General features: G+C 34.9%; 4 protein-coding genes and 1 long non-coding RNA gene across 5 annotated transcripts in view; 3 read left to right on the top strand and 2 right to left on the bottom strand.

The window, feature by feature from the left end:
- Positions 1–5,158: 5,158 nt before the first annotated feature.
- LOC119074737 lies at positions 5,159–7,351 on the bottom strand. The gene is made up of 3 exons (XR_005087239.1): positions 7,160–7,351; positions 6,696–6,701; positions 5,159–5,169 (listed from the first exon to the last, which is right to left on the bottom strand). It is a non-coding gene; the product is annotated as an uncharacterized LOC119074737 (long non-coding RNA).
- On the top strand, positions 5,480–9,184 carry LOC119074663 (DNA-directed RNA polymerase II subunit rpb1). The gene is made up of 4 exons (XM_037180944.1): positions 5,480–5,637; positions 5,706–5,769; positions 8,112–8,433; positions 8,500–9,184. The coding sequence occupies exons 2-4, from the start codon at positions 5,758–5,760 to the stop codon at positions 8,955–8,957; spliced, it is 792 nt and encodes a 263-aa protein (XP_037036839.1). The 5' UTR covers positions 5,480–5,637; positions 5,706–5,757; the 3' UTR covers positions 8,958–9,184.
- Positions 9,185–21,770: 12,586 nt separating this feature from the next.
- LOC119074686 lies at positions 21,771–22,567 on the bottom strand. The gene is made up of 2 exons (XM_037180970.1): positions 22,411–22,567; positions 21,771–22,334 (listed from the first exon to the last, which is right to left on the bottom strand). Exons 1-2 carry the CDS (start codon positions 22,524–22,526, stop codon positions 21,824–21,826), a joined length of 627 nt encoding a protein of 208 aa, XP_037036865.1. The 5' UTR covers positions 22,527–22,567; the 3' UTR covers positions 21,771–21,823.
- Positions 22,568–28,216: 5,649 nt separating this feature from the next.
- LOC119074613 (DNA-directed RNA polymerase II subunit RPB1-like) lies at positions 28,217–44,324 on the top strand. Its single transcript, XM_037180872.1, has 5 exons — positions 28,217–28,406; positions 36,620–36,811; positions 36,873–37,020; positions 37,076–37,466; positions 43,151–44,324. Exons 1-5 carry the CDS (start codon positions 28,404–28,406, stop codon positions 43,896–43,898), a joined length of 1,482 nt encoding a protein of 493 aa, XP_037036767.1. The 5' UTR covers positions 28,217–28,403; the 3' UTR covers positions 43,899–44,324.
- Positions 44,325–61,997: 17,673 nt separating this feature from the next.
- LOC119074596 (putative uncharacterized protein DDB_G0282133) overlaps positions 61,998–72,089 on the top strand; it is a 12,798-nt gene continuing 2,706 nt past the window's right edge. The window contains exon 1 of the mRNA XM_037180838.1: positions 61,998–62,377. Coding sequence (XP_037036733.1) covers positions 62,345–62,377 — 33 coding nt within the window. The 5' untranslated portion in view covers positions 61,998–62,344. The remainder of the gene's footprint in view (positions 62,378–72,089) is intronic.

Consider the following 72,089-nt stretch of genomic DNA (forward strand, 5'->3'; position numbering starts at 1 on the left):
CTCATCCGATTTTGCCAAATTTAGTTTTTTATGGAAAGTAATTGAATACCGAAAATAACGTGGCGAAAAAAGTTTCAAATTTGGTCCCTTGGACTAAGGCCGCTACTCGGCCCTAAGTGTTTTTTGCACATAAATCGAGTAAATCTCATCCGATTTTGCTAGTTTTTGTTTCATTTGAGAGATAATTGAATACCGAATAGAATGATGGCAAAAAAAAAGTTTCAAATTTGGGCCCTTGGACTAAGGCCGCTACTCGGCCCTAAGTGTTTTTTGCACATAAATCGAGTAAATATCATATGATTTTGCTAATTTTTGTTTTATTTGAGAGGTAATTGAATACCCAATAGAAAGTTGGCAAAAAATTTTGGGTTTCTAAAATAATGTCGCAAATTGTTGGTTTTATTTGAAAGGTACTTCGTACGGGCTTTCGTAATTGCGCTATGCGCAATTTAAAAAATGAACAGTTTCAGTAAATTTGACCATGCCCAACTTGACTTGCATTTTGGTAACAGACGCATTAGAGGGTTGTAGACGTATTAGGGTTCCGGGCGTATTACGGCTACGGACGACTGTTCTGATGCCTTGTTTTAACATCGAAACGGTAAATTATTTTTAGAATAGAAATAGTTGTACAGAGGGATTATTTTGAAAAATGATCTGCCGAAATTGGACCCAATTTACAGTGGAGTCATTTTTATTTTATTTTTAAGACAACACAACACCGTCTCAGACTTTCGCCCAGCTGACTGAATGACATTTACAAACGTGACTTACAATCATGACATACAGAGAGACGCTATGGGTACTAAATCCGAGACGCAAACCAAATAACACACGGAAAATCCTGATATGCGTGTGAGAGCTATAAGTGGACTTAGCACCCCCATTTTTTGGCATATAGCTGATATTGCAAAGATTGTAGTTAAAATAGCTGTGTAATTTATATTATAGCTGTGAGCCACATTTCAAATCTATCACGAGAAATAAAAATTTTTCCCAAACTTTCATGAATTTTGCGGCCACCCATCTAAGTACTAACCGCGCCGATTGATGCTTAACCTGAGAATCCGACCATCACATATGCTGCTGATGTGCTAATTTTGCTTGTGCTTTAAAATGTTCTTATTTCGAAGCGTTGCTACGGCAATATAAATCCTGCACCTATATTATGCGGCACACAGCCTAATTCAAGTGTGTAGTTTTTATATTTCACTTTTGTGAGTTGTCACTACAAGGATTGTTCTAGGTTCTGAAAGAAAGTGAATTGAAACCGCGCGAAGAATCATGAATTCAATTATTTTCTGTGAAATGACGAGTTTGATTTTTACGATTTGGCTAATTAATTAATTCGTTTCTAATGCAGTGAAATTTCGGATATTCTCATTCGTCTGTGTTTCTACGGAATCTGACAATATTGAAAAGGTTATGGTTACACTATAACCTGATCATCAAGCTTCATTACAATCAGCCAAGATATTTTAGAACAGTTTTTGTTTGTATATTAACATTGAGTCCGACCAGCACGAATCATGACTTGAATGCATAGTCCCATACATTTTCTCATATGCAGCACACAGCTATATTTTTCATACGTCAAATATGCGTTACACAGCTATGATATAGAGTACACAGCCACAATATGCAGATCCTAGCTATAAAATATGTCCACGGTGCATAATGTAGCTCTGTAATCCATAATATAGTTGTGTAACTCATATTACATGTAAATAACATTAACAGAATATGCGTTTAGTAGCTATATTTTTATAAGTCTTGCAGCTATATTATAAAAACTACAGCTATATTATAAGTTACACAGCCTTTATCGAAATTCACGGATTTTCCGTGCAGATTCAATCAAATATTGTTATTGTGGTCAACAATCTGATGAATAGAATCACATGATGTTGCCGTTGAATTTCAAACCCACAGCTGGAAATTCAATAATTCAATGTGAAGTCTCGACTTACACTCTGCGCTTTTGAGTTAATGCGGTGTATGAAAACACATGAAATCACTAGGAGGTGATCGAAGGTCAAAAATCAGGTGTTTTCTCACACAAATTTCTCATGGAAAAAATTGGTAAATTTGACTACATTAGTGAATTTCTAACACTTCATTTACCTACAAAAAACAAAAAAAGACTGTTAATAGCGTCTGTCGTCGTTAATCCTAGCCTTTTTGTACACCTTTTTTACTGTTCTAACCAACGCATTCGAGCATTTGAAGAAATGCCTCGCTCACGACGCCTAAACTAATTTTTATAATTCTAAAAAAATGCTGGTTCGCTTTGCGGAATAGAAACCTATAATAAGTGAATATCGCAATCTCCCTAATATGATATCTACTCGAAGAATCAGTAAAGATTTTATTTTGAAGCGATGCAGCTACTGAAATGCTTACAACACTTCCGACCCCTCATAGCCAATGGGAATATTGTAAAATGTTGAATTCTCGGATTAAATTCCTTTCCAGGCACATAAAATGACTCCACCAAAAAAGAGGTCTGATTAAGGTAGACAGTTTTTCGAAAGAACACCCCACACCCACAAGTATAACACTAGTTATCTTCGACATTGGGATTACGCGCTGAAGTCGTGATATTCTAACACTAGTTAGGAAATAGCTATTTTCATAATAAGGTAATAAATGGGATTGTTTTGCGCACTAGATGTGAGATTGCCGATACGAGCGAAGCGAGTTCGGCAACACATCGTGTGCGCAAAGCCCCCATTTACTACCGTGTTAGGAACAAGGTTTTATCTCCTGTAATGTCATAATCACCATAAAAACCAAATTTAAAAAATCAAACTGAAACATAAACACGCCATGACGCCGTCACTCATTCATATTCCCCACAAATAAAACACACATCTAGTATACTGTCACGAATTTGTCAATTTTCAGTGAATAAATGAGAAATTATCGACGTTTTCCGTGCGCAAATGACGATGTATCGAAATTTTCAGTTAATAAACGTACGTTCTGTGAATGACGTGTTTAAATCTAGCCCATTTTGATTTTAAAAGTGACACTCAAATTGTGAATATTATGACATTACAGGAGATAAATTAGTTTTGTGCCACCGAGAATTGAAATACGACCCTTTTCAGCACTCATTTTAGTGTTGTAAAGTGACTTATTTCAGCACCCGTTTGATGTGATATTACAACACTCAAAGCAGTGTTGAAATGGAATTTGTGTGAGTTGTTACAGCATTCGTTTCAGAGAATGCAAAGCAATGTGATCGATCAAATTTGAAGAGTGATTGTTTACAATGAAAATTATGATTTTTTGTGCTCTTGTCTATTTCAATTCTCGGTTGGCACAAAGCATGATGTGTTACACGTATTGTAATGAGATTTTTTCAGCACACGACCCAATTTTCCTTACTCGCTCCGCTCGTAAGGAAAACTTGGGTCTAGTGCTGAAAAAATGAACATTACAATACTTGTAACACAACATACTAATTCCCAAGGTTGCACTAGCGTCGCTAGTCATTAGCGACGCTACTAGCGCCGCTAATAGCGACGCTTATTTTCAAAATTTGTCGCTACTAGCGTTAGCGCTCGCTAGAATATCATTAGCGAATATTTTTTCGCTGATCGCTAATCACTTCGCTAATGAAAAATAGAACATTCTAGGTATTGAACAATTTAATATTGAATTATTAGAATTGTTATTTGCATAACTAGAAGTGAAGCGTTGAAAAATCGAGTTATGAAATGTACTTCACATTCAAAGTCCGTTAAAAGTTTATGAAATTTCATGTATTACACCAACTCCAACTCGCAATCGTGTAAATTACTTTTCATGCTTTTGATTAACAAAATTCACATGAAAGCTTGACTTTCTAATTGTTCATCACTAGTATGCAAATAGCTACTATACTCAATCTTTTGCAACTTCCGTAAAAAGGTAAGCTTCAACATAAATCTTCAACATAATCATAAAATCTAATAAGTTTTCCTCAAAAAACGATTGAACAAAATGCAATTAAAGTTCATCAAAAGCAAAATTTAAAAAATTATTGAGATTTCATCATGTTCAGCATGATTAAAAATGTTTAAAAAAAATTTAAATTAAGAAATCGTCTTATTCATGAGATCTTTTAGCGAAACATTAACGATCGCTATTAGCGGCCGCTACTAGCGCGCTAACTTTTTTTCGGTTAGCGAATAAGTTTAGCGTCGCTAACATTTTTCGAAATTAGCGTTAGCGTTAGCGTCGCTAATAAAAATCGTTAGCGATCGCAACCTTGCTAATTCCTAACTTATGTTAAAGGGATTCTATTCTGCAATTCGTTAAAAAAAAGCATTTTAGCATGCATGAGAACTCACTTTGAGCATCAAGCAATATCAATGTCTGGTTACGGAATTGAAATTTTTCATGATACAAAAAAAAGTGACGGTATGGTAAAGCTCCTGTACTTCAAGCAATATTTTCAAAGGGTAACATGAGATAATGTTAAACTGTTAAAGTATAAATGGTAATTTAATACAAAAGTGAATCAATATTTTTCGGTGGAAAAGATACACTCGAAGGATTGGTCATTTTTAATCTGAAAGAGAAAGCATTTTATTGATGACATTTATGTCTGTTGTGTAATCGAAATCGATACGAGAGCCAAAAGACGACATACAACACTTAAAATGTTATTTTTATTTCTTTGCGCGATTCCATTTTCGCATTTCTTTTTGCGATTCAATTTTTTTTATTTTGATATCAAATTACCTGTAATTGCGGTGTGGAATTGTTCAGTCGAATAAGTGCAAATTATTTCTTGTTGTTCTCAGTGATTTACTTCGCAGACGTTCTGGTTGATATAACTCTTTTCAAATATTTTTTCCCAGATTTTCTTCTTATAACTAAAATCAAAGCAAAGAAGCCACAGACTACATTTTAACTAAACTATATGATCTTAAGTAGGTAGCATCACAGAGTTGTTTCAACCATTGATGCAGAATCTTCAGACACTTTTTTCTAGAAAGCAAAAGAGGATGGACCGGACCATGTTCCTGTATTTAACAGTCGATTAGCATAGTAGATATATACAGTAATACCTGTTCAATGACATCAGGCCCGAACTAGCCAGTCGTCGTGCACATTTCACATTTTTTTTTCTACATTAGCGATTCTCTGTAGTGCGTGGTTTCCATCAGTTCGGTCCTGAAGGCAGCCAACGTTTCATCCAACGTTTGATTCAATTGCATGAAAACATTACACGTTTATTGCACCCAAGCAAATCATCAGATCAAACAAATAATAGTGGTGGTAGATAATCACACACTTGATTTGATGCACTTACACTTTGAATATCGTTTCCAACAGTTTTCTCGCTCTTTTCGCACAATTTTCCTTGATTAAAACTCTTTTTTTTCGCTGCGCACGTACGCTAGTCTTTTGTATTTCTTTGGCAATTTCTAAACACACCAATGTTACAAGTAGAAAAAAAAACTGCATTTCTTTTATGGATGTTAATATCACTACAAACTAGTTCAAGTTCAGTGCTTTATATAAAAGACAGTGGTCGGATTTGCAATTTTTCATTTGTTTTGTGAAAATCAAATCATTGTGGTCGATTGATTGAGTGGTCGAGTTTGTGTTTAAGTTTCAATATTGGTTTTTGGGATTGAAGTAATTTTAGTTTTTTAATTCAATTTTTTATCTTAATGAACTAAATTTATCCTTTATTTCGTATGTAGACTGTGCGAGAGAATATTTACGTAATTTGTCCAACGAAACTTGGGATATAAGATGAAAGTTCTGGTAAGTTAAGAGCTAAAATATTGATTCAGAAAAAATGAATGTGAGGAACTAAAACTCTTCGTATTGGAGCAACGCACTTCAAACATGAGCGGCACTCTAAATAGAGTACTGAAACTGGACAGTGTATCAAACAACAATGACACACTGTAAAAAATTTCATACAAAATAGTACTCTATTTGACAGCCGTCGACTGTGATCACTTTTGCTTGAAGTGCTTCAATTGGAGATTGTGTTGCTTTTTTAGTTAAATAATGAACAGGGGACCTCAGTGAAATTTAGATAGGAATTTACCGCAGATGATAAGTCCACTCATACAAACAATAGTGCTTTTGCGTGTTTATAAAGTTTTACTATTACCATGAACGTGCGTGAACTATTTCAAATATTTGGGCTGATAAACGTGGAAAATCATTTTTCAACCAATAAAAAACTGTAGAAAATCCTTTGAAAATTTTTGAAAATCGTTTGATCAGAAAACTAAAGAAAATCGATGGAAATCCTCAAAAGGCGAAAAGAAAATCCTTCAAAATAATTTATTTTAAGATAAGCGAAAAAAAAGACTGCTCGAATTGCACAGCTAGTAAAAAAACGATCTTTTCAAAAACAGAAATAAAAATAAATAAAAATCGTCCACTCTATTCCTTCCCAACGTTCCAAGAATACATGCTGCGTTTCCTCTTTGAATAGCAATTGAAATTCTTTGCAATAAATAATCTGTTGAACGCCTTTCCCCTGATGCTTTTTTCATCAAAGATCCTAATATCGTGACAAATTTCTTTGTTTCTGGGCCCATGCAACCTAAAGATGATTTCTCTTTACTTCGATCACTAGATTAGATTCGAATTACCGGTGACTATGATTCTATCAAATTGATAAATCAACACACCCCCTTAATTTGATAAATCTTAGCACTCCCTTGAGTCACTCCGATCTATAAATTTAGAATTGTTCACTAGTAACCGAATCGTGATCTACACGATTCCATCAACATGTGAATTCAACATTTCTGCCGTTTTTGAATGCTTGACCGCATTTTCATTCGTCTCAATTCATTGCGATGCTGGCGGTAGCAATTTCTTTCTATTGACAACTGATTATGATTCACCCAAATGCCGTCGCCGTCAATTCAACAATTCGATTTAGTTGTTAACAAACATATGCTTCTGATTGTTATTTTGCTTGATACGATAGCCCACTACTATCGTTAATGACCCACTGTCATCGACTTTGATTACGATAGCCCACTGCTACCGGTTTGGATTTGTTTGATGACGATAGCCCACTGCTATTGGCGATGACCTACTGCCACCGACTTCTCGTTCGTACGAATTAACTCACTCATTGACTTGCGACAACCCACTGTTGCCGACTTCGGTTTCGGATTGCGACGACCCACTGTCATCGACGATAGCCCTCCACTATCGATTTTGGTTCGGTTGGCGATGACCCACTGCCATCGACGATAGTCCTCCATTATCGATTTTCGGTTCAGATGTAATAGCCCAACTGCTATTAGCGACAGCTTAATTGCTGCCGACTTTTGGTGCGGATACAACAGCCCAACTGCTGTTGGCGATAGCCCTCTACTATCGACTTTTGATTCGGTTGACGACGACCCACTGTCGTCGGCTATAGCCCTCTATTATCGACTCTCAATTCTGATACGACAACCTAACTATTGTCGGCAATAACCCAACTGTTATTGACTACTCGTTCATGTACGACAGCCCAACTGCTGCCGGCAATAACCCAACTGTTATTGACTTTTTTTTTGTGAACTCTAACATCACTGGAACAGCCCAACTACTGTTTTCGATTCACTTTCATTTCGATTCCAAAACTTTATTTACAATTTTCCTCCTTCCTCTCCATGTCCTGGGCCCATAACCTGTGAAATCGGTGAAAACGCAACAAAAATGGTTAAGAAAATCCTCTTAAAATCGTAGAGCATCCTCAGAGGACTTTCTTTTGGAAAATCATTTGTCGACGAACTTTGTCCACTGGCCACATCTGACGCTCTGACGGAGCTCGTTGTGCCTTTGACTTTTTACGTGCTGCTAAGGAAGGTACATTTTTTTTTTTGCTGAAGCTTCACAGAAAATCCGATTGGCCGTCAAGTAGCCAGTACGACCATGTCTGTATGAGTGGACCAGCAGAAAAACAGCTGAAGCAAATTCATGTCTTAATTTCACTGACGTGCCCTGTATCAGAAACACCGCCATAAATTAGATTACGCTAACACGAACACTTGGATTTTCCATCCTAAAAAATCATTTGTTCTTTTTACGAGCATATTGACAACCTCCATTCACTTTACTCTCCATCCCATTTACTTTCATAGACAACTTTAACGCTGCTAGGTGCTATCACATTCGCTAATGCAACGACTTCCGATTTGATGGTATCAGAGTCCCGGAAGAATGTTCGTCAATCGAGTTCACCTTCACCACTAAATTCAATAGCATCCAGTCAAGATGGACAAGCGAAACAACAATCTCAGTTGCAAAATCAGCAACCGTCACAACAGTTGTACAACATAAAACAAGATTATAGCAATACCGGCCAACCGCACAGTACAGTTTACAATCACATCCAGTCGGCTGCGGCGCCTTCATCGACACCACAGAACGGCTATATCATTTCGGTGAATGGACAGCAAGCAGGTTAGGGACTCAAAATGCATAAACTTTGAAACGAAATGTTTAAGTGTGTTCTCTTCCAACAAATAGCTGGACCAACTCCAGTTCTTATGCAGTATCTGCCTCAAAATCAACAATCCGGTGGCATACAATACTTACAACTGATTCCCACAAGACCATTAATTGTTCCAATCAGCCCATACATAACTCAGTTACCACAGTATAATGGACAGCCGACTACACAACCAACATCCGCCCAATATGCATCCGCGTCATCAACATATGGACCCGCACAGCCGGCATATGGAGCCGTCCAATCGACATATGCGCCCACACAATCAACATATGGAACACAATCGTCACCATCATCTTCCCACAATTACCAGTCGTATCAAAATCCAATTGGTGGTTATTCATCGCCGGTCGTTTCTTACTTTCGACCGCATGCGGGTATTCAGTTAGTCGATTCGCCAGTCGATATGAGCTTGAACACAAATGAGTACATTCCGATTCAGTCGGAAAACGCTTACAAAATGAGACGGGCGTAATTGCATAACAATACTCTCACAAAGTGAAACTATAGTCTGATAATCAAGCCTTACAGTCGTATATTAGATAGTCCCCTAAAGAGATTATGAAGTGAGCATTTCCACTCCACTCTGTAATTTATTCGGTTTGCCCTCGAAATGTTAATTAAATCTTGTTTGTGTTATTACTGGCGATTAATTTTATTTCCTTGTTTGTTGTTAAATAAACCGAATTGTTTTGTTGTTAATTTACTTTTGCCCTGATCTAGGAATTCGTCTTTTTCCGGTTTCTGGTCTGTTATATACTACAAAAATTTTGGAGCAGTGGACCCTTTGCAAATTTGTAGTCATCAAAAAACGAATATTTTCCGCCTTAATTTAGACTATTAGAGGGTCAACTGCTCTTAATAAAGTCAATAATAAATCAGTAATTCTGTTACTTCTGCTGTTCAAAGTATCGTCTAGTGCAAAATATTTTACTTCATTGTAAGCATGCATTTTAACTATAAAAGACTGCACGTTACGATGACATCGCTCAGTTTCGACGTTGCTGTCGTTAACAGATGATTTGCCGTTTCTGGAATGTCACCATGCTGACTTCAACGAAATTTTTCTCAGGTAAAACATATCGATGGAATTAACATACATTTACAAAAACGAATAAGTTCGATGTTTTTGTTGAAGTAAAAAATTGATTCAATTGAAATTGGTTTCACGCATCAGCGGTTAACTTTACACAAAAATTAGAGAATCAATCAACATTCCATTTCCAATTAATCCAATTGGATAAAAAATGAGAAAATTAGGTGACCTTTTCTTGTATTAATTTAGACGTATTGTGGTTTAGAAATTGAGTTCTTCACAGATATTCTTGGTATATTAAATATTGATTGAAGATAGTACAATGACATAGTAAGTATAGACTGGCCGTGCTGGTATGTTTTTGATAGCAAAAGTGGAGAAAACGTTCACGTACCATAAATGTAAATGTATTCATGAAATTTTATGCATATTATGTATCGCCCAAAACCACTTACAGTGGAGGTGTGACGCAAGTCCTGTTATCCACTTACAAAAGAACTGATATCGGTGTAGGCGACGCTTACAGATTCGACACTCAAAAATATATGCGTCACAAATGGCAGCTGATGAGTAAAGTACGTGAAAGTTTTATCAACAAAAATCTGACCAGTAAAATTTTAGGAAGAAAATTATAACAAAAAAAATTGCGTCACAAGTGGCAGTCCATTTTTTCATACAAATCTCTACAAATCGTGGGCGCGCGTTAGCATAGCGCCCGTGACGCAAGTCCTATTACTAGAAAAAAATAAAAAAAAAAAATTTGTCGTAGACTGCAGAACCATATATACAGCAAATATTAAAGTTCTACAATTCAAATACAAATGACTTTAAATTACCATTAAAAAAAACTAGGCGTCCGTACGAGTTCAACGAGCTATCACACGTTCTTGCAGCTTAAAATTTGGCCACGCAAAAAATCTTCCAAGAAGCACCATTTCCATACATTTTGGTCAATTTCAGTACTTTAAACGAAATGAAAAAATCCTACGTTACTTTGTTAGTCCGTCCGTCCGTCCATGTTTCCTATCTTCTAAAGTCTTCTTTAGATTTTGTTGAAATTTTGGGAGTAGATTCTAGTAGTCATTCTAAGACATTCCAGAAAAAAAAATTAGGGGGAACCGGCCTCGTTTCGGAGCTAGGGCTCCTCGAAGTTCCCATATAGGCCCCATATAAGAACATCTTTAGGTGTGTGTGTGTGGGTATGGTAGAACAAATTTTTATCGCTTTTGGTGAGCTCTGCTCAATTTTTTTCCTAAATTTAGTAATTTTTAAATTTTTAAATTTTTTAAATTTTTTAAATTTTTTAAATTTTTCAAAAATTTTTAAATTTTTTAAAATTTTTTAAATTTTTTAAATTTTTCAAAAATTTTTAAATTTTTTAAATTTTTCAAAATTTTTTAAATTTTTCAAAAGAATCATAAAACTTAATGACATATTTCCGGCCAAGACATTCTTTAAATCGATTTTACACCATGAAGCCATGATGGCTCATTTTTGGTCAAATGGAGAAAAATGTAGATCTGGTTGTGGGCTACATTTTTCTCCATTTGACAAAAAAAGAGCCATCATGGCTTCATGTACGAAATCAATTTAAAGAATGTCTTGGCCGGAAATATGTCAGTAAGTTTTATGATTCTTTTTAAAAATTTTTAAATTTTTAAAGTTTTTTACATTTTTCAAATTTTTCAAATTTTTAATTTTTTTTTTAATTTTTTAAATTTTTTAAAATTTCAAACTTTTTAAATTTTCAAATTTTCCAAATTTTCAAATTTTTCAAATTTTAAAATTTTTCAAATTTTAAAATTTTTTAAATTTTAAAATTTTTTAAATTTTTTAAAATTTTTAAAATTTTTCAATTTTAAAAAACTTTTAAAATTTTTCAACATTTTTCAGACTTGATCATTTTATTTTGCTTCCACCTTACTAATTCTTCCAAAAGAACTGATATCAGTCAAAAACACTCAAAAGAGTAAAAGTGACGCAAGTCCTTGTGCATACTTCCAAAACAACTGATATCGCTGGAGGTGACGCATTCTGCGCTTGTACGCAAAAACTGTAACAGCAAAAATTTGACCAAAGAAATTCTAAAAACAAAATTTTACCAATAAAATTTTGCGTCACAAAGTGGCAGATGATTCGGACGTATTAGGGCGTATTGCCTATTTTAAAAAATTTCTTAAAAGTACTTTCCTCAACATCTGCCACTTGTGACGCAAAATTTTATTGGTAAAATTTTGTTTCTAGAATTTCTTTGGTCAAATTTTTGCTGTTACAGTTTTTGCGTACAAGCGCAGAATGCGTCACCTCCAGCGATATCAGTTGTTTTGGAAGTATGCACAGGGACTTGCGTCACTTTTACTCTTTTGAGTGTTTTTGACTGATTTTCAAGTTTTGAAATTTAATATCTCGGCCACATCTTAACCGTATGAGGCGTGTGATAGCTCGTTGAACTCGTATGGACGCCCAGACTACGAATAAAATACTTTGGGGTAGTAGGAGCAAAGGGGGAAAAGTCAAAAAGTCTCTCAGTCCTGCGGAAAAAATTTGTGTCAAATTTTTCAGTGTGAACGGACTTGCGTCACGGCCCTTCACTAACTTAGGGCCATGATGTTTTGTTCAGCGAACTTTTGCTTCAGTTAAATTTCTATGGAGAGCCAATCTATACTATGTCACTGAGATAGTATCTGTTGCAGTTAATGCTGAGTTTCGTCCGAGGAGCAAACCAAAGAGATTTGGGATGTTCCTAGAGCCATGTGCGAGTGAACAAGAGTTTTGTGAGAGTTACCAAGAGTTAATAAATGGTATAGCGCAGAAAACAAGGATGAGTTTTATGATTGGAGAACCAAAAAAAAATCTGTTAGTGTACTCACAGTGGGCGCATGAGTTTTGTTTCTATATTTTATTGGATAAAATTTCAAAAACAAAAAGGAAATCATGAAGGGGATTTGTTAGCATTTGTAAAAAAGAATAACAATTTTTGGAATCACTTTTCCGTTAGCTCAGTGACGAGCGCGCATTTGTAGCATAAAGTGCCCACTCCACTCAACAAAAAGTGCTCCGTAAGAGAGCCGTGAGAGAGCGAGCTGTCAAATAAACAAAGCAAAATTTGAAAAAATTCAATTTTGTCTCTCACACGGAGTACTTTTTGGAAAGAGGAAACTAAGGCTGCGAGCGCACTTACGCCGTTTAGCACTCCGTTTACGAGTGAACAATGGAAGCTCCTCCCACTTTCCATTGTTAAAACGTAAACGGAGAGCTAAACGGTGTAAGTGCGCTCGCAGCTTAAGCATAAGTTGAATATTAGTGGACAAAAGAACCTGTGTTGGTATCACTAATACTAAGAGCTTATTGCATGTCAATTGTCAATTGTATTAGACGATGGTGTAGCGTTGCGCGGTAGTACTCTCCGTCATAAATGCCTTTTCAGTCACCCTTATGGACAAGATTCAGCAGTTTTGTCTGTTTGAGTGGACCAGCTGAAGCAAATTCATGACTAAATTTCACTGACATCTCCTGTACTGAAACCATTTCGATTACATTTCTAATACGTAAGTGTCTAAGAAAACATATGATGCATCCACTAAGATTAGATCTCTGAATTAAACTCGGTGACGACATTTATAAAACTAAGCTTGAGCTCATTCCTATCACAAATCTTAACGTCTAAAACTGAAGACATGTTGAATTTGGTATGCTTCGTTTGAAAGTTGAGATGCGTAAAAATCATCAATGAAAATACAATTCGTGACTGGTGAGTTTTATTAAACATTTTATTTCAATCAATTGAATCGATTTTCAGTGTGAATAAACTCTGACGTTATGTAAGTCAACCATCTGAAACTGAGGTACACCTGATTTGAGGATGTGTGTGGAGAAATGGTTATTTTTGAATGCTTCACTTGTACCACTTTCTTAAAACAAGATTCCTTTTTTTTGCTTCTTTCTATGAATGTTACATGGCTAATTACACGAAAATAAATCTTTTCGAATTGGATCCATTTACAATTACTTATGCTAATTCCCGAAATAATAATTATCCGGTTACAGATGCTATGCAATTTGTATCGTAATAAAAATGCATAAATTACTATTTAACCGAACGGTTTGAGAATATTCGACTTGAAAATAATATCCGACTCATTATACGATTGAGATTTTAAAAAAAAATTAATGCAAACTCATCTTTACGACGAACACTTTCATTATACAAATTGTACGCTTTGGTGATTATAAATATACTAAGTAAAGACACAAACTATCGTTTTGGGCTGACAGCAAACAATCTCCAATTCATTATCTTTGAAAATAATTAAAAATTTTCAATTCCCGTCTACTCATCATTTGATGAAACATTTTTTGGTAAGATTTGAATTCGGATATTCACTGTATCAGCAAGTTCACTAAATCTAAGTAAGCAAATCATGAACATTCACTCAGTTTCCCTATAATTCACAATAATTCCAAGTCTACAGTTCACTGGAAAAACTGATGTTTGCTTAAGTGGAATCTGTCGACGCAATAGGTTTGTTCTACCGCACTGCAAAAACGATTTTCGACAAGCCGAAAACAAAAAAGATCATCCACTGAGCCATAGCCCCAACGCTCTTCAACAAAATTTTTGTTGATTATGTCTCCATGGACGACAGGTGAAATAACCTTGGACCAGACCTATCGTAAATATCATCGGAAAGATTACAAACCTTGACTGTTAGGCTCTGGGATACAATTTAGTATGAAGCACAAAATTCGTTAGATATGTAGGGAAGAAAAGGTCTCACAGAGGTTACATTATCTGACTTTACTAAATATTAATTGAAGCTCCCTAATAGTCGCTCTATCTAAAACATAGTAAGTCTTTAGGTACATAACGGTAAAACCTTTTACGTGTTACGGCATGTTTCATTTTCATTTACATTGCCTAATCACGTAATCTCCCCTTCGGGTCGGGCTGTAACACCCCACTTATCAAATACACAACTTGGAACCTTGGAAGTAATATACTATTACTCACTGAGTCCTGGAAAATGAGTCATTGTTTTTGCCTTGTTTGGTTGCATCCCTGGCCTTCGGCTAGCGCTGCAAACGCCACATCTGACAAAATAAAAAGTTCTAAACAATTACATAATCTACTATTGTTTGACGTATATTCTACAAAATCTATTACAGTGGCGGACTTTCAATTTTGTGCACTATTTTCATTCAGCTGTTCGACCAGCTGGTCCATGTAAACAAAAAAAATAATTTTATAATCAGGAGTAGATAAAAATGGCAACAGAGGTTTGTTTATTATCGCCAACAATACAACTAAATAGAGGGCTCATATGAGTCGAATGTATCGAACATTTGTTTCAATCCGAATTTGGTACATAAATTTTATAATGTAAATCTTCAGATTGTTTAGAGACTAAAACCATTTTAGACGTAGTCTTATTAAAATAATTTAAATGCTGAGACTGTTGTATAAAACGAGCCATCAGAACAGTCGGAGCGTCTGCTGCGACTGAGCCCCGTACAAACCCGTATATCTATTGCGTACGTGACCCTAGTGCGTCTGTCACCCTACTTTGACCGTAGACCTATTGCACCCGTAAACGTAGTTGAAGTCAAATTATTATGAAATGTGTACATCTTAGAAATTGCGCATAGCGCAATTACGAAGCCCCGTACGACGTTCCTTTCAAATAAAACAAAAATTTCAAATAGCCCTAAAATTTAAATTTATTTAGTATAAATACACATAGGGCCTCGTATCGGCCTCAGTCCGATGATCCAAATTTAATTTTTTTTCAACTACATTCTATTCGGCCTTTGATTACCTTCCAAATGAAACAAAAAATACGAAAAACGGATGAAATTTGCTAGAGTTATATTCAAAATACACATAGGGCCCTAGTAGCGGCCTTAGTCCGAGGTCCCAAATTTAATTTTTTTTCAACAACATTCTATTCGGCCTTTGATTACCTTCCAAATGAAACACAAATTACGAAAAACGGATGAAATTTGCTCGAGTTATATGTAAAATACACATAGGGCCCTAGTAACGGCCTTAGTCCAAGGACCCAAATTTAATTTTTTTTTCAACAACATTCTATTCGGCCTTTGATTACCTTCCAAATGACACAAAAATTACGAAAAACGGATGAAATTTACTCGAGTTGTATGTAAAATACGCATAGGGCCCTAGTAGTGGCCTTAGTCCAAGGACCCAAATTTAATTTTTTTTTCAACAACATTCTATTCGGCCTTTGATTACCTTCCAAATGAAACACAAATTACGAAAAACGGATGAAATTTGCTCGAGTTATATGTAAAATACACATAGGGCCCTAGTAACGGCCTTAGTCCAAGGACCCAAATTTAATTTTTTTTTCAACAACATTCTATTCGGTGTTCGATTATCTTTCAAATGAAACAAAAATTACGAAAAACGGATGAAATTTACTCGAGTTGTATGTAAAATACGCATAGGGCCCTAGTAGCGGCCTCAGTCCGAGGACCCAATTTTTTTTTTTCAACAACATTCTATTCGGTGTTCGATTATCTTTCAAATGAAACAAAAATTACGAAAAACGGATGAAATTTACTCGAGTTGTATGTAAAATACGCATAGGGCCCTAGTAGCGGCCTTAGTCCGAGGACCCAAATTTAATTTTTTTTTCAACAACATTCTATTCGGCCTTTGATTACCTTCCAAATGACACAAAAATTACGAAAAACGGATGAAATTTACTCGAGTTGTATGTAAAATACGCATAGGGCCCTAGTAGTGGCCTTAGTCCAAGGACCCAAATTTAATTTTTTTTTCAACAACATTCTATTCGGCCTTTGATTACCTTCCAAATGAAACACAAATTACGAAAAACGGATGAAATTTGCTCGAGTTATATGTAAAATACACATAGGGCCCTAGTAACGGCCTTAGTCCAAGGACCCAAATTTAATTTTTTTTTCAACAACATTCTATTCGGTGTTCGATTATCTTTCAAATGAAACAAAAATTACGAAAAACGGATGAAATTTACTCGAGTTGTATGTAAAATACGCATAGGGCCCTAGTAGCGGCCTCAGTCCGAGGACCCAAATTTTTTTTTTCAACAACATTCTATTCGGTGGTCGATTATCTTTCAAATAAAACAAAAATTACGAAAAACGGATGAAATTTACTCGAGTTGTATGTAAAATACGCATAGGGCCCTAGTAGTGGCCTTAGTCCAAGGACCCAAATTTAATTTTTTTTCAACAACTTTCTATTCGGCGTTCGATTACCTTCCAAATGAAACAAAAATTACGAAAAACGGATTAAATTTACTCGAGTTCTATGTAAAATACACATAGGGCCCTAGTAGCTTTTCACTTCTAAAGCCCCAACTCACGGTCCACTCACCCGATTTAAAAAAAAAAAAATCCTGGATTGGTATTGACAATACCTATCATTTGCCGTGTCATTTACATTTCCATCGTTTATTTTGCCATAAATATCACCAAAAGACCTTAAATCACTTAGGTGGCCCTAACTCACGAAGGGCCGACCCGAATATGCCCATCTTCGAACTTAGCCTCACTATTTTGACTATCTTTCAGGGAAAAAAAAATTTTGAAATCGGATTTGATTTACTCAAGATATCGACGTGACGGACAGACGGACAGACGGACAGACGGCCCAAATTTTTATTGCGGATTCGTCATCTATGAACATAGGCAAACACTTTGCCCTTACCGTCTGCTTCGAATTCCATCAATTACACACGGCATCGTAATCCTATAAGCCCCTTCGTACTTCGTACGGGGCTAAAAATCTACGAGTAGGTGAATTCCAAACTTCAAAAACTTTCTGTTTAAATCTGTGTTATGAAACAAATGCTCTCCAAAACTTTTGACCACCACGAGTTGTTTAATCATCGGATTCAAAGGAAAAGTAAGAACCAATGAGAAGCTCGATGACATGAATGCCATGGACGCAAAGAGACTAGAAGGTAGATTCAAATAAAAAAATGAAAGCTATTCATATAACACTTTATAAAGTTCAATAAATTAAAAAATGTTTTCCGAGCAAAATATGTTTTACAAACAAAATATGTTATACATGTGAAACATGTTTTCCATGCGAAACATATTTTTCATACGAAACGTACTTTCCATTCGAAATATGTCTTCCATGCGAAACGTGTTTTCCATGCAAAACGCGTTTTCCATACGAAACATGTTTTCCATTCGAAACATGTTTCCCTTGCAAAACATATTTTCCATTCGAAACATGTTTCCCATGCGAAACATATTTTCCATTCGAAACATGTTTCCCATTTGCAACATGTTTATCATTCGAAACATGTTTTCCATACGAAATATGTTTTCCATGCAAAACAATATCTTTTCATAGAAAATTTTTATTTTTTTTTAATTTAAATTTTCAAATTCGACGTTTTTTTTAAGTAGCCGTTCTATCGACGTTACTTTCTACTCTTTTACATCCATGGCATGAAATGTCAACCGACGCATACATTTGCATCAAAAAACAACGAATACACTCTCTTCAGTTTTATTGTTAGCGATAATAAACAAACCACTGTTGCCATTTTCATCTAACTCCTGATTGTAAAATTAACTGAGTTTGTTTGTTTACATGGACCAGCTGGTCAAACAGCTGAATTAAAATAGTGCACAAATTGAAAGTCGCCACCTGGCCAAAAAATGAAGATTCCGTCCACTAAAATTCCAGAGCACAGAGTGTTCACATTCTGTTTACAAAAGAAATTCAGGTGTACAGAGTGTTCACATTCTGTACACGGAAAAAGTCAGGTGTACAGAGTGTTCACATTCTGTGTACACAACTCAAAATGTGCACAGAAACCAAGAACATGTGAATAAATGATACACAGTTCGAGTACAGATGTGAACTATTTTGAGCACGAACTGTGAATTTTTCACAGTTTGTTAATATTTTGTGAACAGAAGTCGATTCTAATTTATCGTTTTACCCGAAGGGTCGGCCACTGTAGTTTCAATAATTTTAACATATAAGACTACACTAGTTAGAAGTTCTGACTCAGAACTCGTCGTTGTCTATAGCAGATGATAAGACCGTATCTTTTGAGCGTCGTTGTTTGCGCAGCGCTCTCATAACTGAAGTTTAACGATATTTTCTCTTGCAATCTTGTTATTTCTCGGATCCGGCATAATAATAAGAAGAAAAAAGTCACCTCCTCATGAAGAATATAATCAATCACAGCAGCAAATATTCATTAATTACAGTTGATTAACCAGCTAAAATATCACAGAAAATAAAACTAAAAATAAAAATTTTGTTCAACCATTTTTTGTACGAATATTATTTTGTTATGCTGCATTGTACTCGCATAATGAAAATTGTACTTATTACGATCCACTTTAATTGACTTTTACTTTTAATAAAAAATAATGAACTTCTCTTAAACAGCGTGCCTCTTTCGGATGCTAATACAGTGACTGTTTGTGTTGTTAGCTAACTTCTTCACAATGTTTTTGTTCCTCCTTCTGCCATTTCATTCAACTATCTCACATGTCCGTGTTACTGAAACTCTCTTTTTATATATGTAACAAAACAATTATTTTGCCCATACTTAACTTCAACATTCGGACAATGTTATTAATCAAAAATTTTTATTTTTGTTCGACCAATAAAAAGCTAATGCTTCATTATTGTTTTAAAACGTACAGTTCAATTATGGGTTACCTCGGTTGACTGGATGTTAACTGAAGCTTTTATACGGTTATTTATTCGATGAACTTTGTCTTTCTTAATTGCAAATCATTTCGTTAATCTATACTTAAACGTAGGTTTTAAGAGTTAATAATATAAATAGATGATTTCGCCGGACACTGGGTGGGACAAACCAATCGATTTTTGGTTGACGAACCGAAGATTTTGATATTCTATGTTCTACAAAAGTGGAAAGAGATCAAAAGGAAAGTAGTAGATTAGGTTTCTTTCAAAGTGTTCAGCATACCATGCTGGGTAGCCTAGCACAATTTTTATCTTTTGGAAACAGCTAATCTTAGGCAGGGAGCTGCGGGAATAGACAATTTTAGATTTATCGGATTTTTCAGTCAATTAAGTGCTTCCAAGTCCATGATAATTTGGCGAAAAATTTGAATTAGCCATGGCGTATTCAAATTTTGCGCCAAAATATCATTGACTGGAAACCGAAGGGGAAACTACGCGGGCAAATACTGGGACATGTGCTATTTGCTATTGATGACCCAGACCAATAGAAGGAAATAGTGCTTCAATAGAAGTAAATACTTCGCCAATGTAAGTATGTGGGACAGAGTATGCTCGCGTAGTTTCACCCTCGCTGGAAATACTTAATTCACTGGGAACATCACTATGACTTTTATAACTGTCAAATGTGTTTTTTTTAGAATGAACCCACTGTAATACACAAAATTCAAATTTCATCGCTTCGAAAGTATCCTATTCCAGCCAATAAAAAAAGAAAGGAGCGATTGAGTCACGAGATATTCAGATCAATTGGAAGGCTTGGTGTCGAAATAACTAATTTTAAATAACTAATTACCAAATTAACTAATACTTAAATAACTAATACGTCAATAACTAATAAGCAAATAACTAAAACTAAAAAAACGAATGACCAAAATAATTAGTAGAGTAATTAACTAGCAAAATTATTTTATGAGATGAATTAGTTTGAAATACGGGGCTCCGCCCCCAAACCCCCGCGCCTGCGGCGAGCTTTCGTTTACCGCCTTGCAGACGTTCATGTAGCGTAATTAACTAGCACAATTATTTTATGAGATGAATTAGTTTAAAATACGGGGGCTCCGCCCCCAAACCCCCGCGCCTGCGGCGAGCTTTCGTTTACCGCCTTGCAGACGTTCATGGGGCTCTGCCCCAAACCCCGTTCCACCCCTTAAACCTCGCAAGGGGGGATACTCCCCCCTTGACCCCCCTATGCAGGGGCTGCCGCCCCTTGACCCCGCTTTTTTTTTTTTATATTTTTTCAACTTTCAAGATCTAGCACCTTCTAGTTTTACGTACTTACGAAATTACAGTTATAAAACCTAAATTTAAACTGCCTTACAGCAGGCGGCCTTACGGCAAACTTCGATCTTCTTACTAAATTATGTTAACTAGTCAATGGAAACAAAAACAATACATTTCAAATATTTATTAAAGTGTGAAACAAGCACTAAATTTAGTCCTTACATCGAAACGCCCGAAAAAAGCAAAGTATGACTAACATCATTATCAAATAGAAAATATCCAATTTTCAATTTCCACTTCTAAACGACCAACAAAATTCATGAAAAGACTTAAAAACTATAAATTACTTCATTATCACAAAAAAAATTAAATATTTTAAAATTCCACATCCAATTAATTGAAAGCACTTACAATATTGCTAGATGTGCATCACTTCTTAGTAGATGGATACGAAATTGCGCTGCTAATTCCGAATAAATAATCTTTTATGTCGAAAGTAGCATCATCAATTTTATACATTTTTACCACTGCGACCAATCGCTCACCGAGTTCTATTTGTTTCTTACTTTGTTTATTGTCTGTTGGTATGCCAGACATCATCTTAGCAATTAAAATCTCTGCGGCATCTTGCTCCTTTTTAATGCCTTCAATAAAATTATAAATACAAGGATGATGCACACCGAACAATATCGTAATGGCATTATGCCAAGCCTCAACTGCGTTATTGGTTCTTGGGAAGAAAGCAAGAGTTTGGTGGTAAACATTCCACAAATCAATTGAAAATAGGGGCTCAACAAATCTATTACGCGCGAAGTGGCCGATCCAAGTTTTTTCAAAGTATGACAACAAATTTTGTACTCCAACATCAACAGCTGATTTACCGCTTAACTTCGCTTTAAAAAAATCTAATCCTTTCAATTCTTCATATCGTTTAACCACTTCTTCGGGTGGAACGAATGCTAATGCAGCTAAGCATCTCATGTATTGGGCAAAATTCTCATCTTCACCGTAAATACTTTGTAGACCTTGTGCTTGTATATGGCGGTATATGCACTGGCACATATGAAAAAAACATCCGTAGACCTCCACTCCAGGAAATGTTTGTTGAATGGCTTTCATGGCAGCCTGTTCAAAGTCTACCATAACGGTTTTCGGTTTCAGTCTTGGTTGTAATTCCTTAAGTTTGCGAAAGATTTCAGCGTAGTTGAAGAAATCCTTACCACTAGCCAAGACGTACACGCACGGAACATAAGTTTTATTTCGTCTGCCTAATTATCAATCACACAGATAGATACAGAAAAATGGCCTCAATTTTTTAACGTTTCTAGTTCTTACCATGAATCGTATACAATTGTTTGAATATTGTTGGAACCACATCGAACGTACCATCCATGTACCATTCATCGCAATATGATAAGAACGAAAGATTTGTATTTGTTGAGAATATGACTATTCGCTTCGTATCCGATTGATTGTCGTACAAAACAAAAAGATCGCCCTTCAAGGTCAATGCATTGTCTCCATCAATTACTAATTCAGCCAATGTTTTCGGATTTTTCGGATGAACTCCCGTTTTGTTACGAATCCTGCGTATACCACGTGTCATATTGATATTACTGGGCAGCTCTACCGAGGACACTCTGCCAATCGAACATGTGATGTTGCGTAGAATTTTTCTTGGTGGTTCAGTTGTGGAAAGTGCTCGATTGCGAATATTTTCAAGTACTTTTCGAACATTTCCTTTACGAACATCAGGTGCGTGCGAGTGATCGAGAACTTTTTTCACATTGATACCGACACTATTCATGCGCCCAGGACAGCGAGTCATGGAATATCTTTTGATAAAAATAACAAAAGAGTTCAAATCGTTAAAAATGGCTTTTGATGTGAAAATATTTCTAATTTAATTACTGTGTACATCTCCAGTATTGGGTCTCAGTAGATTTCCCGTTTTTAGTGTATTCATATCCTTTGTGGAGAGCAACCTCACCACCTTTTTGATTACGCACAATTTCTAACGTAGACATTATCACACTTTAAAATAAATGACACAGTTTTTGTTCTTCAATGCGCGATGATAATTGTAATACTAACAGCAACAATAGTCGTAACAATGTTGGGAGAGTTTTTTTTTTTCATACAAAAGAACATTTGCTTATTCCGGTGCAGTGTTCACATTTTACCGAAAAATAAAAACCAGTGAGATGATAAAATCGAGTACTTTCTCTAATCAACATTTTAGATATTTTGGTATTAGTTTTTTCTAGCTTAGTTTATTTGACCATTAGTCATTTAGTCCAGTAGTTATTTTTGTAGTTAGTTTTTTTGGTGTTATTTATTTTGGCAGTTAGTTATTTAAAATTAGTTATTTCGACCGATTGCCGATATTCAGATCAATTGGAAAACAAGAGATGAATGCATTAGATTGTGTCTTGGAAAATGGTAATTAAATCAAGTCAAGTCCACCATAGACTGGACGGAAATTTTAATGACTGAAAAGTACACGAACTGATCACACATATTTAATCGAATCGAATTTTTGTTTCGTTCCTCGTCGAACGAAAACCTTTTGCGTGCAAGATTTTATTAAAATATAATTCCACAATAATAACATAGCTAATAATTGGCTCGAAGATTTGATAAGTGGATAAGTTGTAACTTGTAACATAAAATCGGTGAAGACGGCGAAAAAAACACTCATCTACAAAACATGGTCATAAAGCGTTAATATAGAAAGGCTATGGCATTTACGATGTGTTAATCTGACCAAAGAATGAATAATAGTCTGTGCTGGTACACGCCTTGGTAACTGATATCGTTATCTCACACAACTCATACATTACGATGAAATTACCTAATTAAAACAATCGAAAATATAACTTTTTCCAACAATTCTTTTTCCATGTCTATACACAGTGCAGGTATCTGTATCGTGTCTTGAGTCATGATTTTTCATGCTTCGGATATCTGACACATCAATATCTTCTCGTGTATGGCTTTTGAGTGCAGGGAAACGGTAGATGTGTATTCTCCAAATTGGAAACGAATAAAAGTGACATAAGTCTTTTTGCTTTATTTATCGCATCAGCGAATTTGTTTCGGACGCTTCATGTGAAGTGTTTCGATTAAAGTGAATTTTATTTGCATAAAATTTACAGTTTTATTCTGCATGCAGTAACAGATGAATTAAATTGGATTGAATATTTTATGTGCATTTTTAATGCTCAATAAAATTGGTCTGTGGTTTTCTGTGATAGTCTGTGGTAGTAACAAAATGTTTTACGGTTCGGAGAGCTCAAGGTTTCAAGCGGATTTTAGGACTCCAAAATTTAGAAATTTTTTCCACAATTTTATCCCAACAAAAATCTCTTCGAGAAAAGTGTGACGCAGTCTTTGAAATACAATTTCTAAAATGAATGATATCGCTAGAGTTGACGCTTTCAGCTTCGTTACGCATAAATTAAATTTTACACCCAATTTGTTCAAACAAGCTGGCTTAGGTTTTCTCATCATCTGCCAAATAATTTTTACAAAAAAAAATTTAGACTGGAAACAACCAAAATTTTACCAAAAAAATCTGCGTCGCAAAGTGGCAGATGTTCAGGAACAGACCAGCAAGAAAATTTATCTGCCACATGCGACGCAGATTTTTTTGGTAAAATTTTGGTTGTTTCCTAAATTTTTTTTTTTAAATTATTTGGCAGATGATGAGAAAACCTAAGCCAACTTGTTTGAACTAATTGGGTGTAAAATTAATTTTTGCGTAACGAAGTTGAAAGCGTCAACTCTAGCGATATCATTCATTTTAGAAATTGTATTTCAAAGACTGCGTCACACTTTTCTCGAAGAGATTACAGTTTACAGATTACAGGACAGTTTACAGTTTTAATTCAAAAATTTTACGAAAATCGAAAATTTGACAAAATTCGAAAATTTGACAAAATTTGACAAAATTCGAATTTGAAAATTTGACGAAATTTGAGAATTTGATGAAATTTGAAAATTTGATGAAATTTGACGAAATTCGAAAATTTGACGAAAATCGAAAATTTGACGAAATTCCAAAATCTGACGAAATTCAGAAAATTTGACGAAAGTAATTCTCTATCTGCCACCATTCAAGAAATATCTCCAAAACCCCAATTGATCCACCCATTTCCAACTTTCGACATTTTTCACATATGCCCCTCTGTTCTACTCGTAAAACTCTGAGACTTTGCCGAAGAAAGTAACTCTCTATCTGCCACCATTCACAAAATAACTCTAAAAACATAATTGACCCACCCATTTCCAACTTTCGACATTTTTCACATATGCCCCTCTGTTCTACTCGTAAAACTCTGAGACTTTGCCGAAGAAAGTAATTCTCTATCTCTCATAACCCAAAAAAATATTAGTCCTTTCATCCTACGCTCGAGTAGCTCTAATCACTCTAGCTGAAACGAATCTGCCCCGATTTTTTATAATTATTTTTTTGTTCGAATCGTGTTACGAATACCTTTCATTTGATGGGTCGCACGCCTCTGTAGGTTTCAATACAGCTAAGCTACAGCCGAAAACGCGTTCCCGACCCTCGAGAACCACACTCAGAAACCACTTCGAGGCCAATAAAACAAAATTCTGGTTTTTCCTGGGGTAATGGCGTATCACATTTTCATTTTTATGCCCACCCTGAGGTTCCTGCAAAGTTTCATGGAGATTGGCTGACTAGTTTCCGAGATCGACCGTCGATAGACAGATAGATAAAAACATACAGAGTAAGTTGAAAGATTTTGATTGTTTGGAAAACGTTAATTTGGTGCATTTTCTATCAAAATGACCAACTTCAAAGCGATGTATCTCCGGCAATTTTAAAGTTACATAGTCGAGTGATAGCTCGTTTTGCTCGTATTTGAAGCGCGAATAAGATAGAATAGGATTTCTGGTGATACAGGCCAAAGGAAAGAAACTTAAATTCTCGCCTATATACAGTTGCCGCGTCTCAAAAAAAAATTCTTCGTTCTTTTTTTGGAAGTTAGACTGCGTCAAGTCCTCCGCTATCGCTCCGGACATGATAAAAGAAATTTAATGACCAAATTTTGCATCACCGAACCAATTTGCATCAATCTAACCGTCAAGCAAATGGAATGTCGAAAACTAGTCGAAAATTGTGACTCATAATTTACTCGAGTCCATTCAATCTTCTACTTCTATTGAACAATACATTTGTTAGAGTTTCATGCAAAACCGTTCCAGTTTTGTAAAAATACAGAGGACGTGAGTGAAATTCAGACATCAATTTGCTTTAACAGTTTTTCAGCTGCTCCACTCATACAAATACGGATGAAATAGTGACGTGTTACGGATGTTCGCTTACCGCCAATGGACTTGAATGCGTCCTCTGTATACTAGGTACTCTTCTAAATAACAATGCATCTGCACAAATATAGAAATAAAGGAACTCCGTTAATCTAGGGGCTGCTAACAGAAAAACTTATCGCAGGATGGAATCAAAATTCTTCGTCTTCATTCATCGTTGCTAACTGAAAAGTAGTACAAGGATTCAATTAATGACTTAGACAATGAATTCGTTTGAATTCAGTTAGGGCAGAGGAAAGGCTAAGTTCGAAAATGAGGAAATTCGATCGAGTAGGTACAGATGTAGGGTCGAAATGTATTTTATCACATAAGCACGATGTTCGGATGTCAAAATTACTTAACTAGAAGAATAATTCAAAAATTACACTTCAGTTCTATGTTGTTGTCTCGTTTTCGCTTATGTGATAAAATAGAGTACACACTTGTCACTATCAGTCTCGGCAAGCCTCGACTTCTTCGTGACAAGTGTGTAATATATATTGTAGGATTCGTTACGGTTTTTAATAGTCATTTTCTCCCCGAGTCGAACACAACGTTTTTCATACGTACAAGGCATAAAAAACCGGTTTCTGCACGACGAAACGAACGCATGAATTTGTGACACCATTTTCAAAAACAAAGTGACAGTTTCGGGAGAGAAAATATGAATTTTCTTCCCGAAAATGTCATCAGACGAAACGTCATTTCTTGAGTGGAGAAAACTAGATGTGTAGATGTGTAGAGGCCGTAGGCCGAGTGTGACAATACACATAGTGTGCCTACAAAAGCATTTATCATCGAGTTGTATACAACGGTTTTCGCAATAGATCTCTTCGTTTGGTGAAACTGATGACGGAAACGTGAGGAATGGTGGGAAAAGTATGCAAACTAATTGAAACCAACTTCACAATTTCACATAGTAATGAATAAGTGAGTGCGTCCAATTCTTTGAAATGAATGTAAATGAACTAAATACGGGGAATTCCCTTAGAAGCAAAGTTGGTTGTCATTAGTTTGCACACAAAACCGAACCGTCGATCGTCACGCCAGCGGTCATTTTAGTGATCTATAAAGGCAAAGGAAAGTCATACTTTTCGTCACTTGTTGCGAAAAAGCAGTTTTAAGCGTAGTAGATAATGTAAGCTACTGATGCAAGTTCCTTTTTATGTTTTTTTTTCTATATTTAATGCCCTCGAAACAAATGGATTTGATTGTAAGGATAGAAAAACTTTCCTTATAGACGTATGGGGTATAAGTTATGGCTCTAATAAAAATGAAAACCAACCGTAATAGCTTAATAAACTTTTTGAAAGAATCTGTCCACGATTTATCAAAACGTCAATCAATTATAAACGTTTTAAGCCGAAACCAGCAAGAGGAAAAACTGAATTGTCCAAATAAAACTGTCTCAAAAAATCGTGACTATCATCGACAACAGATATATAGAGATCACGACGATAAGCCAAAAATCATTTCTTCTCTATCAACATCCAAAACCAATCGCTAATCGCCTATAATGAAATTAAATTTCAATTAAAAACTAAATCGATTGTAAGTTAACAAGTAAAATGTCAGCTATCGTTAGGCTAGTTAAAATCTGAACAATTTAATAGAAATATCGTTTTCGCACCTACTCAACGAAAGCAAGGCACGAGATGAATTTGCATTTAATTGTTTTGATAAATATGGATCGTGTCTGGCGAATTAAAATGTTTATGAAGAAAAGCGAGAAGAATGTGAAGCAGGAAAAAAAATTGCTCAATCGAAAAAACAGAATTTTTTTCTGGGCTCGTTTTAAAAAAAAGAAGGTCTCTCGGATATTCCAATATGTGAACCCATACCTGATTGATGCTGTGTCACTCTCACTCATAGTCCGCATATCTCAAATATATCGATCAATGGAAATATAACCTGTGTGCTTTCTCATCAAACATACATTCCTACCACAAAGTGGTTTGTCTTTAAGTCTTCACACAATAATTTCATTTATCCGGCATGTATACAAGTACACAAGTTAGCACCAGCACATGTGGTATGTAGACAATTGTGTGTTACTGTATACATCATCCATCGACAGAATGAATCCAATTTCTTTTATGTAACAATATTTCATCGCAGAAACTATTATAATCGACATACAACCTGCGAAATTATGCGTTCACCGACACCGAATTCTTGTGTCCAACGAAACGACAATCGGTCTTACCTTCTTTCTGTTTTTGTTTCTCGCTTGTTAATATTAAACTGAAAAATAAAAGCTTCGCCCGTATACACATCATTGTACATATAAGTTATACGTACTATCCAATCCAACACCGAACCAGTTCGTTCAGATAAATTGGAGAAATGTGGATTGGAATATATAAATGGACAGGCCCCACTATTAGATGGTTGTAGTACTTAACTTACTTTAGCGCAATCAAGATCCCTTTTGGTCGTTTATAAATATAAGAGTGGCAAACAAGTGTATGGTGCATTTTGTATTGTTCGGTTCAATTTGATTAACGAACGTGAGCTTTGTGATTTCTTTTCTTGATATTGGATATTTGCTGCGACAATTTATTAAAATGGTAAGCACTTCGTCACTTTAGATAGTTTAATTGAATTTTAAGTAAATATTTTACAAACGGCAAGAGTATCACTGTAAAGTTTAATGAATCTGTTACTTCTGCAGTTTCAAATGTTCTGTGATGTTTCATGCAAAATCTTTTACTTCATTTGTTTTGAGATGCATTTTGTTATATAAGTGAACCCCAGCCAGAAATCGAAGTTTTTTTTTGCGACGTTCTAGTCGATAACAGATGATAAGTTTGTAATAATAATCAGTAGTTTGATAAATTAAATTTGCTTACTCACGAAGTTGTGTAGCCGAATGAAATTTTAGCAAGGGGAACACTGTTGACACTTGCGACAATTATCATTTTTGCATGTAAAATACCTTACGTAATTGTTTGGGGATTGATATTTTGCCACGAGGGATTATAGTCCTCGCCTTCAGCTCTGGCCTCCCTCTAGGCAAAATAAAAATCTCCAAACAAGGACGTAATGTGTCATTATGTGATGGATCATTTTCATAGGAGACAAACTGCAATGTAATGATCAACTTTGGCTTGGGTTAGGAAATATAAGTAATTCTTATGCGAGTTAAGGTTTCACACAAGGAAAAGAGGCAGAGCCGGTTATCTGAAAAACCGGAATTTTTGGTTTGGTCTGAACCGAACCAAAAACTTCGGTTCGGTTTAGACTAAACCGAATATTCCGGTTTTCCCGTAAAACAATATGAACGAAGCCAGACTCGTCTAAATTGATTGATTTGATTAAAAACTCACCGAAAATAAGAAAACGCAGCAATAATATACAATTTGTGTGAGAAATCATGCTCGAGGGATTTTCTGGTTTCAGTACAATTCGTATACGATTGCCCCGTTGACTTATTTTCGGTGAGTTTATAATCAAATCAATCAATTTTGACGAGTCTGGCTGCATTTGATGTTGTTTTACAAGAAAACTGGATTTTTCGGTTCGGTTTAAATCGAACCGGAATATTCGGTTTGGCCTAAACCGAACCGAAGTTTATGGTTCGGTTCAAACCGAACCGAAAATTCCGATTTTTCGAATGACCGGCTCACCTTTGAAAAGAGGCTCCCACTTCAATTACTTTCATACTGCCTATTTGGAATACGTAAATAGGTAAATAGGTAACAGTAAATAGTACATAAACAAAACAACTCTTATCGTGACAATTCTGGTGTAACTCTTCATCTGGAATTCCCCAAAAGTTGAATAAGTTTAAGTGTATTCTTGTAGCAAGGATTGCTTCTAGAAATTAAAAATTGGTTCGTCCATTCAATCACATCGTAGTGCTTATTATACACCGACAATGAAAAACGTGACTTAAATTTTGGAGCAGGTAGATATTGCAATACCATTTACAGAAGGAAAAGTGTTACGGCTATTTTCCCTGCATGTATCTTGATGGAACCTTTATGCAAAAATATGAAAATTATCAGTAAGGGCTCAAGTTAACAACAAGATTTTATGTGGGGTCATCATTTTGATGGACGTCACTTTGGCGCACTAGTGCGTAAATATGAATCGCACTAAAAGAATCTTTACTTTGTTATTTGCTCAGAAATTTAATCATTCTATTCACCGTCAATGATGAGCGTTACTACTTGTTTCCGGTGGTATTCTCTTAAACATTGATATTTTGACTTGTGTAGTTGCATTCCTAACCTTCGCTTCGAGCCGCAAACGCCACACTCGTCAAAATACAAATCTCTGAACCGGCACTAAAGCTACTATATATTGGAACGCAATTTCTCAATACCAGGTCAATAGCGAGACATATTCGAAATATAAAACATTTCTCTTTATATGCATGGGTTAAGAATTATGCCAGAATTAGTCAGAACAAGTGAGTCAGACCAAGGTTCTGAAAGGTTCAGTGTCACCTGCCTTCATGGGTTTCTTAACCTGTTCTTTCAGAACCTTGAGTCAGACGAAGTGGAAGTTTAGGGTAAAGAAGGCGGATGACTGGTATCACATCTTATTAACAAAACCTGTCAATTATGTCATGTTGATTGTTGGCCAAAGAAAACCGTGCTTGAGAGTACCAAATGTCATCAAAAATATTAAAATTATTTATTTGTCTTTTTATGTTCAAATAAAATAATTTTATTGTTGTCAAAATAACATAAAATGGCCTGAGAAACTGAAAACCACAAAAATTTGTTGAACCACTTACACAACCCACATCGGTCCTCTAACCAATTTCCACCATTTATTTTTAATAAATTAATTGTGTAATAACGGTAGAGATATCTTTCCTAACATTGCAACATAATGGATCCATTGAAAATGTTCGCAATCAGCAACAATGAAACATCTCTCACATTTGAATGATATAGATATACACATCGCCTCGTTTAAATTCTGATTACCAAAAATTACCGAAAAATTATAAAAACTCGTATAACCAACGGTTATAAGTGATCGTATACTCAAATTCAAATGCAAAAAAATATTCGCCTAAGTGTAGACTTTCATAGGTAGCCAAAGTGTGGGTCAGTGCACGTTCGTATAAGAAATAAATTATTCAAATTGGAAAAACCGCAAGGCGTACCAAGTAAAAAAAAACTATGTCTAAGAATCAATGTCTAAAAACAATGAAACTTTTGCCGATCCCATTTGGGTATGAATGAGCGTTAAGTCACATCATCCAAATATTGAATAAAGAAAGTAAGTTAAATATTTTATACGGCTTATTGAGACCGGTTCAGTTTGCTTATTTGTTACATATTTTGTTTTTTAATCGGAGTAAAAAAATGTACATGAAAATAATAAATACAAAAAAAGTGTACTCTCAACTGATTCGATTTCATTCAAAACCGGATCAGAAACGGTCATCACCAACAGCCAGCATTAGTCATTATTAAAAAGCGACAGTTTTAATAACATCGTAAAAATATTTTTATAAAGCCGAGACATTAATAATTCGTTCAAAAGAAATAATCTCTTTTTTTTTCGTAAGAAACCATTCATGTCCACATTTCTGCGATGTACCCAGTCTGATTACACTTCGCAATTTTTTTCAGTTATTTTCGTAACATGTGAATAGAAAGGGACTTTAACATGGATTCGACGGAAAAAAAATTGTAGGAAATTTCTAATTGAAATAACTCATCTGGCTGGGAGCAAAATGTGATCGTAATGGAAATAGAGATAATTGTTGAAAGGGTGAATAGAAAGCATTATGTTCGTACGTATATAATATGGTTCTGAAGAATGTCTGTAACGATTTAATGGTTTATTTTCCATTTTGTTCGATGTTGTGAGAATAATGGGTTTTCAATTTTAAAATTGAACAGCGAAATTCATTCATAAGTTCATTACAATTAACAACAAAATTTTACGACTGGAGATGCGGGAAAAGGCGATTATAATTTTTTTTCGAAAACATATTTGCGTGTCGCAATACAGTCCTCACGCGAACCAATACAAAGACAACATAAATTATTGGTGATAATGGATATATAATTGAATCATAGCATAAGAACATCACTTCAATTCAATTCACTGACCGTAATCGACACATGTTCCCTAATATGGTCTAGAGTCTAAAATGGTCTACACCAACCTGCTGATCTAACAAAAAAACACAAATTCACATTCAAAAACTTCCTGACATTGCAGTAGTTTTTCTCATCGATGTCAGTGAGCTTTTCTTTTGTTTAGAACATTTGTGGTTTCTAATGTGATGTATACTAACTAACACATATACATCTAATGGAGATTGAAATACACATGGAAGAAAGAACATCATGTGTTGTACCAACAGTTCAAAATTGGACTTGAAATAAAAATGTCCACGGTAGCTCAATTGGTTAGAGCATCAGTCCGGCAAGTTGAAGGTTGTGAGTTCGTGTTTCACCCGCGCACATAAAAATTTGTATTTCACATCCAATTCGATTCTAGTATTTCTAAGCTGAAAATTAAAAGAATTCGTCGCGGAATATAGCGTTTATCTAGAAAAATTTGTGGTTTCTCTTCACAAGACTAAGTTGACCTATAGTTTTTTAAGGTCGAAATGACGTGCCTTTCCTAAAAAACATTTCTTTGCTAAATATAATAGATTACATAGAGGATACAACGGAAGTAATTCATTTCATAACAAGTCAAATTTGTGATATGGATGAGCTAACAAGTGTGTTTTTGAGCAATAAGCTTCGGAAAATGTTTTTTTGACAAGAGTAGTACGTGTATACCCCGGGTCGAAGGCGAGGTTTACAAATACAGATGGCGTGTGAAAATAACAATTTCAAAAGCAAGTTACTTAATGTAATCTACTAAATTCGCTGTCCCATCCAGAACAGATTTTTTAACGGAAAATCTGCTACTCATATAAAAAACAAATAAGTTGGAGAAACTCTTTAAATGTAAAAACGAAATTGTTTATGTAATGAAAGCTTCCTGTGTGGAGTTGTATGTATAATCTGCCCCAGCTTTCGCAAAAATGAATTGGAGAAATGATTGAAAATGTTTGAACAACCTCTAGGGCGTGTGCGTCATTTATGAAGGACCCCTTTAAAACAGTGATTATTACAATTCGGACTTTAAAGTGTCACGAATTTAGGCATTAAAGTTGCATACTTTCGATGTACATTCATAGAACAAAGCATAGTCTACCATTTTCATTCTGATTACATTTTCTGATAGAGGAGTAATGGCCACATTTCTTCTTGAAACTATCAAGCGATTGGTAGAATTATAAATTACGTTCGACTAAATAACGTATGCAATTAGTCTCGAACACATCAGTTGCATTACGAAATAAGATTTGCTGCTTCATCTTCGGTTCGATTTCTAAGGAATGCATTCAATGTTTACATCGAAACTTAATGATAACGTAATAACGGTTGCTTGCGTCTAAAATTATGCGATTTTTCTGGCATTTCAGTCCGAACTAAATACCCACCGTTTCAATTTATTTGAATTTGAAACCGATTAAACGGCAATTACATTCATTAATATCGAGTGAAATCAAAATCAATTTATTTGAAGAGAGAGAAAAAAATGACCAAACCGTTCAACTGTTCAACATAATAAAATAAAATAATTTATTAAGTTTATCTTGTCTTGTTATTACATTGATTCCCATTCATTTTGCAGAGCAATCGTAACAGTTGTTGATATTAATAATTTTATGGTTCTGGTACAAAGTCTGCACCGATTCCAGTTCGTATATAGTTATCGATTTGTTTTTATTTTTTTTTATTGCGTTCGGCATGTATACAACGTGCAACATACTTAGTGGAGAAAGATAAATTAAAATTTTGAATGGTACACAGGTAAACAAAGTGCATGTATAACGTGTTGCATTTCATAGATACACTTTTTGTATGTTGAATAACATTTCGATTGGATGTACGTACACAAATATGATAAGCGGCGATATAAATGGACTTACAATATTACCGTCTTTAAATAAATAAAATTACAAACAAAAAAGTATAACAGACTCGCTTAGCTTTTGAGTGAACTGTAGCAGTGAAAGTGGTTTTCTTTTCCATCACACAAAAAAATGTGTTTTTCGAAAGGCTTTAGGTTTTTTTTTCGTCTTCTTGCTTTGTACTCTAAATTGCAAGTGTAAAGACTGTACCAAAATATTTTGTAAATAATTTCACGAATTTTATTCTGATGTAAGAATACAGGTTTTTTTAATCGCATCGTAAATATATATAAAAAGTAAAAGCACATCTGAAGCATTGACATCTGTTATTCTTGCGATGCGTGATGCTGGTTTTTTTTTCTCAACGATCACAATATAATTAATGTTATGCTCAGTCTTCTTGGAAGCTGCACTGTGGGAGTCTTTTAACAGTATCTCTTGTAATTACTAACATTTCATTTCCATTTGTTTGTCGCAGACTCTAATTTGTATCTGATTCCTAAAATACAATCCTTCAGATGAAACGCTTCATTTTTTTGTTTAATCCTGCTTGCTCCCACTTGATCATATCGTTTTTCCAAACACCTGTCGCGTGGCAAATATTAGTCCGATTGAAAAGCTAATTACTGTTCCGGAGTCTTGAGGTCATTTGCTATACGCTAACACTTTATTTGACTAAAATCCTCGGAGAAAAATTTAATGATTTTTCTCTTGATACAGTTTGTTCATTTCATTTTTACACAGTTTCTAAAGATTGTCGATATGTCAGAGTTTTTAATGTACCCAGTCAATTAAGTTCTTCCCAAATTGCGCAATATTTGAATTCGCGATAGAAATTTTAAATTTTGCGCCAAAAATTCATAATTTGGGAAGAACTTAATTGACTGGGTACATTTAAAACTCTGACATACATTGGATCTGTTTTAACGACATATATTCGCGACATATCGCAGCGTTTTTCTATTGACAATATAAAAGAATAGTAGACGATAAAAAACGACTTAACCATAGTGGGTGAGGCCAGCTACAACACTCCATACTCAGTTCCGTGGAACAACGATGCTGCAGGGAAGGCGGACTCTCCGAACATCTGCTATATTTTTAGTCATAACTCCAGTGGATGGATGTACTCACACCAGCCAGTGCGTATACTCTACCTGTAGGTCTTTCCAAGGCCGACATTCGTACAACATTACAACAATTTAAAATAATTTTTTCTTGAGTTATTGCCGAAAAACTGTTTTCGGTACCTCTGACTGTCTTTACTTTTGAGCTCTTTTCACAGAAAACCAATTTTTTTTAGAAAAAGTGAAATATACGTGTTTTCTAGAATTGAAAGACGAATCCAACGAGCTATCACTCATTAAAATCGGAGACTGCTTGTTCCCAAAGTTAAAAAAATCACCTAAAGATTTGTCGATATGACTCTTAACCTTTCACAGACGGCAAGCATATTAACAGTTTTACTATATGATCTATTACTTCCTTTGATCGAAGATTTTCAGAGATTTATGTCAGAAATCTTTTACTTCATTTGATTTGAACGTCTTTTATTATATAAGATCTCATCGGGCAGAGCTTGTCGTTAATTATCTATTAGCTGTCTGTAACAGGTTAATTCTGTCCGTATACTGATATTTTTCGTTTAAACAAGATGTGTGACATACAGACATCAGGTATCATTGGATAGATGAAAGAAATTGAATCTAGTACACATACCTTTCATTGACTTTGAATAAGTTAAGAAACAGCTGAGTGTGAATCACTCAAAAGTGGTCGCATTAGAAATAGCAATGATGCAGTTGGTCCACACTATTGTCAACAGAGGCGAAAGCTGCGGAACTATGAAAGCTCCAGAATTTCGAAATATTCGGAATTGTGAAAGCTCCGGAATTGCAAAATTTACGTAATTTCAAAAGCCTCTTAATTGCAACCACTCCGGAAATGCAAAAGCTCCACAATTGCAAAAGCTTCGGAAATTGCAAAAGCTTCGGAATTGTAAGAGCTCCGGAATTGCAAGAGCTCCGGAATTGCAAAAGCTCCGGAATTGCAAAAGTTCTGGAATATTGCAAAAGCTCTGGAATTTCAACGGAAGCGGAATTTCAAAATATTTATTGTCGTTTATGATTCTTCGTACTTTCAGCATAAATTTTGCCATATATCCCATTCACTAAACTAATAAAGTGTTCAACATATTACTAATTGTATTCACTACAAACATCAAAGTAGATTTCTTGTTACATTTGTAAAACGGAAAAACTATGGGTCTCGTTCCGATCGGTGCAAGGATTTTAATCAGTATTTTTCAGAGTTTTCGGTTTATCTTCTTTTCATTTTGTGACCTCGTATGGAAAGTGACTAATGCATGAAACGTATGTGTAAGTCCTCATCTCAGGAATTTTTTTCAGAAATTCAAGAAACTTCCTAAAAAGTTCATATAATTTTAAAGGACGTCGCTGCAGTAGTTTTAACTGTATTACAATTGACTAGAAAATGAAATAGAAATCATTAGCTCGTTCAATCTGCTACTTCATTCACTTAAACTATCTCATAGTTTTCGCAATATAAGTGATCACTACCTAGAACTATTGGGCCAATCTTGTTGTAAATGTTGATAGCACATGACTATCTGTTTCTAAAAGTTGATAGTATTAGTACAATTTGTAGTGAAGCAAGAAAATACTTCGATGACCTTTTCTGTACTTCGACTTCCACCCCTAAAACGACGCAAAATTCTCTTTTTTACACTAGAACCCAAACTTCCTCCCGTCCCTGAAGAAGACTGACAAAATTTATGGAAGACTGTGACTAACTCAAAAATATTTTTTTTAGAACATCATCTTCTGTGTGCTACTTGTAGCACATACCATCATCGCCGAAGAGACCAACAAAAAAATCAATTTAGAAGACATCGAAAGAGATAATCTGATTAGCGAGCGACGATCGCAAGGCAAAGAAGTGCTCGAAGGACAACATACACAGCATTTACGACCGCCCAGTATACACGCTTCAACTAATTACGAGGTACAAATCATTGTTCAGTAAAATTGAATACGTAATGAGCAGGTCGTGCTGTACATTTTAGATAAGACACGGAAACGATGCGGTCTCAACAAGTGATATAACTTACTCCCATCAAAGTCCATCTGAAAATCACTATGCAACGCATCAACAAAATGAAGTTCAATACGTCACCGTAGAACCGCAAGCGGTCCAATATCAAGAGGACAAAGGTTAATTATTAAAACCAGCTTCGAAGACTTTGAAGGACAATTGAATATTTCACAGAGTATGAATCTCAGCCACAGCAGTCTCCACCAACACAATACAGGCCAGTTCATGAAGAAGGGCGAACTTATTCGGCTCCCGCACGTCACTCTTTGGTATCTCCAATAATACCTACACCAAGTGCAACTCCTTCTCCGTATCTAGCCCAGCAACCGCAATACGTTTATGTTCAGGCTGGTCAGTCGCCCAACCAACCGTCGAGCAGCAACTATGACCATCAGTCACAAGGTGGAATACGTTATGCACAAGGTGTCCAATACGCTCAGCAGGAAGAATCTGCTAATGCCGCTTATGGACAAGTGTCACAAACAGAGACAGAGCAATCGGATAATGGTGTATCATACGTACCACAACAGTACATTCAATATGTTCCGTATGTTAGCCAAGGACCGTAAGTATTTGTGTAACGTTTTTCCTATCAATTATGGTTACTGAAACGACACCTATCATTTTCGGATTAGAATCGTTTGAACCATTTTATATTCACACCCTACCTCTTCTGTAGGTAACACTTAAATTCAACATTAATTGTTGACACTCTCAGCTGCAGTACTCACAAGTTATTCCTTTAAAATTGTTGCGTTACATTTTTACTAAAGGGGTCTAGGGGTCTGGATAGATATCAGTACTTTTAGTAGCACTCTGTTGCAGTATTTAGTGCAGGAGTGAAGGACTATTTTTCCATATTTTTTGGAGGAATTCAAGCCAATGTGCAAAAAAATTTACGAAAATCTCTTTATAACATACATAGCTTACCATCATTATGAGATGTAATTACTAGACGTTCCGTGTTGGGTTGTCCAAATATTTTCATGTCTGTTGCCAAAACAGATTTCGTTGAACCCGACAGCCAATATGTAATTTTAGTTTCCATCACGATTCTTGCTCTACCGTAATGTCATTATAACAACTGGAAATACTATTTTGTATAACTGTTGTTACGAAAGTCATCCACCCATATTGTTGTATACCTCGAGTTATGAACAAAAAATCTATTTTCACGACTCTGTTGCATGCTTTACCTTTCGGTAAGCTGCTCCAAAAATCAACACGGATCGCTGAAGCTTTGATTTCCCAAAAAAATTAGTTCAAGCTTTCGCGATATCACTCTTTAGTGACCAATGAAAGAGTACTTAGGTAACTCAGTACAGTCGCAAAGGAATAATTATAGGTTTCATTGGATGCTGCGAAAGTAATTCATTACATGAGATAACAATTACGCAATAAAAGGAAACTGCCAAATGTGTTTTTGAGCAACAAGTTTCGGTAACTGTCGTTACGACAAGTGTAGAGCTTGTTCATCTGAGTGAAAGGTGAGGTGAACAACTAAACTTGTTGAAAAACAGTTATCGGAGCTTTTTATCACAAAATTGTTACCTCATGTAACGAATTACTTTCGCAGCATCCAATGAAACCTACTATTTCTGCCTACCCAATGCGAAAGTTGAACATTGCATAGAGGGATTACATAACAGAACTTTATGTTAGTACAACCGCTACTCGTAAAACTCGCCAGCAATTACCAGCACTACAAATGAGGTATCAATGAAAAGCTTAGACAATGTATGTTACGACTAGCATCTTAGGTTCACATTAAGCGTCATCAGTACCAGCCCAGACCTGTCTAAAGTTCACACAGATTTTGAAAAAAAATTCTTGCATTTTTTGCAAACATATATCAATGAATCTAATCAAACTAGGCATGACCCGAAAGTACTTGAGCTCAGCTTTCCTACGAGCCCACTCTCACCCGGAACGATCATTTATAACGGCCTAAAATTTCGGATAAAAAACACTATTTTTCCAACTTCGGAGATCTTCCACCAGCAACCAGGTGTGGCTCGAGACTGTGTGAGGCCTGTTTTAAGGTCTACTGGCAAAGACCTTTCAAACCATGTATATATCCATCCCAGACGAAATGGGTCCGATTTTGATAGGTGGATTTTCAAAAGAATCCCTCATAGTATTATCGGTTAATTTTGATTTGAAATTCAACTTTTGCATGTGGTAGGCAGTAAAACAGAATACATTGGACGCTGCTACGTAATTCATTACATCGGAAACCATTTTGTGATACTTGCAAAGTCACTCGTGTATTTTTGAGCAACTTGCTTCGGTAACTATTTTTCGACAAGTTTAGTAGTATACCTCGCCTTCGGCTCGGGCAATCACACTCTACACTTGTCGTAAAGACTGAAGCTCGTTGCCCAAAAAAAACTTACTTCGGAGTTTGATTGTATCACAAAATTGTTTCCGAGTAAATGAATTACGCAGCTTCATCCAATGTATTCTGTGTCACTGCCTAACACATTCAAAAATTTAATTTCAAATAAAAATTCACGAAAAATGAATTGAATATATTCCACCTGCAATCGATCATTTTCGCAATGGGTAAATAACTATGTAATGATCAACTTTCGCATGGGACAGGCAGTAAAGTAATGAAAGTGATAAGATTGTTGTGAACTACTGATTTACGGAGTATGTCATTGTATGCTGTTTGTGCTGCATGCTTATTTTTTCGCACACGATGTCACATCTTTTGCGCTGAAAACCTTCGCACAAGACTAGGTTGCATAAATAACTGTTGTGAGGTTAAGTATCAATAAAAGTTTGAATATTTTACACTACTTTTTGAGTGTAATGTAATTCACAGCAATCAAACAGTAAATAAACAAAATGTTGTTACGCAAAATTCGGCTCATTTAATGAAATATCAGATCTTGAAACAACATCGGCAAGTCTAAAAAATTGCTGTTTCGATACGCAAAATTCAGTCTTTTTTGTTGAGGACAGTCGTTATTAGCCGATTAACAACATTATTTGAACAACAAATAAAATTTAATTGATAGTTTCATCGAACCAGACATTATCTCATCAATCTTAATGAAATTATGAACAAATCAAGACATTTGTTCTAATTAATTCACTTTTTTTTTCGTTCGGTCATTACTTCGATTTCAATTCCAAATTATTGCTTTCAAAATCAAATCAATTTTTTTTCTAGCCAGTTGAATTCAATAAAGAATTCAATTGAAACAATTTTGTATGACATGATTTGCTTCTGATTTTTTTGTAGATTTCATACATCGTCCACGATCACACGTTTTTTTTTTGTTTAATTGAATGAAATGAAGAATGAAAAAAAGCGGCATGACAAATGATCATTCGTAATTTTCTTGCACGGCTTGCGAGATGGCTTGAAATAAATCATTAATATTATACGTTATGAGTTGTGCAATTTGTGTGCACTATTTGAATGCTATTCAAGTTATGCTTCAGACATTTGAACGCTATTTATGCAAGTACAAATCTTGCGATGTAGATTTTAGGAAAATGTTTAAACAAAACGAAATTTCTGGAACGACCGCCAGTTTAATTCAGAGCGATTTATGATTTCTACGTTTAAACAAATATTTTTCTATACAAGAAGAAGTAAATTCTAAGAAGTCCGACACTAATCACGCTATGTCCTCGGCCTGAACGAAATTTAAATTCTTTTTTTTTATTATTTCAATGTACAGTTGGACGTTTTCATACTAAATTTGATCAATTTCATGTCGTGAACATTATGTCTTTGATGTACGATCACTACCGAAAATTGGCTCTCGTCCTCCGCACCAATCACCTTGATCTCCGAACTACCATGTACCTTCTGTTGTAATGATTCATAAATAATTAAAATTAATCAAAAGATGACATCTAAAATGCTGAGCAGAAAATAAAATTGAGCCGCGAAACTCTGCTTCTATAATGAGTTAATTTCAAATATAATTAGCGGAATGTTTGATATTTACGTGAGGGGAAAAGCCACTGATAGATATCGTCCCAGCGTAATTTTGACACGGTTTTGGGACATCATTGAAAGAGATCATTCATAAATTACGATTAGCTGTATCAGGGCTGTAAATTCTTGAAAAACTCGATAAATAAACAGCCCGCGAAATCATGGGCGCGCGTTAGCATAGCGTGTGTGTGTGTGAATGGGTATGGTATAACAAATTTGTTCGCTTTTGGTAAGCTCTGCTCGCCTCAATTTTTTTTCCTAAATTTAGTATTTTTTAAATTTTTCAAAATTTTTTTAAATTTTGTAAATTTTTCAAAATTTTTTAAATTTTTCAAATTTTTCAAATTTTTTAAATTTTTAAATTTTTTAAAATTTTCAAAATTTTTTAAATTTTTTAAATTTTTTAAATTTTTTAAATTTTTTAAATTTTTTAAATTTTTCAAATTTTTTAAAATTTTAAAATTTTTCAAATTTTCAAAAAAAAAATCCAATTTTTTTTAAAAACCGGAGCATTATAATTTGATTGATTCTGCTCATTTAATTCATTTTTAAATAATTGTAGTTTTCGAAGAAATCATTTCGAAAACATTACAGTATAAAAGCTTAGACACGTGCATTTGAACGGATTACCCGCAGGTATACCGCGAGTAAACAGCTCTAATGCGCATGTGTAAGCTTTTATACTGGAATGTTTTCGAAATGATTTCTTCGAAAACTACAATTATTTAAAAATTAATAGAATCGATCAAATTATAATGCTTCGACTTTACAATTTTCAAAAAAAAATTCACAATTATCAAAAAAAAAATCAAAATTTTCAAAGTTTTCAAATTTTTCAAATTTTTTAAATTTTTTAAATATAACAATCTACTAATTCTTCCAAAAGAACTGATATCAGTCAAAAACACTCAAAAGAGTAAAAGTGACGCAAGTCCCTGTGCATACTTCCAAAACAACTGATATCGCTGGAGGTGACGCATTCTGCGCTTGTACGCAAAAACTGTAACAGCAAAAATTTGACCAAAGAAATTATAGAAACAAAATTTTACTAAAGAAAATTTGCGTCACAAGTGGCAGATGTTGAGGAAAGTACTTTTAAGAAATTTTTTAAAATAGGCAAGAATACGTCCTAATACGTCCGAATCATCATGGTAAAATTTTGTTTCTATAATTTCTTTGGTCAAATTTTTGCTTTTTTGGTTTTTTTGTTTCTATAATTTCTTTGGTAAAATTTTTGCTGTTACAGTTTTTGCGTACAAGCGCAGAATGCGTCACCTCCAGCGATATCAGTTGTTTTGGAAGTATGCACAGGGACTTGCGTCACTTTTACTCTTTTGAGTGTTTTTGACTGATTTTATCTCTCCAATTTCACAAGTTTCTTAGGAAATAATTTTGATGGCACCATTGAAAAGGCGGTACGTAATTTATGAATGATACCATATTAAAAATGGAAATATACCAAATTCACCAATTTTATTTCCCGTTAATCTGAGTAAATTTTGGTAAATTCGGTAACTAATTTAACAATAATATGTCCTGGTTCATTGAAATTTGTTAAAGGAATAATTGGATTTCTGAATTAATGAACTACGTACTACATCCAATGTATTCTAGTTTATTTCCTGTCCATGCGAATGTTGACTGTCACAAAGAAAGTCACGTGAAATAAACCGAAAATATTCATTCATCATATAATTGATCATTTTCGCAGGGGACGAACTCCTATATAATCTTTAACTTTCGCACCAGGCAGACAATAATTTATCACCGAGTTGCATTCAACTTTTTTCGCTATGAATGCATCAAAAGTTTTACTCTAGGTCTCATTCAATTCCCCTGAAAACATTGTGACAGAGAATTGCCCCTCGCATTTGTGTAATGATGTACGAAGAGAATGATTTTCATCATTTTTCATTTAATTCATTTTTTTTTTAAATGATATGTGCGAGACGAGTGCCATACCCATGCCAAATTGCATGCATTCCATATACATATGTAGCATTTATTTTAGAAAGTTTAATCATCTTTATCACACATTAATTTTTTATTTTATTTTTCGTGAGTCTTATTTGCAATGAGATCGGTCTCATCACATATCTGACGAAAACAAAATAATTAAATCTTTGACATTGATGAAATTAAAAAAAATTGTTTGGATTTGTCAATTTTTTGTTGACGTTGACATAATTGTCGCCAAATTGTAATTTATCACGTAAATTAGATACCTTTGAAGCAATAGTGATGACAAGACCGTACAAAACTAATAGAAATGTTAAACTATCATTTAGCGATCAACAAACGTTCATTATGATGGTGCCTCTAAGAAATGCACACACTTACGTTCAATCACCGTCTGTACCATCATACACCCCACAGAGCACGTATTCGATTCAGAAACCACAACAAACTCCAACCGTCACCTACACACACTCAGCCCCTGCCGAAGAAAATGCTCCACTTGCAGCTCCACATTCGACAATTGCACCGTCAGTACCGTCCCAACTACATTATTCGGTTCCATCATACTCCTCCTACCATCAACCAGCACAGCCAGCTCATTCTATCCAATACACACCGCATCAAGTTCAAATCCAACAATCCATTGAATATCCCTCCCGACACGAATACTATCATGCACCGAAGATTGTTTCACTGCACAGTGCACCACAGTATCAATCGCACTTCCAACCATCCTATCAGTACGGATCTCCGCAATTGGATTTCTTCGGCGCATACAACAAGCAGCACTCCAGTTTACTCGACTCGTACATCCCAAGTTCGGTCATTTTGGATAGACAGCGAGCCTACTTACAAAAGAATCAGTTGTATCATCAACCGGCATCGCCGTCACTGAATCACATTCCAACAGCGTTGAATGGACACAGTTTGAATGGTTATAATACGATTGCCTATTCGACGCCCCTGGGGTACAGTTACAATCATTTGAAACGGTCTCCCAGTCTACCCGCGTCGACGAAACTAAAGGTGAAAGGTCATAAAGCAACGAAATTGACTAAAGTCCCGACGAAAGTTTAATCAATTTTCCCCTTTGATTCGACTCACGTGACAATAAATTATTTTCTCGTTAATTCCAATTTATGTATGATCCAAACCTGCACAACACAATAATGTGCTTGATTGTGCAGTTGCGCCAATTTTGTGATAAACTCAAAAGGAAATCTTTTTTTCCTCAAAAATTTTATGTTTTGTTGCTTGGAAATGTTGATGAAAAATTCAAATTGACTTCATTTTGTTGAACAACATCGTTCGATTTAAATTGATTTATACTACTAATTCCATATTTTGTAAATTTAGTCTCGTAAGTGTTGTAATTTATGCATTTTTTTAGGTGCCACTAGTCGTGTAAGATACAATTACCGAATGCCTTCATTTCGATCATAATCGAAATGAAAATTGTTGCATTGTTCGTTTGTAAGTAAAATTAAAATATCAGAATCTGTTTACGACAGTCGTTTGTTTTATTGCACCCAAAAAATTAAAAAGTTTCGTAATACCACTGGCTCCGATTCTTCCGAACTACTTATTAAATCGAGTGCTTCGACAGCTAATCACCGACTAAAGTTTGTCCTTGTTTTGGAAGAGATGTTTACTCTTCGACAGCTAATCACCGACTAAAGTTTGTCCTTGTTTTGGAAGAGATGTTTACTCTTCGACAGCCAATCACCGACTAAAGTTTGTCATTGTTTTGGAAGAGATGTTTACTCTTCGACAACTAATCACCGACTAAAGTTTGTCCTTGTTTTGGAAGAGATGTTTACTCTTCGACAACTAATCACCGACTAAAGTTTGTCCTTGTTTTGGAAGAGATGTTTACTCTTCGACAACTAATCACCGACTAAAGTTTGTCCTTGTTTTGGAAGAGATGTTTACTCTTCGACAGCTAATCACCGACTAAAGTTTGTCCTTGTTTTGGAAGAGATGTTTACTCTTCGACAGCCAATCACCGACTAAAGTTTGTCATTGTTTTGGAAGAGATGTTTACTCTTCGACAACTAATCACCGACTAAAGTTTGTCCTTGTTTTGGAAGAGATGTTTACTCTTCGACAACTAATCACCGACTAAAGTTTGTCCTTGTTTTGGAAGAGATGTTTACTCTTCGACAACTAATCACCGACTAAAGTTTGTCCTTGTTTTGGAAGAGATGTTTACTCTTCGACAGCCAATCACCGACTAAAGTTTGTCCTTGTTTTGGAAGAGATGTTTACTCTTCGACAGCCAATCACCGACTAAAGTTTGTCCTTGTTTTGGCACAGATGTTTACACTTCGACGGCTAATCACCGCCTAAAGTTAGTCCCTGAAAGTGACCAAATTTTCCTAGCTGCCTGACATTTAAAAATTTCCAAATACATCAAAGAATATCCAACTTTTAACATTTCACATACGTTGGATGGATGTTCTACGGAATTACTTTTCACATACATATATTTGCAAAACATGCTCTTACACCACAGATCGAGTGTCACTCTGAATTCAACTCAGATAGATTGTGGTATGGACAAAATAGAAGTTGTGCAAGCGATTTCTTGCGTACGTTCTTTACGCATCAATAAAGCGAATAGTTTTGCACCAAGGAAGGTAGTAGTAAGGAGACTTTCACTTTGTTACTAATTGAATAATTCAATCTTACACTTCATTGAAATCTGATCCATATGGACACTTTCGATGTGCAGGACTCTTGATGTTCAAAGGTATTTACGAAGTTGTTGTTATGGTAGTTAGTTTGACTTTAAAAATACGCTGTGGGTCTTACTATGCCATTTCTTACCATCAGAGACGAAAACGATGCAATTTGAAGAAAATATTATGTCAAATTTTTACAAACAGCAAGCATATCATCAGTACAATTATTAAATCTATTACTTCTTTTGATGTAGTAAACATTTTCAACAAGATTTTCAACTAATAGAGTAAATCTTTTACTTCGTTAAATTTAACATGCATTCTGCTATACAGCGCCTCTTCAACCCGAACAAATCGATTATTTTCTTCATTGTTGTGAATAACGAAAGACCCAGAAGTCCACGATCATAGCACATAATTTCTTCGACGAATTGAAGCTTGAAAAATCACGGCTTAAGAGTATGTCCGAGGAAATTTTGATAAAGACGATTCACATAGTAACGAATCCTATATACAATTGACGAAGTATGAGAAAAATAATTTCTTTTCATTCCCTTGACTGAAAGTCAGGGTCTTATGAAAGAAAATACCCTTAAATGTCAGTAACGCTAAGTTCACTATGATATTGGAAAAAAGCGTTGAATACAGAAAACGTCCGTACACTTGTTAACGCGGTAACTCGAGTAATTCTTAACCGATTTGCAAAATTTTGGTTTTAATCGACGGAGAATGAAAATCATGAGGTTAAGTTCGAAGATGGGAGTAATTCTCAATAGAATTTTATTCCTTGTTACCGCGATAACTTCCCTAATTCTTATCCCATTTTCAAATTTTTTGTTTTATTCGAATGAAATTCTTGAGGTTAAATTTGTTTAGATGGATAATGTTAGAACAACAAAATGGGAGAAATTCTACACAGACGCTTTTCCTTGTTAACGCCATAATTTAAGTAATTTTTACCTGATTTTCAAAACAAAAATCCAGAGGAATATTCATGAGGTTAAGTTCGTAGATGCACGGTGGGGCTGAACCACATTATTTTGAGACTTCCGTGAAAATGGGGATATTGGCTTGGAAATGATTGGAGAATGTTTTTCGAGGGATTTCACCGCAAAATCAAAATCGTTTGGGTGGGAATGCTCGCAAAAGCTATATTGGTTGCTCAAAATGTAATCGAAGGAACACCAGGGTGGGTCGTATTGTTACTTTTATTTTCTTTTTAAACGCCTGCCCCAATAAAACACATATTATGGTCCAGAGAATTCATTACAGCTAAAAGAATTTTTAGCCCCGTACGAAGTACGAAGGGGCTTATAGGATTACGATGCCGTGTGTAATTGATGGAATTCGAAGCAGACGGTAAGGGCAAAGTGTTTGCCTATGTTCATAGATAACGAATCCGCAATAAAAATTTTGTCTGTCCGTCTGTCCGTCTGTCCGTCTGTCCGTCTGTCCGTCTGTCCGTCTGTCCGTCTGTCCGTCTGTCCGTCTGTCCGTCTGTCACGTCGATATCTTGAGTAAATCAAATCCGAATCGACCCCTCCAGAGCTGGGGCCCCATAAGTGCTTTAACGTTTTCCAAAGATTTCTCTGGCCATTTAAAGGCTACACTTGTAAGTGATACATCAAATGAAAGGTATTTACAATACCTATCCACAAAAAAAAAGTTTATGGAAATTGGATGACCGACTCGTGAGTTAGACCCCTTGGTGTGAACTAGGTACAGGGCGGCAAGCCGTTTTTGCTTGTAGGTTAGTCAAATTTGAACGGATTTAGATGGATTTTGATTTATTAGATAGGTATTGACCGTACCAATCAGGGAAAAAAAAGTTTATGAAATTCGGTTTACCGGAGCGTGAGCTAGGTCTCTTGGAGTGAGCTTATATGTGGCTACTCGGCCGTACAGTGAAGGTGGTGTTTTTTGTTAATATCTCGAGTAAAATTTAACCGAATTTCATGAATTTTTTTTTGTTTGAAAGATACTAACGAATGTAAAGCAGCCGTTGTACTTTCCACCTCCTAACAAAATGGCCGTCGGCCGCCATTTTGGATTTTTGTAAAATCAATATAAATAGGTGAAAATGATAATTCCAAAATCACTGATCAGTGGGAAGTGTAGTTTGTGTTACTTTTGAAAGGAACGTCGTACGGGGCTTCGTAATTGCGCTATGCGCAATTTTTAAGACGTACACATTGCATAAGAATTTTACGACGTTTACGGGCGCAATAGGCTTACGGTAAGAGTAGGGCGACGGACGAAGTAGGGTCACGTGCGCAATAGATGTACGGGTTTGTACGGGGCTCAGTCGCAGCAAACGCTCCGACTGTTCTGACGGCTCGTTTTTAAACTCATTTTCCTAGGGCGAAGACATGATTTTCGATTTTCGGGGTCGTAGAGTGAGGTTACATACAACGATGAAGGATTTCTCTGACATGAGTGAATGGAAAACCTTAATATTAACTAGAGTTGGTAGCCTAGCAATGTAGCTTTAAAATGACACCAATATGTTGGAGATCGAGTTCTTCACTTGAGCTTGGTAGATGTGTAAACTTTCCCGACCATGAGTTTGGGCCAAAATTGTAAACTTTTTGTGCACATAAAATCTACAAATCGTAACATAATATATCGTGTGTGGCAGTGCCTATATTCGCGAAAATATTTTCTTAATTTTCTCAAATTTTCACAAATTTCATAAATTTTCACAAATATTCTTGAATTTTCACAAATTTTCGTGAATTTTCATGAAATTTCACGAATTTTCTTAAGTTTTCACAAATTTTCATGAATTTTCAAGAATTTTCATGAAATTTAGGAAAAACGAATAAACAAGAGAACTATTAGAAAATCGTCAAACACTCAGTTTAATTAACATTTAGTCGATGGGTCCCTGTGTCCTCTGAAAGCCCTGTGTCAAAGTGAGGTCCGGAGCATGTTAAAGTGTTTTTCGGTTGAGTTTAGTATCCTGATGAAGAAAAGTTAGGGTTAAGGCTAAGATCCTGGGCAATAACTTTTGGCGGCGGCATCCGAAAATCCGTGTTTTTCAAGTTTTTTAGTGAATATCACGAGAACTCGAAAAGATAAAAAATTAGTTTGTGTAAAATACAGGATAAGCTGAAAAAATCGTCAAAGTCGAAATTTTTAGTTATTGAAAAAATGCTTAATTTTGGGCCATTCTCTTCTCTTTTCAAGTGTTTTACATATATATATATATACAAAAACATTTTGATTTCTTCATTCGTGTTCAGAATTTAGAGATTCGCATATCCCAGTTAATATATATATATACTAGGTGTATCCCGTGCCCATAAGGGCACCCCCACATTTATAACGATCGGGGTCTTCGACCCCTCTGCATTCGAATGGTTTGAGCGGAGCTTCGCTCCGCTCAAACATTCTTATGAAAAGTTAGCCCCAAACAACACCTTCTTCTTTTGTAATGCCTACTATCGTCTTTTCATTATTTATTTTTCATGCCAGGGGGCTGCCGCCCCCTGGACCACCGCAATCTCCTATAATACACCTTTTCATGCAAAACTCCTCATCCCGTGTGACACTCCCACATTTTTACAGTTAACTTAGCCCGCAACAACACCTTCATCTTTTGTAACGCCTAATATCGTCTTTTTATTATTTATTTTTCATGCCAAGGGGCTGCCGCCCCGTGGACCCCCGCAATCACCACTCTTACACCTTTTCGAACAAAACACCTCTTCCCGTGTTACACTCTGCTGAAAACCATCAATTTTTGGTGAATCCCGTACGCTTCTACAACTCATGCCACAACTCCTGTTTCAATACCGAACAACTTTGCCGAAGAAACTACCTTTCCATCTGCTTCACATAAAAAGTTACAAAATTCGAGGGGGTGGTCACTCACACACAAAAGCGTACACTGTGGTCACTTTCAAACGACAACTCTTTCGATAACCAACAACTTTGCCGAAGAAACCAACTTTCCATCTGCTTCACATAAAAAGTTACAAAAATCGAGGGGGTGGTCACTCACACAGAAAAGTGTACACTGTGGTCACTTCCATACAACCACTCTTTCAATAACCAACAACTTTGCCAAAAAAACCAACTTTCCACACAAAAAGTTGCAAAAATCGAGGGGGTGGTCACTATTACCTAAAAGCATACACTGTGATCACTGCCATACAACCACTCTTTCAATGCCCAACAACTTTGCCGAAGAAACGAAGCTTCCATCTGCTTCACACAAAAAGTTACAAAAATCGAGGGGGTGGTCACTTACACACAAAAACGTACACTGTGGTCACTTCTCCACAAACACTCTCTCAATTAACAACAACTTTGCCGAAGAAACCAACTTTCCATCTGCTTCACATAAAAAGTTAAAAAAAATCGAGGGGTGGTCACTTACACACAAAAGCGGACACTGTGGTCACTTTCAGACGACAACTGTTTCGATAACCAATAACTTTGCCGAAGAAACCCACTTTCCATCTGCTTCACACAAAAAGTTGCAAAAATCGAGGGGGTGGTCACTATTACCTAAAAGCGTACACTGTGGTCACTTTCATACAACCACCCTTTCAATAACCAACAACTTTGATGAAGAAACCAACTTTCCATCTGCTTCACATAAAAAGTTACAAAAATCGAGGGGGTGGTCACTCACACACAAAAGCGTACACTGTGGTCACTTCCATACAACCACTCTTTCAATACCCAACAACTTTGCCGAAGAAACGAACTCTCTTTCTGCTTCACAGCCAAAGATACAAAAATCGAGGGGGTGGTCACTCACACAAAAAGCGTACACTGTGGTCACTTCTATTCAACCACACCACTCACCTCTCAAACCCATACAACTTTCCCCGAAAACAAATCCATTTTACCCAAAGAAAAACTCAAAATCATCATCGATCACTGTACGTTGGAGTAGCTCAGAAATGACCCACTTGGAGAGCTCTCACTCGCTCGAAATTGATCCGAATTTCCTATTTTTTTTTTTCCTCGATTCGTACAATCCATACCTTTCGTTGAAACCCTCACACGCCCCTCTAGCTTCTAAAACAGCCGCACCGCAATTACAAACGTGTTCCCGTTGGTGGTCAAACACCCTACTTACCACCTTAATTCCAACAAATTGAATCCAATTTTTTTCCACTTTTTTTCCTTCGCTTCGTACCATCAATACCTTTCATTTGAGCCCGCTCACGCCTCACCACCTGCCAAAACAGTCGCTCCACAATTTAAAACATTTTCCAGACCCTCAAAAAAACCCATAAAATCCACTCTACCACCTCCCGATGAAAAGTTAGAAAAAAACTTTCTTCTGCAACTTTGTTCACCGCAATAAATTGAACATTTCTTGTTCCCCACCCGACGCTCCATCTCTCAAAATAACCGAGTTATTCCGATTCTCCCATTTTCCACCTCCCCACAGTCATAACTTCACTATCTCCGAACAGACTTTTCACCGGACCACGTTTTCTCCACGTTTCAGACCATTCCCTACAACATATCAAAAAGTGTTTTTTTTTTTTTTTTTGCTCTGAACTTTTGTTTTGACGGTAAATAGCGGACAAACAGACAAACATCCCGTCGTTATAATATAGTATATATATATATATATATATATATATATATACTGGGATATGCGAATCTCTAAATTCTGAACACGAATGAAGAAATCAAAATGTTTTTGGAAAGAAGAGGGTGGGTATTTTTCATGAAATCTTCGATTTCGCTGTTTTCTTTCCTGTTTTTTCAAATTTTTTTCGTAGACTTACTAATTATTTGATGGATATTTAGGAAATGCGGTCTTTCGAGCCTTTTTTCTTATTCGTAGTTGTATGAATTCCAAATATTGTAAGATCCGTTCAAATGCTGACGAAAATAAATAACTTTTCTTATTCTAACTGAAAAGTGCCCAGCTCACCTACCAAAAGAGGTTCACGTTGGTTTAAAACGCACGAAAACCGCTTGTAAACCTATTGTTACATTGTTTAAATATGGTGCATACGTGCAATTTGATACGTCAAGATATTCATGCTCTTTGTTTTATACATATGACCAAATTATGTGATTAGGAGCGAATTGAAACAAAAAACGATTACGGCCTCGTACTCGTATCAAACAAATATATACATTTATATCCCGATACGACGAAGAGAAACTAGTTCTGAGTTACATTTGTTTCTGTTTCGATAAAGTGCTACGATTTTCAGTTTTCAATATTACTATCCTATTACTTGCATCCATCATAGTAATTTATGCAACAAGTTGCGAAAAGTAGTTGTTTTTGTCACTAGATGTGATGTTATCAGACGAGCGTAGCAAGTTTGATAACAACATCGTGTGACAAAAACAACCACTTTCGCAACGTGTTGCATACAACGTTTTATGCAATTTTGTCGCAAAATCACTTTTTCATGTATTATTTCAAGGTATATTGATTTACTTTTTATCACTAGTGACAAAAAGTTATATGGAGGTCCTTTTTGTCACTAGTGATAAAAAGTAAATCAATATACCATTGAAATGATGCATGAAAACGTGAACATTTTGCGACGGAATTGCATAAAAGTATTTTTAATCGGTTGATTTCAAATCTTGTACTTCAATTTTTTTAACATGCATTTTACTATATAAATACTGAAATCATACTACACCAGGGACTATTTTGAGAAATCGAATTTCTCAAAATTTCTCACTTATTTCTCAATTATTTCTCAAAGAATTTCTCAAAAATTTCTCAAATTTCTCAAAATTCTCAAATTTCTCAAAAATATAAAAAATTTCTCAAAGATTTCTCAAAGATTTCTCAAAGAATTTCTCAAGAATTTCTCAAAATTTCTCAAAGAATTTCTCAAAAATAGTCCCTGTACTACACAGAGCTTCGATAACAGATGAATATAATGAAAATAATGGGGAACTATAAATTGGACAAATTATTTTTAATTGTTGTTAAACATCATAATAAGCAAAAACTGCTCCAAAATGGCTGATCTATATTTTCAGCCAAAGATGTCAATACCCATGTAGTTCTTGTTACAGACAACCCTACATCTACTTTGATAGTCCATACGAAAATCGATTACGGTGGTCTTTGCGAGTTGCTTTTTTTACTTCTGTGACGAAAGAAAAACCTCCAAGTCGGTAGTACTGACTCAGTGGAATAATGCGTTGCGTCAAATTAGTTTAAAAAACGATTATTTAGCAAAAAAAACAAACGACAGCATTTACTAAATATCCACAAATAATTAGTAAAGTGCGTTTTTTAATTAGCGAATTCAAACGCCAAAACATCATAGACTGGGAAGCACTTAATTGACTGGGGACATGGATGACTTTTAAAACTCTGATAAATCGAAAATTGTGTTTTTTAAAGATGAACAAACTGTAAGTCTAATAAAAAAAAATGAAAAAAAAAACGAGAAAAGCAACGATATAGAAAATTTTATGAAAAAATAAGTAATTTTCTTTAATTTTCCCAAATTTCATAAATTTTCACAAATTTCATAAACTTTCACAAATTTTCGTGAATTTTCATAAATTTTCTCAAATTTTCACAAATTTCATGAATTTTCTCAAATTTTCACAATTTTCTTGAAATATTTTCGCGAATATAGGCACTGTGTGTGGTATGCCTGAATAGGTAATCTTAAGTAGAATCTAGGACACATAAGCTCTGATATCATTTTCAAAATGTTCGAGAGATCTGTTTTTTAAGGCCAAAAATTGAGCATTTTTTGATAGGAGGAAAAAGTAAACTCAAATTTCTTTTAGCTGTAATGAATTCTCTGGACCATAATACGTGTTTTATTGGGGCAGGCGTTTAAAAAGAAAATAAAAGTAACAATACGACCCACCCTGGTGTTCCTTCGATTACATTTTGAGCAACAAATATAGCTTTTGCGAGCATTCCCACCCAAACGATTTTGATTTTGCGGTGAAATCCCTCCAATCATTTCCAAGCCAATATCCCCATTTTCACGGAAGTCTCAAAATAATGTGGTTCAGCCCCACCGTGAGATGGGCAATATTGAAGTAGTGAGATGGGAGTAATTGTAAACAGAACTTTTTTCCTTGTTTCCATGAAATTTTTGAGTTATTTGGTTGTAAATTCTTTGATAACTTGAGTAATTCTGCAACGGATTTCTAGAAAAATTTTAATTTCTGTAATAAAATTCTGGATTTCTGGTCCAACAATCTAGAAGCACTTGTTTTTTGTTTGTTTCTTTGATAACTCGATGACTCGAGTAATTCTCAGAGGCTTCCAAAAACGCAGACGTGAAAATACTTTTTTAAAATTTCATTCGGTCTTAGTATCGAAAAGTGAGTTTTAAAGGTAGGTGCACGCATGGATTTACATAAGGTATAAGGTATTAAGTGTTTTCTGATGGTTTCGACCAGTAGATTCATTCATGTGATTAACTTCAAAGATTGAACTATGAATCTAAGATCTAAGACAATTTGTGCAGTAAATGTATTCTTAAAAGAATTTTTCCATGTTTATGAAAGATAATATTTGAACGAGTGTGAACTTCGCCAGAGCGAAGCGAGGGCCGAAATTCACACGAGTTCTCGCACAAGTTTCATTTATTTGAGAGGTAGGCAAGAAATACTGAAATACGCGGTTTTTAGTAGACAATATAAGGTACTCATATTAGGACTCCTAAATTTTATTAGTAAAACATCGCTCGCTGAACCTTCGCCTTGTTTGTTCAAAAAATTAAATTGAATTTGAGTAAGATAAAGTATAAAACGCCTGGTGTCTTTTAAGCACGGTTTCCTAGTAAAACTCCGTACATAATAGAGCGTATCGTGCTGTCCATCGGATCATATTATGAACGACGGTTATTATCATGGAGTCATTATTAACAAAATTCGTAGAAAGTTCTGTTTATCAAAATTATCTTCTTTCCCTGCATTTATAAAGGTACATTAGGATTTGTATACTTCTGTATGCAGGATACGTTTGTTGCTATGTGAAGTTTATCATGCTCAGGGTAGTTTACCAAAAGAAGTAAAAGAAATGCACAATTAATGATGTAACAAATAGGCATCGGTTTTTCGTCTGACTATAATTTGGTGATCTTAGAAACACCAGCTCATTTAAAACTAGTGAGAAAACAAAGACTGGAATTATTGAAAAATTAGGTCAGTCAAGGGACCTGACCCATCCAAGATGTGGGGACTAGTTATTAATTACGAAAATAGCCCAGACGAATGTTAGTTTTAAGATTATCAAATTGTGATAAATCGGTATGCTGTGTTAGTGGGCAACTTACTGTAAGTAGGCAGCACAATTTATTCGTTTAATAAATTTATGTTTCTAGGAGGATATGGCAGTATCATACAAATACATAAAATTGTATGCTAAAATGCGCGGTGGCGCTACTATTTAACTGAAAATTTTAATGTAATTATTGCGAAGCCCAGGACATCTTGACAATTCCGTTTTTCTTGTATCAGAAACAGCACACCGTGCAATTTAGCAACGTTCTCCCATATATGTTCACTATCCTATATTGCTTTCTAATCGTAACCATTTGTCAGGCAACATAAAATTGATAGAACCTTTCCTTCTGCAAACGTATCTTGTTGTTAGCTACAATAATTTTCTCAATCTTTTCTACACAAAACTTATTGACTAACAAAATGAGTGGGTACCGATCCACAGATTACACATTAGCAATTTTGTAAATTCGATAAACACTTTCTCGTATACAAGAAGTCATACATATTTTCCGTTCCAGACTCAATAGAAGTGCAATCATGCACTCTTTTTCACTTTATAGCCGTTTTATGTACAACATAAAATTTTCGAAGTGGAACACTCAAAGTCAGAGTCCAGCACATCAATTAGAGGGGTAAACTATCTCGAGAAATTGTGTTCTTAGTATTTCCATATATTTCTTTAGGTCTAAACTAAACTAACAATAGGCAGTAGTAGATTGCATCCACTTGGAATGGATGAAAAGTTTGTAGTCCACACAATGTAAGAGCTGTCATCTTGCTAGTCAAAATAACAATGTGCAAACAGTTACGTCAGTTATTTTACTAGTGGAAATGAAAATGACCACAAATATGGTCGGGTAATAAATCTATTCCGTGGACTACTGCAAGTAATAGTGCATTTCGTACCTAGGACTAAAAGTCTTTTTTAGCGTGTGAGAAGTTTCCAGAGAGAGCCGAAGGCGAGGTCTGGAATCGAATGCGCTAAAAAAGACTTTTAGTCCGTGGTACGAATAGTATTTTTCATATTGGACGGAGAAAAAGTGCGACGAAATCGCACTTTTCGGTTCCTAGGTATGAAAACTTATTTTATATACAGGCGGACCAAAATGGGCTCATTCTCTCATGAGATAGATAGCCAAAACGAAAACAGTTTTTCACACTTTTTCGTCCCAGTTGTGTCAACGTTTGTTCGGAATGTGACTTCTTGGCCGACCTGAACATAAAATCGTATATGCTACTCGGACCAAAAAGGTGTAATTTTTGACCACTGTGGTAAATACGTCCTCGCAATCCGCTCTGCTACATCCTCGGACGTATTCATCTGGGTCAAAAAAACACCTTTTTCGTCCTAGTGACATAATAAATGAGTGAATTTTGGATTATTATCTCGTGATTTCGTCCCTTTGCATGTAAAGTTACATGCGTATATGTTTGGGACGTATAACGTCAATGACAATAGCGTTTTTAGAGATTTTCGCGAGGAAGATATACTAAGTATTGGTTTGGGGATTTTTATTTTGACTTATGTTGTTGCACTCCTTGTCTTCAGCTCGAGCTGTAAACAAACGCCCATCAATAAAAATCTCCAATGCACAGCATTTCCTCTCATTGTTTTCCCCCCGGTGTAGGGCAAAAAATATAATTAAGAAATTAATTATCCGCCGAAGAACTGCTTATTTATATGGACAAACTAACAACGTTGTGTGGGCTGATTGAAAAAAAAGCCCATAGCGTGCAACAACCGTGATGAAAATTGAGTTTACTGCTAAACAATATTTAATAAGTCTTTAACACCTCTTGATTGTATCAGCAAACAACAAACTGTAGTAAAAACAAAAATTACAGAAAAATGGTGTTGTACATACGTACCATTTACAACGCATCATCATTAGATACAATGTTAGCAAAAGAAAGAGATTGCTATAGTAAACAACAAAAAAAAACCGATTCATTGAAATAAAAACAACTTTTCTCGCTATTTTTCTCGTTATGGTCTCGCCTTACATAACCGACATAACCCGATATTAAGATGATGTTTCGTTGCATGAAATTGGAATTATGGATCTAAACACACAGGAGAGTCTCAAGAATCGTGCCCTCCTTGCGATTACATTATGTACATAATTGCGGTAATAAATAAAGCATCACAGATCACAGAACAATATTGTTGCTCGGTTCAGCGTTATGAGACACCGTTTGTCTCAATTTGTAATAAAGTGTTCCGACGAATAATTAATCTCACTTAGATCACCTGGGTAGATATATATATATAAGATGCATGCATCATAATTTACGAATAAAGTGAATACAAAAACAAAACTTTTACGATTTAATGCATTCAAACCTCGAACTACCTCTCGTATTTCAGGCATGGTGACTAGGTATATCGACTGATAACAGCTATATGAAATTATGCAGTGAAAAGCGGAAGCTTGATGGGAACGACAGTCATGTTGCGTTTTTCATTGTTTAGCCTGTGGCGAATATATAATTGCAACGGAAAACGCAGCATAATTGACGATCCTATCAATGCAAAATTGCAGAGAAAAACGAGCTTTAAAATATTTGATCCTCGGTTCTTTCCAGTAAAAATTTCTTCAGCTGACTTTAAAGCTTTTGTCTGCACAAACGGCATGAGAAAACAAAACTTCCTACCAACGAAATACGAACGAACTGCATTAATCCAGTTGTTTTGTTAGTTATCTTATTCCATCGGTATCATCCAAAATATCGAGAAATATGATCCGACAGTAAGAGAATATCACGACTTGTTTTTGGTAATTGCATAATTTGAACTTTAAAATGGTAACAATAGAACCCGAGATTGTGTATCGGATCGGTGAGATGTAATATGTAACGAAATAATAAGTAAAAATTCGGATGAATTATTTAATTACGGTTTCAGTTGTGTACATGGTATACCAAATGGATGTGAAAATAAATAATAATAATAAAAAAGAAACAAATGTGAACGTGTCTGGTATATGTGCCACATTATTAGCGCTAATAAAACCTTTGTGAATTTTATACATTACCAGCATAATTGAAGTTAATTGCCTTTCGAATCATAGGAGTTGGCAATTTATTGAGTGATGATTATTTGGATGATTTGCTGAGAAAATATTCTATCACTTCATATCGCGTGCAAAAAAAGTTGATGTAATAAGTACACACCTTCAACGCCTTCAAAAGTAAATAAAAAAAAAATTATGAAAAATTTATTAGTTTCGTCAAACAGTCTATATGAGGCTTTGTTGAAGCTGGTGCAATAATGTCCGAAAAACAAACTGGCAGGAAAATTCATTAGCTTGAGAGAGGTATATGTGCCTAAGACCTTGTACTTTTTCATGTTTCAAGTATTTTGTTCGTTTATCAAAAAATATCGTGAGGGATTCTTCTGAAAAACAGAAGACCGAAATCGAACGCATTTTCTATTGGAATTTTTTATATGTGCCCATTCGACCCCAGAACCCAAAACTACTTTTAAAAAAATTCTTCGAAGCTTGTGTGGCTAGTGTGAGGTGATCAAAAACCGAAAACTTGCACTTTTCTTACAAAAATTTCTCCAGTTACACGAGCCGTACATGGTCGTGTGGGATGTCGTGAGAAAGGTAATTGCATGTACTTCCGGTCTTATTGGGTTTAAAATTCATTCGCACTGAGATATGTGCAGTTGAAGTTTTTAACCGAAAAAAGACTGGAAACTTACACTTTTCTTACAGACATTTCTCGAGGTTCACGAAATGTACATGGTCGTGTGGGGTGTCATTAGAAAGGTATTTCCAATAGAAAATACGTCCGATTTCGGTCTAAGAATCCCTCCGTTTAATCTTGTATAAGAGCCTATTTTTGAGAAATTTTATTACTCAGTTTTCTAAAGGTTTATTGAATTTCTAAAAGAAGGGCATACTCCTTCAGGAGGTCAAGGAATTTGAGCCACTCTTTTATTTAGAAATGTTCAAATCAAATAATATTATTGCACTAGAAATTATTCATTACGCAAACCTGTACGAACTTTAGGCTCTGTTAACCACTTAGAAACGGCAAGTGAATCACCAGAAACCCATTACACGTCTGTTATTTCATTTGCGTAACTTATCTCCTAGTTGTCTTTGCAATATCAATTGCTTTAATATCTCTGTCGTACATTTCGCTATATAAGCGAGAGCTCATTATTTTTGGGTGCAACTCTTTTGCAACTTTTTTTTAGAATGCAACTCTTTTGAGTGCGGTCCCGTTCGACGAAAACCAAAATTTCATCTGTTACAGACTGTCATCTGTTATCGAAAACGACAGCAGTAATAAACGGAAAGCTCTGACTAATGGGGTCTTATAATGCAAAAAGCATGCTCAAAACAAATGAAGTAAAAGATTTCTGAAATCAATCTCTGAAAATCTTGATCAAATGAAGTAGCAGATTAGCCAGTAAAACTATTTCTATGATTGCCGTCTGTGACAGGTTAAACTCAATTTATTTCACAATTTCAACTCAATTTCAAATTGACAACAAATTTACATTTGTGACAACAAATTTACATGTGACGTGGTGTATGAATGATCCCTCAGGTCAAACTTGATCTGTTCCGAGCATTAATAACTATTTAATATCCAATTCCCAAACAATTTTGCCTAGATTCGTTTTCAGTTCCTACACATTTCCTTTATTTGATTTGGTGCCTTCAGTCTCTTACTTCCCTCTTTTGCGGGAGAAAAGCGCACGCTTCACATATTTTCGAAATTTTTGTAATTTTGTGATATCAATTACTTTTGACCACAATTATCAACATTCATATGAAATGTTCATTCATACAAATTAAAACATATTTCAAAAATGCAGTGGTCGGTTATGAGGTACTTATCTATCTAATGGTAAACTAAGGTATAATTCATCTCAATTGCATACCTTATATGATCTTATTTACACTTAGATGAGGCATATCAGTTAAAAAAGTAGATTGCTAAATATGTTAGCAGATAGTTGAAGGCACTTCATTGTCTTCGCACTTTTGAATTTCTGTTTTAGAAATTGTTTTACTTTTTGCTACAGTATTTGTGCAAGAAGTCGCTCTAAGACACATTTAAAAGGAAATTCCACTCTCCTAAATTGCTGAAAGAAAATCATTTAATTTTTTGTCCGATTGTCCGATAACAGGTACAGTACATTGATCGAAAACGTACCATTAAAATGCAACAAAATAAATGGTGGGCGTCACTTTGTATGCGCATTGCCATTAAATTAAATTATTTCCTTTGATGGAACGTTTTGGAAGTAAATGTCTCTCTTGCATCGTTTATTTACAAATAATTTCTGCACTAAATCATCTAGAAATTCGAAAAAGACTTCGGTGTTTGAAAACTAGTTTTTCCCGACTGGAAATGTACGTTTCAAATGCACACGGTGCATTTGAAGAAGGCAGTCATGTATTTTACTTCTTATTACATTTCCGTCGATATACGATGCATTTTGTTTTTTCAGCGAGCAAGACAAAATTAACCTTGTCGATTGCTTGCAGACACCTGAACAATAATTATAATAACATGGGGAAAGTCAAATCCATGGTAGGATATTAGCCTCAAGACCGATCGAATACAAATTGCAATATGATGAAATGTTTGAGAGTTAAAGGAAATGTTTCATTCTCGGAGAACAGTCCATATTACAAACATTTACTGTATGTAGTGGAAGTAAGGCAATAGTTATTAGTCTGAAGAGGCACCATTCTTATTTATATCGTAAAGAGGGACATCTCAAACAGTCCATTTAAAATAGTTCTTCAGCACCTCTAATCTGAAGCCAAGCAGTTCGTATCCGAAGGTACATGTAAGGGGCCATTCACAAATTACGCACGCACCAAATTCGAAATTTGTTCTCTAGCGGTCAAGATTTAAAATTCGAATGTTTTTGGGACAGGACCTACAAAAACACATATCTTTCAGAGTAGTATATCTGGTGTGATTATAACCAAAGTCAATTCTTACAATTCAAAGAGTTTCTCCCGTCAAAAGTATTTTTTTCCTCCATTTCTTAGGAAGATTTACCCTTGTCCCTTGTCTCAATAGCGGGTCAGTTCCTATACGAAGGTTTCTCCAATGGAGTGTCGGAACTTGAACCCCGTTGATCCTCAAAAAAAAAATCCTTGGAAATCCAGGCCTCAAGCAGATCCATAACTTCATTTGATCTAAGTATTTCCAATAGACTCATTTCAAATCTATTACTTCATTTTCTTGAACATCCTTTTTGATATTATGAAACCGTATTAGTTATTGCTTGTCGTTTACTTGTGAAGTCGTTATCGATAATCTAGATAGCCAAAGGAAACTGTATGTACCGATTTATCTCGACGACCGACAAATAATCGCTTGAGGCGTTAATCTCACATTTTATGTTCGGTATACTCCTTCTATCACTCCGTATAAAGGGTCTTTGATTTTGTGTAATGTGAATGTGTGATCGTCATTAGGGCGTGAATATACCACTATTAATGGGCATTGTCCAGTGAAAAAAAAAAAAACAAAACAAAATTGTTGAGTTTAAAACTGGAAGCGAACAACTTATTGGTTACATATCAATGTGATCCGTCCTTTCGAAAAAATTGAATTTTCGATAAAATTTCGAATTTATTTCCTGTGAATCGGTACATCAACAAAAATGCACAGCTGAAAAATATTTCTTCAAAAAATCGATTAAATTAATGAAACAACTTTATATAATTCAATTGTTGAGACGTTAACCTGATTTCGAAAAATAACACTCTAAAAATTGGCATTCCATAACCACTCTGACCATTCCTTAATGGTAGAAAAAACTAAAATATTTTTACGGATTTTATAAATAATAATTTTAACGCCAAATCAATCACCGAAAAATGGCAAGAAAAATCTTTGCTCTTATTTAACGAGATATGAATCCATTCTCACACAATCGACCAATGGGATTTCGTTTGACAAATTACAAGTATTTAACCTCCCAAGTTATTGCATATTGGCAAAAACGTTAACAATACCACTTTTTTCGGTCATCTAATTGCGTAATTAAATAAATGTTGGAAAATCGCAATAATGGCACCACAATTGTAAGATGAGTTTGGATACCAGCACATTATATACCATACCTTCATCATCAGCAAAAATATACGTGCAATTGAATGGAGATGCAAAATGAATGAAGAAAAAACAAAAACATTTATTATTACGAGAGTCAAGACCCCCATAATTCGATGCTGAGATCTCAGCATCACAAACAGTTTTGTTTGTTTACCAGCAACAGTACGATCAAAGTGATACACAGTCCGTGTTGTGCATAAAAACTGGTATAGATAAGCAATAGGCCACAGTGAATAGAATTATTCGGTTTTGATCTTCCATGGGTCGAAGATTAATATAAAAGCAAAGTGTTTTGGCCCCCTGTTAAACAGTTTTAAATCGCGAGTCGCGGCGGCACAGTCATCTTTGGCGAATTGTTAAAAAAAAATTATTTTGTTGAATTTTATAGAGTAGATTTTGAATTTAAAAAAAAATCATTTCGCTTCACCATAAATTAAGAAATTTTTTGAATCTGTTCGCGGTACGTCTCGTTTCATCCGGTTTTATTGCTTCCTGAATATTACCACCTCACATCCAGCGAAAATGTTTAATGAATTTAAGTGGTTTTTAATTGTGGTACGTGTGCACACAGATGCGTTGATTACAACTTCTTCTTTTTTTTTCTTGTTGGTTTAATTACAATTTTAGTGTGTGAAATTTCACTGCATTAAAACATAAATTTTGATTTTGATCGAAATCGAAATGATCGTTATTCATGGATTGATGAGCAATTACCGCATGGATTTTGGATTAATTAGCTCTTGTTACATGCAAATTTACGAAGAAAAAAAATAAAATAAAAATTTCGGTGGATTCACAACAAAAATTTTAACCGCTGCTGGCCGTAATGTATAAACATTACTTTGATATTTCTTAATGAACTCTCCATTCTTTCGTTCATAACATTAAGCTAAAAGCACATTAAGTGTAATTACGCGGACTTTTCGCTATTTCAGAAATTTCATATTTTGTCGGAAACTATTTCAAACATTTTCAAAATTGGCGGTAACATTACAGTCGACACATGGTCATTATGGGATTTTTATTAATAAAATAATTGTTCAGGACAAAGGTCTCAATTAATATGTTTCTGAGAGCTAGAGTTCCACTCTATTAACAGTGGAAGCATATTCATAACTTTTTGTAGTAAAGTGTTTCGTTTAATGTGTTGGAAATTAGTAATTAGTTGTTCAGTACGGAGAATGTTATTTTATTTGCTAGAGTATGTGCTTGCTTCTGGCCGATAAGAAATCACTTTATGCCATAGTTGGAGTTGATACCTTAATTCTCAGAGTACTTACTAAACATATCTTGCTACTACAAAAACAATGAAGTTGTACTGGTCGAATTGTTGAAAATTTCTGTCAGGTTTCACCGGGCACATCATTCTCTTTTCCAGTGTTTAATACCCTAATTGGCAGCAAAACTGGAAACTATTGTAAGTTACAACTTTTCACAGCAAACAAATTAACATTATTATCGAATCTACTACTTCCTTTGATGACAAGCTTCAACTGATTCATACAAGATTTATTGATTCATTTCTTTTAACGTTCATTTAGCCTATATATATAGGATCTTGAACTTGTTTGAGCTTGTTATTTGTTTTATATTCGTGATCGATAACAGATGAATATATCCGTCCATAAAAGGTTCCATAGAGGAAGCTTAACTTATTGAAAATTTATTTTTATACAATCTTACCTACCGTTGTTCTGGTTTGTAAGTGATTTTTCACCAAATTTGTTTAAGAAATGAAAATCTAGATTTTTATTTTCTGAATTTTTGTTAGGCACACGCCTGCAATAAAAATAAAATACTAAAACAAAAAATCTAGATTTTCATTTGTTAAACAAATTTTGTGAAAAATCACTTACAAACCACAACAACTCCAAAAACAGAAAACAAAATGACGTTTCTATTATTTTGTTGTTAGTTCTCCTCTCCGTCACTCTATTTGAAATGATGATTCAATTAACCGCGTAAGTTACACGATGTAACCATTATAATCTATAACATAATTTGTTTAAAATGTCGCCGAGGTGTTTCCGTAAACAAAATCATTTAAATCAATTGTTTAACCAATAATTTTACTATATAAGGCCACATTGATTGTAGGTCATCGTTTCTTTTCGTCGTCCCTGTCTGTCAATAACAGATAACACTTCTCCACTTAACACTAGGTACTACTGAGAAAAATCCCATAATTCGATTTCCTAATCTTATTTGTATTCTAAGTACAGGTCGGCTTTCTCGTTCGGTAGGATGTTACTATTAATGGTATTAATTGGACATTTCTATCCAAATTTTCATAGATTTACCGACTCTGACAAACCTATTTACCTTTATGACAATGGTGGCTCATCTTTTATTCTGAAAAAGTGGATTTGGTAGTGGTAAAATCGTGTAAAACAATTTTGAGGTCGATTTACTATTTTTAAATAATTGATGAGGTAAAGTTTTTGAATTTTGGTTCGTTTCGTCAGTCTGTCCTCCACAAAAAAATTCTATGAGACATCTTCAGGCTGTATCAAGTTTGTTTTACTAACTATCATCTCGTAAACCTGTAAATAGTAAAATTCGCTCGAAAAAACGTTATTTGGAGAACTTTAGAGTTCGATGATTTTCCAAATTTTGGGTTGAGATATATTGTGAAAAATCAACTCCATTTCTATCTGGAATAGTGGGTATGATCGAGTAGGGTGTCATTGGATAGGGCGTGAAGTAAGTTACAAAACTCCAGGTTAGAGCTTCCTGCTACTTGCTTCCCCAACCACCCAGAGCACTTCAAATATTTCGGCTTTTTCGAGGTTTTTCTCTTGTTGCGGCGGCTGGGTGGGCCGAACATCGGCGTTTGTTGGTCAATAATATTCAGCTCATTGACCTTCATAAACGTGCACAATTTGACATTATTATGAGTAATTGATAAAAAACGATTTTCGCGACCACTTCGGGGAAAAATGTTCTAAGGGTCATGACAGCCCAACAAAAAATTTTCTGGAGAAAAGTTGTTCTATGATATTCTCAGAATTGAACGACGATTCATTTGAGCCATACCTCGATTGGATCGCCGTCGGCTTGAATCCCGAAGTTTTGGCGAATTCAATCTTAAAAATATTACCTGCAACTAACTCTACGATGAAAACCGTAGAAGAAGCCTTTGAACGTATATATTTTGTGAGCCTTCATCATAGAGAATCATAGATCAATCAATTCTAGTCGGTCAAAGTAAGGATCCTTTTTTTCAAATGCTTCAAATTATAATTGGAAGATCAGATGTAAAATGTCTCACGATATTTAAGGTCTAAACGTTACCCACTTTTGTAAATTATATTATACACACACTCCGAAGTGACGCAATTTTGATCTACATAAATTTCAATGTGAAATTAAATTTTGATGTTACCGACGTTAATACACCGAACATTTCATAAGAATAAACGGTGCTAGTTGAAAGACAATCGGCTTATCTTAAATGGATTTTTAAATATGTTTGTTATAAAATGTTATGTTAATTAGGTAATTCTTGGAGAAGCAAAAACGCTTTTTTGATAAATGGACAGACAAAATGTACTCGGGTAACAATCATTATGTTTGATCTAAAAAAAAATGAATTAATTCGCACGTTGTTATTATAACTAGGCCAAGAATTTGTTGTGGTTCATGTAAAGATGAATATTTCCACACAAACCTTATTCGTTTTACGACTACGCATAAGTGATTGTCAATTAATGGTCTTTTTTCTCCTTTAAATTAATGATCGCGATATCTAAATGCAATTTTGTTTCACTTTTAAATGGAATTGAGTCATTTATTACAATATTTTACCCATAGACTGATATTAATGACTCTGTAGATTCTCGAAAAAAAGCAAGCAAGCAACGCTAACTAGTAAACTACAATGCGAAATTAAATGAAACATTAAACACATCCGATCACGATTCTGCAAAGTAATGTTGCGTTAACCGTAAAAAGTTATGATCTGTTCGCAACGGCAAACAGCAAAAATGCCTACAAAATAGTTACGATAATTATAATATGAATTGAGACGTTTGATTTATGAATGAACGAATAAATAATAAAAAGAAGCTTTGTGTCTCAAGTTTACTGGCGGTTATGCTCAATAAAAATTCTGAAACAATTTGCAATAAATTGAGACATTACAAACTTTAATGATGTGCGGAACTTTTTCTTCTATATATCGTGCCAATTATACATCGTGTCGACTACTTTCATATCAGGCGAATTCTTACTACACATCTTTTCGTTCAGATTACGTTTCACTACTAGAAGTATTTATCCTTTCATAGACGGCAAGCCTATCAGCAGTGACATTCTACTCCTTCATTTGATCTAAATATTTTCAAATCTTTTACTTCATTTTTTTAAACATTCTTTTCGCAAAAGGGAAATTATGATTAGATCGAATTAGTCAGAGCTTGTCGTTTATTGCTGACACCGACTGATAAATCGATTACCAATGCTTGCACAGTTGTAGAAAAAAATCTGTAAGTTAAGATCTACAATAAAAATATTGTCCTCCCACAAATTTTTTTTATTCGACCTCTCGTGGACATGAAATGTTTTTAGTGGTTTTTGTAGAGGGCGGCACCACGAGTAAGAATAACATAACAAGAAAATATTTCGATGGGAAAATTTTTAATTAGATCGATTTTTCGTTTTTCTGTGCCCTGCGGGAAGCTTCGAAAATTGTTTGAAACCTACTGGTGACTTGTTTGATCACAAAAATATAGTTACTGTTTAGCCTGAGGTCTAGGCTTTACAGCGATACCAATCATGACATTCATGACTACCAAGAAACATCTTTTATGAAGGAAAGTCATTCTACTATGTCGATGCGAATTTTAAAGGCTGTATCATAAGTGGATTACTTATATTTTCTCTTAAAAAGTATTTTTAGTTAATTAACATAATTTAAGGGGTTAATAAAAGGTCAAAGGATGAGCTTGGATTTCAGTCTGACAAAATCTTTGTTGGTACACCTGAACGACCACCCAAATTTCTTCGTATAATGTCTCATTTTTTAGTGGAAACAACTAAAATGTTGCAGAATTAGCTTAGAATGACTATTGGAGAAACTACGAACGAAACAAAAGAAAGGTTTGTTAATTTTTGACTCACGATAATGCAGTTTACTCATGGGTGCAATTTACAAAGAAACCTATTTCGAGTTAAAAATCTTCTTTCGACCTTTTATTAACCCCTTAAATTATGTAAAATAACTAAAAATAATTTATAAGAGAAAATAAAAGTAATCCACGTATGATACAGCCTTTAAGAGTCAATTTGCCAAAACTTCGAACAAAAGCCATCGGCGATTTTTGGAGGGTATACAGTAATTGAATCAGGGGACCTTCCTGAGTCATTTGCAACAAAAAAAAAATCCTCGAAGTAATTATGTTTTCACGCCAGAAATCATGAAAAATTGTACTGAGTGAGGGTGACCAAAATAGTTTTTGTTGCATATCACCAACAATGTGTAACGCATTTATCTGAAATTATGGTGGTTGGCAGAGGACGCATATGTTGACCTTTAAAAAATTTCGCAATTTTTTCGTGTATGTGGTGCAGTAGCTATTTTAGGGGAAAAAAATTCCTACTTTTGGAGAGTGTTTACAAAAAATTACAATGATAGACTTGGAAGATATGGGTATCGTTGCGTAGGTAGTGACCTCTACTATCCATGACACCATGAACCTACCGCGGCACGACTTTCGTTGAGCTTCAACTTTGATTGAAGTGTACTAACGCAAAAATTCTCTAGAATTCCAAATTTTTGCGCGTCTATTTTAATTTTTCTGACCTATGAGACAATTTTAAGTCAGGGCGTGAGTTACTGCCACCTTATGCTTCGGGAAATTTCGTTCAGGACTTATAAAATTTCAAAAATATCCAACTAATTCAATTGTGTCATACGTTCCTCGGGTATCTCCAGACTTTCCAGTATGGCCATTGCGGCACTGTATCAAGTGTTTACTAGCATATTATAATCATTTTTTGTAAGTTGGCCACTTACCGCAAGGATTTGTAAAATTTTCTCGAATACGAAAAATTTGACATATTTCCAAATCCTTGCGGTAAGTTTTTCCCGTTTTCTCGTTTTATTAGTACACAATTACAGCTCGTTTACACAAAGTTTGATACAACTTTGTTTCACGAAAAAAGATACCAGCGAAGATGCGAATCATCTATGGCTCTTAAAAGGAATGGATATCCATCCGGAACCGGATGCTTTGTTGAAAAGCCTACACTAGGGCGTTTTCAGGTACCGGATGTTCTGTGATATCGTTCTATAAAGTTCCTTTTTGAAAAATGTACGACGACAAGAACCACCACAAAGGTGTTAGCTTTAAATTAAAAATAGATTTTTTTATGACATTTGTCCAACTCTGAGAAAACTCAGATGTTTTTCAAAAAAGATGTTTGTATGTATAACTATATCAGCGAAAATACAAAACGAAACGCCCAAATGTAGACTCTAATTTCTGATAAGTATTGATGCCTCTTAAGACTCTTAAGTTAAGAGGCACCTGTACTTAGCTAAAATTGTGGCCTACATTTGTGTGCCTCATATTTCATTTTTGATGATTTCTTTCCATCAGAATCCTTTTTCAAAAATATATTTCGGAATTACGGTCGGACATTTTTGAAAAAGGATTCTGGTGGAAAGATATCATCAAAAGTAAACTAAAATTTAGTATTTAAAAATCGCCCTATTGCTTTTCAGCAAAGTGCCGGTGGCTCTTAAGATGAATTGATGCATTGTTGAAAAATAGATTTATTTGTGACATTTGTCCATCTCTGTTGACTTTTCGCAGAGTTGGTAAAACTGCCACAAGTAAATTTGTTTTTGTTGAAAGCTAAGACATTTGTGGTGGCTGTGGTCGTCTACATTTTTTCAAAAAGTATGTTTGTATGCATAATTAATTAACGAAAATACGAAACATCCAAATGTAGACTCTAATTTCTGCTAAGTATTCATGTCTCTTAAGAGTCATAGATCCTTAGCTAAAATTGTAGCCTACATTTGAGGGTTTCTCATCTTATTTTCGTTGATATCTTTTCTCCAGAAGAGTTTTTCGAAAATATACGACCGCAATAACGACCACGAATATGTTATATGTAAGCCTTCAATAGACTTGGTTGTAGCAGTTTCACCAGCTGTGAGAAAAGTCAGCAGTTTACCGAAATGTTCATAAATTTCTCAGTTTTCTCATAGTTGGGAAAATCAAATCTATTTTTATGCTAAATCCGTTAAATCTAACACATTCATGTAATGGTCGTTGTTGCGGTCATACATTTTTGAAAAAGGATTCTAGTGAAAAGATATCATCGGAAACAAAATATGAAACGCCCAAATGTAGGCTACAATTTTAAGCGTCCATTCCTCTGAATAGCTGTTTATAGTGCACCTCTGTCCAAAAAGTTTATTTTGACGATTTGGAAGTCGCGATGCTTAACACGATAGGAAGGTAACCCCAAAAAAAAACTGATATTTTTTTCGGAAATGTATTACCACTTTTGAGTAGGTATGTCCCATAAATCAATGTCGTCACTTTCCTTCGACGATAAGTTTGCATATTTGCTGTGCGGTAACATTTAGATTTATTTTCTGGTTTTTCCTATGCTAAGCCAAATCTACAAATTTCCATGAAATGCATAAATATTGCACCATCAACACTTCCGCTATAAGATAATTCACTTTCTTTGCATTTGAAGATGCATTTCTATTACAAAAACTTGTATTTGCAATTTAACATGGGTTGATCATCGCCAAGCTTTACCAGATTAGATCGTAATACATGCAATTAATGAACATAATATAAGGCAAAATGTTGTATATATATCTGTACGTCGCGTCGTATATTTATATTATACGGTAGACGAGAGACAATTAAAGTGATACAAGTTCTCGGATGAAAAGTCTATCGTTGTTCAAATTTACATAATACATTTTACTCAGCAAGACGAGAGAGCATCGTGTAATGTTTAGTTACCACAATTTTTTATCATCTTTTTCTTTTGCTGGCTTCATGTGCACATACAAAAATTTATCATTTTAATTTCATAAAACTACTTTTCGTTTGGTGTTATTATTATGAACATAGAACGGGTTATAATGGAAACAGTGAAAGGATGATTAAATTTTTGTTTTGTGTGTACTCTCTCTATCGTAATACTAGACCATTTCTGTTGGGATGGACGGATGGTTGGATGCATGATGGGCTTATTAATAAATTGGTAAATTTTTTTTGGAAGTGTTGAAATGTATGAGAATTGGAACTTGTTACATTAAATGTTATTACGAAACGCTAATGACGACTATTATTAGCTCGATATAACTTTTAATAAGATGTGTACGCAGTGCGGTCACTTATCCGACCATATTAAAACATAAATATATTAACAGGGCTCGTACTGAAATTCGATTCGTCCTTATAAGGAAATAAGGACAATTTAAATGCAAAAATGAGGACATTCTAAGGACAATTTTGAACTGAAAATAAGAGCAATTTCGCTTGAAAGAAGTATTTTATTTGCGAAAGAAAGTTGTAAGGTAAGCGAGGTAGTAGCTGACCGTCTAAGCAATTTTTCAACTTTGGTCATCAGTATCTCAGGATGATTTCGATGAAGCTAAGTTTTTCCTTCGTCAGAATTTAATTTGATCTGTTCCCATTCCGTAGAATATTAGAAATATTGACAATTAATTAATTTTTATTGTAAAAAACTGATTTTACTGAAGCACTGTTTTTGATGCAGTAGCTGACCACTAAAAAACGGATGTTTTTATACCTGACCAGTCTTGTTGCAGTAGTTGACCGCTACAAAATTAAGACATTTTTCACATTTTTTGCAATAATTTCGCATTATTCGACACATTTTCACTCTTAATTCACTGATATTAACCAATTTCAATGATAAAAACTCATAAAAACACAAAATATCAACGAATTTTAATCACATCATTTTGTACGCAACAATGCACATGGAAGGTGAATTTGTCACATGAAGAAAAATGTACGGAATTTGGTGCGGTCAACTACACAAACATGGCATATTTTTGATGCAATGTTTTGACCACCATGTAATTAATAGGCATGGGCGATAATGATAATGATTATCGATAATTATCGATTATCGATAATCGATAATTATCGACTTTTTTTATCGAAAATTATCAAAAAAATATCGATAATCGATAATTATTGATATTTTGATAATTATCAAGATATCGATAATTTGATATATCGATATTTCGGTCCGAAAATCCGATATTTATCGATATATTCCGATATATCGGTATATTATCATGAATTTTCAGATAAATATCAAGATATCGATATTTTGATAATTATCGAATTTCGATATTTTGATAATTATCGATAATTATTAAATTATCGATAACGATATGATTAATCGATTATCGATAATTTCTTTCGATTGATATTATCGATAACTTTGAACGTGTCCCATCCCTAGTAATTAATCAAATATTAACTTTTAGACGCTATTTATGTTAATAATATTAATTGTCGAACTATTTACTACCTAAAAACACCAAAACTTTGTCCGTTAATAATTCTTTTGTCAATAAAAATCTTAAATTAGACCACACCGATCTTACGATTTTCTTAAGAAATGTGCAACTTTGTACTGAGATGGTGCACTGGTTTCATTTTATGGTTGTATCAAATAGGTAAACATAATAATCGCATTATTTTCATGAAAAAATTAATCTTTAGGCTCTAAAGATTAATTATAACGTTCATTTGTAATTATTTTCGAAAACTGATAAATAATGTAGCTGGTCAGGTACACCTGCACGGTCAGCTATACCCCCGCTTACCTTATAGTAGGGCTCACTAGTTGAACAAAATACATTTTTTGGTGCATTTTGGTATAAAAGCGTGAATTTTCTACCATTGATAAATATACATTTGGGGAATCAAAAACAATTAGGAGACTTTGAAAAAGTGACCTCTAGCGCCATCTACATCCGGTTGAAGTTTTCGATGCAGAGGTAACTTTGATGATTTTCTGTGTAGCGGGAATCGAAGCTACGCAGGTGATATTGGTCTCAAACGAAAGCTAAGGGTTCAAAGTTTTTCCGATTTTCCCGTAGTTTTTCCGAATTTTCTTAAAAATGATATTTTAAAACTGAGGTGAAACTTACGTAATTTTTAAAATTGATTCAGAAAAGTTTTTTTTTCTTCGCTATTATCGTTGCACATTCAGTTTCCAAACTTTTAACGATGAAAAAGTTTTT

This window comes from Bradysia coprophila, unplaced genomic scaffold (assembly GCF_014529535.1).
Source record: "Bradysia coprophila strain Holo2 unplaced genomic scaffold, BU_Bcop_v1 contig_151, whole genome shotgun sequence".
NCBI lineage: Eukaryota > Metazoa > Arthropoda > Insecta > Diptera > Sciaridae > Bradysia > Bradysia coprophila.

Bases quoted from the DNA above. Each gene is read 5' to 3' on its own strand.
- LOC119074686 (XM_037180970.1), bottom strand. From the start codon at position 22,526: ATGTCTACGTTAGAAATTGTGCGTAATCAAAAAGGTGGTGAGGTTGCT. The intron at 22,335-22,410 runs GTAATTAAATTA...TTTTATCAAAAG, and splicing joins CAATACTGGAGATGTACACA to ATATTCCATGACTCGCTGTC.
- LOC119074613 (XM_037180872.1), top strand. The intron at 36,812-36,872 runs GTACAAATCATT...TGTACATTTTAG, and splicing joins ACGCTTCAACTAATTACGAG to ATAAGACACGGAAACGATGC. The intron at 37,021-37,075 runs GTTAATTATTAA...AATATTTCACAG, and splicing joins CCAATATCAAGAGGACAAAG to AGTATGAATCTCAGCCACAG.
- LOC119074663 (XM_037180944.1), top strand. The intron at 8,434-8,499 runs GTTAGGGACTCA...TCCAACAAATAG, and splicing joins GGTGAATGGACAGCAAGCAG to CTGGACCAACTCCAGTTCTT.